This window comes from Ochotona curzoniae, unplaced genomic scaffold (assembly GCF_017591425.1).
Source record: "Ochotona curzoniae isolate NIBS_2020 unplaced genomic scaffold, NIBS_Ocur_1.0 scaffold_1037, whole genome shotgun sequence".
NCBI lineage: Eukaryota > Metazoa > Chordata > Mammalia > Lagomorpha > Ochotonidae > Ochotona > Ochotona curzoniae.
The window spans coordinates 28,928,580-28,993,287 of NW_024467083.1; the positions used below are offsets into that span (position 1 = coordinate 28,928,580).

General features: G+C 48.4%; 6 protein-coding genes across 8 annotated transcripts; 3 read left to right on the plus strand and 3 right to left on the minus strand.

Annotated features, from left to right (window-relative positions):
* Positions 1-8,825: 8,825 nt before the first annotated feature.
* On the minus strand, positions 8,826-10,827 carry LOC121168343 (histone H2B type 2-F-like). The gene is made up of 2 exons (XM_040998341.1): positions 10,298-10,827; positions 8,826-10,168 (listed from the first exon to the last, which is right to left on the minus strand). The coding sequence occupies exons 1-2, from the start codon at positions 10,674-10,676 to the stop codon at positions 10,125-10,127; spliced, it is 423 nt and encodes a 140-aa protein (XP_040854275.1). The 5' UTR covers positions 10,677-10,827; the 3' UTR covers positions 8,826-10,124.
* Positions 10,828-11,309: 482 nt separating this feature from the next.
* LOC121168753 lies at positions 11,310-33,423 on the minus strand. The gene is made up of 4 exons (XM_040999061.1): positions 32,981-33,423; positions 20,583-20,782; positions 20,091-20,388; positions 11,310-11,764 (listed from the first exon to the last, which is right to left on the minus strand). The coding sequence occupies exons 1-4, from the start codon at positions 33,387-33,389 to the stop codon at positions 11,349-11,351; spliced, it is 1,323 nt and encodes a 440-aa protein (XP_040854995.1). The 5' UTR covers positions 33,390-33,423; the 3' UTR covers positions 11,310-11,348.
* On the plus strand, positions 20,565-20,927 carry LOC121168344 (histone H4). The gene has a single exon (XM_040998342.1). It carries the CDS (start codon positions 20,568-20,570, stop codon positions 20,877-20,879), a length of 312 nt encoding a protein of 103 aa, XP_040854276.1. The 5' UTR covers positions 20,565-20,567; the 3' UTR covers positions 20,880-20,927.
* An 863-nt stretch (positions 33,424-34,286) lies between the features above and the next one.
* On the minus strand, positions 34,287-34,815 carry LOC121168628 (histone H2A type 2-A). 2 transcript variants are annotated; one of them, XM_040998912.1, is made up of 2 exons: positions 34,691-34,815; positions 34,287-34,585 (listed from the first exon to the last, which is right to left on the minus strand). In XM_040998912.1, exons 1-2 carry the CDS (start codon positions 34,769-34,771, stop codon positions 34,379-34,381), a joined length of 288 nt encoding a protein of 95 aa, XP_040854846.1. In that variant the 5' UTR covers positions 34,772-34,815; the 3' UTR covers positions 34,287-34,378. The 2 variants fall into 2 exon arrangements, with proteins under 2 accessions (XP_040854846.1, XP_040854844.1); XM_040998910.1 differs by having other exon boundaries at positions 34,287-34,815.
* Positions 34,816-40,267: 5,452 nt separating this feature from the next.
* LOC121168392 (histone H3) lies at positions 40,268-45,257 on the plus strand. Its single transcript, XM_040998462.1, has 3 exons — positions 40,268-40,282; positions 44,072-44,087; positions 44,794-45,257. Exon 3 carries the CDS (start codon positions 44,798-44,800, stop codon positions 45,206-45,208), a length of 411 nt encoding a protein of 136 aa, XP_040854396.1. The 5' UTR covers positions 40,268-40,282; positions 44,072-44,087; positions 44,794-44,797; the 3' UTR covers positions 45,209-45,257.
* LOC121168393 (histone H2A type 2-A) lies at positions 43,372-43,900 on the plus strand. Of its 2 annotated transcripts, XM_040998466.1 has the most exons (2): positions 43,372-43,496; positions 43,602-43,900. In XM_040998466.1, the coding sequence occupies exons 1-2, from the start codon at positions 43,416-43,418 to the stop codon at positions 43,806-43,808; spliced, it is 288 nt and encodes a 95-aa protein (XP_040854400.1). In that variant the 5' UTR covers positions 43,372-43,415; the 3' UTR covers positions 43,809-43,900. The 2 variants fall into 2 exon arrangements, with proteins under 2 accessions (XP_040854400.1, XP_040854399.1); XM_040998465.1 differs by having other exon boundaries at positions 43,372-43,900.
* Positions 45,258-64,708: the final 19,451 nt, after the last annotated feature.

Here is a 64,708-nt window from a genome sequence, read left to right on the forward strand (position 1 = left end):
TCTGGCTCATGTGAGCACCAGCAGGTGCTGGAGGCCAAACTACTCCTTAACCCTTAGGCTTGAAAAGAATAAATTCATGAATTAATTTTGGAGAGTGAATGATTCCCACACGTGTGATGAGAGTTAGTGGAGAAAGAAAATCATTAGAAAAGTCTAGAAATAATTGGCCTAACACATTCTGGATAAATAAGTCAAATGACCAACACATGTTCTCTGAAAAGGTAATTTAATCTAGAAGTAATGGCATGTTCTCCAATGAACCAGCACTCGCGGATGTACGCTGGCTGTCACGTTGAGGGTTGCGTTTTCAGGAAGAGCAGAGAAAACTTGAAGAAACAGGCATTTACATAGGCTTATTAGAACTGGTTTTATTTTAGAACACAATCATTTTATTGCTTTAATTCAGCAGATACTTGAAGTTTCACAAGCTTTGGACACCATAAACTAGGATCCAAATCTTAACCTTCCCTGTAACAGCTTCTTGAATCCCAACTGCTGATTCTAATTATCTCTCGCTATGAAATATGTGTCATGCATGTAACAACTAAAGTGTATTTTCACACACTAAACACTTGGCCCTGCAGGGGTTATTTCACTTAACCCTCAAAATATCTGTCACTGTCTTCACAATGTGAGTAGGGTAGCTTCATATTTTTCTATGATCTTGATCAATTTACATAATATTATCAGCCACCAGTGTTCAGTAGAACTGTCTGGGCCTGCTACCGTGTATGTACGTCTGTGTGTGTTTCATGTTTGTTTATTTGAAAGGCAAAGCAAGAGATCTTTCATGCACTGGGTCACTTCCCAGGAATGAGCAGCTGAAGCGAGAAGCCAGTAACTCCGCCTGAGTGTCCCCTGTGGGTGGCGGGACCACCCGCTTGAGTCACCTGCAGTCTATACAGGTGTGCAGTAGCTGAGACTGGGAGATCCTTGACCCCGGGTGCTCCACAATGGGCTGTGGGCATCCCCGCTGGCATCTTACCTGTGCCAAATGCCTGCCTCTGTTTTGTTTTTTTAAGTGAAAATCTTTGACCACCTTTGCAGTTTCTCCTATTATTTTTTTGTTATGGTCCTTTTCTTGAAGTAACTGTTAGTTCGTATTAAAAAATCAATACTTTATTTATATTTGCAGCTATATTAATATTAAAATATTTTGTTATCTTCCATATCTAACATGTCTCTTTTAATAAATTTACTAAAGGGTTTACCATGTAAATATTTGAGCCCCAGCCTTTGGCTTGTTGATGCTAGTGGAGCAGTTGCCATGGTTTCTCCACTATCCTGCATTATCCTAATTTACTCCCTTATTCTCAGCTTTTTATTCTTGTTCCTTTATTTTGAGTTAAAAGGTTAATTCATTATTTTAATACTACCATCTTAATGTATTTTAAAACTATAGCTTTTCCTCTAACGACTTCATATAAGTTATAATATATAGTGCTCTCAATTACTATTTTTATTGGAAAGTCAGATATACAGAGAGGAAGATCTTCCGTTTGGTAATTCACCCTCCAAGTGGCCACAATGGCCAGAACTGAACCAATCCGAAGCCAGGAGGCAGGAGCAAGATTCTTCCAGGTCTCCCACGCGGGTACAGGGTCCCAAAGCTTTGGGCTGTCCTCGACTGCTTTCCCAGGCCACAAGCAGGGAGCTAGATGGGAAGCAGGGCCACCAGGATTTGAACCAGTGTCCATATGGGATCCTAGCACATTCTAGGCGAGGACTTTAGCCACTAGGCTACTGCACTGGGCCTTCAATTATTTTTAAGAGTATACAGGTTTTATCCCCTTTAGACCATGTGTTTTATTTCTTAAGAGTGTAGATTAATGAGAGTATGACCATTTTATTGCTTTATAGTCAGTGATATGAATGGTTTAATCTTTTTTCAACATTTTCAACACTGGTTTAATCCTTTTCAACCTTTTTTCATTTACCTTCTCATAATCCATTTTTGCTAATAGTCCATGTGAATTTGATAATAAGGTAATTTTTCTATTTTGAATACCAGATAGTGTTGGAATACATATGACTAATCTTATTAACCACATACTTCAAGTCTGTCTCTCCAATATGTTTTGTCCATGTGATCTCTGAATTGCTGAGACAGCATTTTAAAATCCTCACTGTGAGGTGTATTGAAGCCTTTATCCAGAACCTAGCGCGATGACTCTACTGACTGATCCTCCACCTTCAAGTGCCAGCATCCTCCTACAGGTGCCAGTTAGTGTCCCAGCTGCTCAGCTTTTTATTCAGCAGGGGCCTGGGAGAGCACCAGAGGATGGCCCTACACCCCTGTGGGAGACCCCAAAGGAGCTCCTGGCTCCTGGCTTCAGATTGGCTCAGCTCCAACCAGCAGGTGGTAGATCTTTCTCTCCCCTTCTCTATAAATCTGCCTTTCCAATAAAAATATATATATATTTTTAAAGATTTATCAAAAACCCTAGTATGTGCATATGTGTAAGTACACTCACATGTGCACACCTGCATTCAGTGAAAGCAATCTGCAGACATTTCCGAATGGGTCACTGCTGTGATTAACATGAAGTGCCCTGCTTCTAGTGCAATCCATATTCTTAAACCTACACTTTTCCACACTTGATCTTAGTCAAACCTTTCTGACCTCCGTATCCTCCTCCTGAATACAGCAGCTCTAACTCGTCTCACTTCCTTCTCTCACCTCTCATGGTAACATCCTTTGGAAGTTGAATCCCACCCAGGGGGGGTTAATTTTTTTAGAACTAAGCTTACACTTTACCAGGTGCTGAGCAACCTTTGCTTCTGGCGATCCCACATCTTGCTCTAAGTCTTGTTGGAATGCAACTCTCATAACTCAGAGAGGGTCTAAACAGAGCTATGCTAAATGACAGTTGCACTGGATACAGTTTCATTGTATTTCTTCCTAGATTTCTTAAAATAATGCTTCATTGTCTTAGGTGCAGTGCACTTAAAAACATCTGATACAAACTTGTTTTCTTTGTAAACATTTTGTGTGTCTTTGTAACTTTCTCGTGGAGCTCTTTGTTCTGAAACACCACTGTGTATTCAAGTGAAGGTCCTCCTGTGTGCTCAGCGTTTAGCAGGAGCTTGCAGGCCTGGAGATGGACCTCGACATGGATTTAGCTCCTATGACATCACCCTCCTCTTACTCATTTTCTTGTGACTTTGGTTGTACACTAGACAATGGTAGGAAACACCGTCATCAAAGATCACGATTTGTGTGGTGTACCCTGGAGTGGCCTCTGCACACTTATTCCCTAGACCTGTATTTTATTTCTAACATTTCTCTTGATTCCTTCCTTCTCAAATTTCTCTATTGGGTGAGTGTGGGGACCATCTGAATATCTCCTCCACCTCATTCACCCTGCCTCTCCTATTTTTCATCTTTTTTATGCATCCTTTCTTTCGGTGTTACGACTTCTGGCTTGAGCTCATTCAGTTGCCCTTGGCTACATGTATCCCATTCTGGATTCAGCCCTTGTGGAATTTTCAAATCACACAAATTTAAATTTCTGAGATGTTTTAGTGATGTGTCTCCGAGAACATAAGGCATGCTTACTCCGAGGCCTCTCCTGCTAACACTGCTGCTTTGTGCGTCTGATTTTGTTGGCTCATTTTAGTACTGACTCTGGTAATGTGTGCTTATCTTTGTACTGGGGAGTTCTTTTGCTGCAGTGGGCCTGTGGTCAGAGAGATAATTTAACTTGGAAAAAATGAACAGCGATTAAGTCTTTTCAGCATTGCAGCTCCCAGTTCCTAGTGCCTCTTCCTGCCCCTCTGAGCCAAGTGGCCACTGCTGGGGTCAAACGCTTCCGTTACATCCCACTCCCCCACCGCCCCCGGATAGAAAGCAAGGATCACTGCTTGGCTCACTGCTACTGTCACAGTTCTCCACATACTTCATACTTATTCCATCCGCCACCCTTTTTTGGGGCAATTTTTGTTTATCACTTCCAAAAGTTTGTGGTGGGAAATGGGAAGAATGTGGCATATAGTCATTTGTAATACACTGGAAATAAGAAATTTGCATAGCCCGCAATGATGGACATATGACAGTTCATGAAGAACTGAACTATAGTAATAATATAAGGGAATTCAGTGGTGGGGGAGACTTGGTGTGGGAGTAGGGGAAATCCCAGGACCTACGGAACTGTATCAAATAATAATAATAAATAAATAAAAAGAAATTTTCACAGAACTCAGTAGAATTTTCCTATTGTCAATATCAAGTATTACGTATCAAGTATTAATCTAAGCATTATTACATGTATTATATATTTTCTCAAGTATCTTGTATCAGTAAACACTAGTATCATTCTGAATTGTAAGATAAGGAAACACTAATTTTAAAAGGTTAGCCTACAAAATAGTGTTGGGGTGTAATGGATTGAATCACCATCCTGGAGTGTCAGTTCAAGTCCCCGCTACTCTGCTTTTGATCAAGCTTCCTGCTCATCCACCTGGAAAGGCTTGGGCTTCTGCCACATGTGTGGCTAGCCAGGATGGAGTTGCTGGCTGTCAGCTTTGGCCTGACTCGGGCCTGGATTTTACAGCCCCTGGGGAATGGAACCCATGGATAGAAGATGAATCTCACGTTCTTCCCTTCCCCCCTTCCTCTGGCTCTGCCTTTCAAATAAGCAAAGGTTTCGGGAGAAAAGAAACTTTGCCTCATTATGTTACTAAAGAAGACCAGAACCAGGTTACACACCAGAGGGTCTATCTCAGGAACCTACATTCTTTATGAATGAACTACACAATGACGTGGCCAGAAGACTTTAGAAATGCATCATCCTCTGCCCCAAAGTGACTCTGCTGTGGTATAGGGACGTTTCTTCCATCAACTCAATCTACATGATTTACTCACACCTGTAACGTATTATTATCTTCTCATGCCAGCAAGAATTTTTTGTTGTTGCTTTTCTTTGTTTTATTTTGCTTCTGTAATCTTTGCAACTTTACTTTTTCCTCACTATAAATGATTTGCATATATATTAACCCAGAAAAAAATCTCTTATTCCTATTTCCCTTCCAAACATATCCCTACAACCATAAACTCCAAGAAACAAGTTTCCTTTATATTAAAAAAAAAAAAGGTTTGCCTTTTTTCCCTCTAGGCTGAGGGTTGGCATCCATGCTGTGCCTTAGCTCTCCTGCTAATTCTACAAGTGTAGTTTTCTGTAGATACATTATTTCATTTAGGAGCAGTTTCCATTTTTTAAAACCTTGATACTAATGTGGGAAACAAAGTTACGAAAACCAGAATATTCTAACACACATGGAGAAATGTTAAATATTTGACACAACTAGATCCTTTACAGAAATGCTCAGAGGCACAGTCATGATGGCTGCCATCCTGTAGCAGGGCTCAGTGAACACACCTGTTCCCTACTCAGCGTTCCACACACCAGGCTTTCCACACACAGGGTCTCAGGTCAGCAGCCATGCCACCCGAGACAAACAACAGTTCGAGAGAGAAATGATCTAAAGATTATCTCTAGAGAGAAAATTCAGGTCATTTGCAGTCCAATCCTGGGACTGGAATCTTCTTTAGAACAACCATTGCCAAGGGTTATATTTGTGGTAATATCTGAACTCTGTTTCACATTCCTTCCTGGCCTAAACCATTTGATGCATTTGAAAATGAAAATCCCACAGATCAGAAAAGAAAGCCAAAATATTGCTGCCAAGGGAGAAAGCGAGCTGCTGTCTGCAGGCATTGGGACACTGAGAGCGAAACTCAGAAGTTTCGCTGACTTCTGGCAATTTGCAATTATCACCTCAGATTCATATAAAAAACAAATGATTTGTTTCTTTGTAGCCTTCACTTGTGCTATCCTTTTTTTTTTTTTTTTCTGGATGCCTGTTCTCCTCCAGTCCCTGGATCTCTTCCCCTCTAAATTTTGAGCCAATTCCACACCTCCACCCACCTGCCCTCTTGAGAACAGTGGATTAGCATCCAAATGTACATACACCAGAGACAGTTACTAAAGAACATCTCAGTTCTGTAACTTTATTTTGTTATTTCTGGGTTTGGCTATCTGAAGCAAAATTCATTGCATTGATCAACAGTCTCTTTAATGGAACTATATAGCATAGTTATTAATTATGAAATGAGTTACTAGCCAAAGGGCCTGGGATTTTTATCATCTTACTTGCTGGCCATTCTCTAGACTGTAGTTGGAAAAATAAGAGCTCCTTGCATTCTTGGGAAAACTTCAGATCCGATAGGTGACAAGAACGGGAACTTCTTAATGCTGGAAAATAGTTTGACAAGCATAAATGATCAATGTGAATTCACCAAGTCCATTTTTTAGTTTCTATATCAAACATTTCCAAGTTATTTTCACATTCTCCTTCTGACTATCTCAAGTGTATCCTGCTCTGTGCTACCAAATAGTGGTCAAGGTCATCTCTAGCCACATAGCTTTATTCTTATGTTAAACCTTCCAAAGTCAGAGTTGTCTATTAAAAAGAGATGTGTAATGAAACGTACTTCAACGTTTCTGAGAGCATTGATGTGAAGTATAGCAAATATCCTCTGGTAGGAAAATAAGGTATTTGCCAAAGATTTTTCAGGCCCTTTTGAATACTACTTACAGACATTACAAAGTCATTTGTTTTTATATATCGTTTTCTCCACCCAGTGAGCTATAATAGCAGATACTCTGAGAGTCTACAGAATCAAAAGTCCTGGCAGTAAAATGCAGGAATGCTTGATTGCGTGATGTTTTGGAAATAAATGGATAGGATTTGCAACATTGGTTAAAGAAGGTCTTGCTGCTCTAATGCCAATATATGATCCTCAAATCCCCAGAGATCCAGGAAAGTCCTGCTGTTGGGAAAGGAACTGGGCCATGGCATTTGATCTGCATAATTCAACTACAGCAGCCAAGTGTAGAGGGCAACATGTTTCTTTATATCTAGTAATTACCCAAAGCAATGGTCCCTTTCTTATTAAACACTGATGTTCTTTTGCTAACTCGTAGTTAATCCCACAGAGATCTTATCCTTATTTCCCAACTACAGTCCTGTGTTTGAATTGTAATGCCCAAATTTAATTGTATTTAACTTTTCCATCAGCATTAGCAATTTTACCCAGCTTTAAAGTAAATCACTTGTCTAAAAAAGTCATGACAAAACATTATCTTTTGTAGGCTTCTATAAACATACCACAGTGTGTTCACCCATCCTGGAAAACATACCAGTCTCAGCAACATCTGACCCCTGACTTAGGCCAAGACCATTTTTATAATTGCAAAGTACTGTGAATCTAGTATTTAAAGCTCTACCCAAATACCAAATAGTTTGTCGCTTCTTTTTATCCTTGTTTAAAATGCTGGAAAAAGCTAACATTTCTCCAGCATCTCAAACCAGGTGGGGAATCTCCATTCCAAACTCAGTATTCTAACGAGAGACACGTACTGGCTGAATTGAAGCCCCCCAGTGTAGTACTGAACTATCTACCACTCTCAAGCAGAGTCTTTTTTTTTTTTTAAGATTGAATCATTTTTATTAGAAAGGCGGATTTACAAAAAGGAGGAGAGAAAAAGATTTTTCTATCTACTGGTTCACTCCCCACGTAGCCACAAAGGCCAGAGCTGAGCAGATCCTAAGCCAGGAGCCAAGAGCTTCTTCCAGGTCTCCCAAGCCGGTATAGGGTCCTAAAGCTTTGGGCCATCTTCCTCTACGTTCCCAGGCCGTAAGCAGGGAGCAGAATGGGAAGTGGAGCAGCTAGCACACAAACAACTGCCCATATGAAATCTCAGTGCTTAAAGGGGGTAGATTAGCCAATTGAGCCATTGCGCCAGGCCCTCTGAGTCTCTAATGAAGTAATTTAACTGGGACAATAATTATCAATAGTGGTTTAAAGATTATTCCGTATTAAAGGAGCAATACAAAGTTAAGGAAAATACCTATTGTGGTATTTGAATCTTTCACCTCAACAATCAGTGTTGTAGTGCACATAACAAAGTTTAAGTTGCACAAACGTAGGTCTTTGTGAAAGAACATCAAGATTCTGCCCTATTGAGAGGATGAAGATACAAGAAGGTAAAAGAAATCAAGGCACAAGGCTATACAGGCCAGAGAGCTAAGCAATCAGGTGTTAATTGTACAAAGAACAAAGCCTTAAGAATTAAAAGAACGGGCCTGGAGCGGTGGCCTAGTTGCTAGTTATCACCTTGAACACGCTGGGATCCCATATGAGTGCCAGTTCTAATCCTGGCAGCCCCACTTCCCTTCCAGCTCCCTGCTTGTGGCCTGGGAAAGAAGTCAAGGACGGCCCAAAGCCTTGGGACCCTGCACCCATGTGGGAGACTGTTGTGGGCTGAAGAGTTGATTAGCGCTCCTTGGCCAGGGCAGGAACAGGAACTGGGCTTGTAGCTAAAAACACCTGGACTAATTGGACTCATCTGTATCCAATATCCTGCTAAATGAGGACATGGGGGAAAGCCGGTATGAGGAGAGGTGAGGAGCAATAGAGCTTCACGGAGACTTCCACCATCACTGGTCTGTCGGCGCTGCATCCCAGACCCTCTCCCTGTCCACCGTTACTGGCTCTGCTGGTGGGAGCAGGAGATCTGGAGGAAATTCCTGGCTCCGGGCTTTGGATCTGCTCAGCACCAGCCATTGCAGTCACTTGGGGAGTGAATCATCGGACAGAGGATCTTCCTCTCTGCCCTCCTCTCTGTATATCTGACTTTCCAATAAAAATAATCTTTAAAAAATTAAAAGGAAAATATTGCCATTAATTAGAACAGGATAAAATGATGTCTCAGTGAAGTTTAAGGAACTGACAGGTTGACTACTAATCTCGAGGCAGCCTAGAGAACAACTGTACAAAACCTCGGGAGAATATCAGAAAACAGAGAAGAGAAATTCAAGATGCATTGCAAAGCAGGTCTTCCTGGCTAGGCAACAGGAGGGGTAATTTAAGAGTTTTGGGCCAGGTGATAGAAGGTCTTCAGTCTCAGGATGAGGATTTAAGACTTGTTTGCTCAATAAATAACAAATGCTAGCTCTTGGGTTGCTAATTGAGTCAACAAGCAAGGCTTTAACAACCTGGAAAGATGAGACGGGGAATCCAACTTTCCGGTCCCAGATTAGGACTTTCTGGTGGTGTGACTACATATTTAAAAAAACCTCCTTGGCCTAATTTTTTTCCCACTAAAATGTTTTCATATTCATTTCATACCTTTTGCTGGAAATTTTAGAATCTCAATTGAGTCAACTTCCCACAGCCTTTTGTCTAGTGGTCATTTGAGACAAAGACAGGGGAGAGACCTTAAAAATTTCTGGGAAGAAATGAAATCATAGTACATTTTATGTAATTTAGACTAGTGTAAAATTTTAATTCCTGTGTTGGGAGTAAAATTGTTTTGTAAAAAAAAAAAATTGACTTAAAACCTTTAATTGTAACTTGCTTATTGTCTTAACGTGTGTTTTACTCAGTGAAAAGAAACCCACTAGTTGTTATGGGAACAAGTCCTAAGTGGCGCAGACTGGCGTCTTCAGAAATTCATTCTATCAACTTCTTGTATATCACACATTATTCTCCTTCCATCCTCAAATTCCTACCACAGAGCACCTGTGACAAGCTCTGACCTGAGGCACCCAGATTTGAGAGCCTACTATGCAGATACTCCCAAAACCTATGAGAGGAGGCCAAGACTTCCTTCCCAGGCCTCACTTCAACCTGCGAGCACTAGGAAACCTCGCAAGCACAGCGTTCACGCAGCAGAGCTGGAGGCTAATTTAACCACCGAGTGCAGAGCGCTAACAGGGGCTGCAGATAAAGCCAGGGTCAGAGGAAGATGGGGCTCCATCTTCGGTTAAGAGGTCTTGGGGCAAAAAGCCTCACTAACTTCTACCTGCGGTGGTCGTGAACCGAATTGCCCTTTTTCAGGATGCGTAGCAGCATTGCGCACCTCTGCCCTTCCTACGACACGATAATCAATAGATGTTTAAAAATGTCCCATGGGACCCCAAAGCGGAATTTGACTTCAAGTCACTGGGACTGAGGAAGGCAAGGGACAATGGTGAGGTTAGGACTCCCAGTAAAGACCTCTGCGCCAGACCCAAAACCAGGTGGACAGGACTTTTGTGTTCAGCAAACAATGCTATCCCTAGGCAACGCCACAAGACCGCGAGTTGCTGCAGTCTGCAGCACCCGCCTCCTCGGTCGCATCCGGCCTACATCACCAACTGTTTCAGTTTTACAGCTCTTTCCGAATACTGAAGTGGCTCTGAAAAGAGCCTTTGGTGTAACGTAGATCTACCGTGTCCCTTGCGACCCCTTACTTGGAGCTGGTGTACTTGGTGACGGCCTTGGTGCCCTCGGACACGGCGTGCTTGGCCAGCTCGCCGGGCAGCAGCAGGCGCACGGCCGTCTGGATCTCCCGGGACGTGATGGTCGAGCGCTTGTTGTAGTGCGCCAAGCGCGACGCCTCGCCCGCGATGCGCTCGAAGATGTCGTTGACAAACGAATTCATGATGCCCATGGCCTTGGACGAGATGCCGGTGTCGGGGTGCACCTGCTTGAGCACCTTGTACACGTAGACGGAGTAGCTCTCCTTGCGGCTGCGCTTACGCTTCTTGCCGTCCTTCTTCTGGACCTTTGTAACGGCTTTCTTCGATCCCTTCTTGGGAGCAGGAGCGGACTTGGCCGGATCCGGCATGGTTCTGTTTCGTAAAGAAGCAGTAAACGCCAAAAACGATCAGTCGACAACTGCAGTAAAGAAGACGACCTACACGCTACTTATAGAGCTCGTATGTAAATGAAGGCTCGCACTGCACTGCTTTTTAATTGGTCCTTTCACCATAGTGATGTCACAAAGGGGGGTGGAGACTGCGTCCGTAAGATTCTGGACACACGTTCCTAGTGGTCATTACAGCAAAACTTGTGAGCCAATCAGAATGCGCTTTTTACACTACCCAGTTACACTGCATTTCACCCGTTTAAGGGCTTTCAAACGTCCCAAAATTGTGTCTAAGCATTATCCTCTTACGTTGCTTTACTATTCTGTGCAGTTCATTCTTGCGTCTTATCGAAAAACCACCAAGCACTTCCCACCTCAGCTCCCTGTATTACACAAAGCCTAAGGAGCCTTCCGAACCGACTGTAGTAAATTCTGGCAATCTCAACATGACAAGATTTCCCTGCTTTTTTAACCTTTCCTCTGCTGCGGGGTACTGGTTGTTAAAGCGCGCTCTCCATAATCTAAGCACAGGACCAGGGTGAACCAGCTGGATTAGCTGCGTGGGGGAAGCCGCCGAGCGGAACAGCTGCTTTTAGCGAGGACGTGGGTGGCTCTGAAAAGAGCCTTTAGGTAGATTTCAGCTCACGCCGCTCAGGCGCGCTCCCCGCGGATGCGGCGCGCCAGCTGGATGTCCTTGGGCATGATGGTGACGCGCTTGGCGTGGATGGCGCACAGGTTCGTGTCCTCGAACAGGCCCACCAGGTACGCCTCGCTCGCCTCCTGCAGCGCCATCACGGCCGAGCTCTGGAAGCGCAGGTCCGTCTTGAAGTCCTGCGCGATCTCGCGCACCAGCCGCTGGAACGGCAGCTTGCGGATCAGCAGCTCCGTCGACTTCTGGTAGCGCCGGATCTCGCGCAGCGCCACCGTGCCCGGCCGGTAGCGGTGCGGCTTCTTGACGCCGCCCGTGGCCGGCGCGCTCTTGCGGGCCGCCTTGGTGGCCAGCTGCTTGCGCGGGGCCTTGCCGCCCGTCGACTTGCGGGCCGTCTGCTTCGTGCGGGCCATGGTGTCTTTCAGGGAACAAACGCTAGGGCACTCGTATTTATAGACACAACGTTGTCTTCATTGGGCCAAGAAATTTAGGCGTTTCTGAATTTGTGCTCCCATTGGTTGGAATCCAATCCTGCTTAGGGGCATAAATTGGTTAAGCCGTTTCTCTGTTGACAGTAATTTCTAGCAAGTCTGACATCTTACCGTGAGCTCAGTGCCTCGCCAGGATATGGGTAAAATAATCCGTAGTTAAAGGGATAAAAACACATTAAAAAACATTTAATCCTGTGCCATTTTACAGATAAGAAAACTGAGTCAGATAAGAAACAGTCCACTAATATTCTAATGTGAGAATCCAATTATAATGATGAAATGTCCTGTTTCATGAGGCTCATGGGGTACACTGAAGCATGGCAACATTTTCCCATCCTGCAATCAAGCTGTACCAGGTTTCTCAAACCTCACGGACTTGTTCCCATCCGGAGGGAAGTGCCCTGAGGGGCCTGCAGAGCAGCCTAGCACACCCACTGCGGTGTGCCTGTGTCGCCTTACAGGCTTGGCCGTAATGGACGGCTATGTTCATTTAAATTTCAGATGCTCAAGTTCAACCCATCTCCCCTTATCTGTTGTGGTTTTTTTTTTTTATCAATTATAGTCAGAAAATGTCAAATGCAAAACTCCAGAAGTAAATCATTCTGAGCTTAAATTGTGAGGCCGTTTTGAGTAGTGTCATTGAATCTCACAGCTCTCCACTTGGACCGGGAGTTCCCTCCCCACCCCCTTTATCCTGCATGATCCCAGCTGTAAGCTTGTTACTTGCCTGTTAGATACTGACTTACCACATTGTGGAGCTCCCCGGTGCTTGGATTCCAGTGACCTTATGTTCATAACGGCCTTAAAACACAAACTGTATGACAGTATACTAAGTAATTGTAAGTTATTGTGAGTTATTGCTCATCTCCCATTGCGGCTGGTTTATAGACTGGACTGCATCACAGGCGGAAGCACAGGTGTGGGTGTGAACTGAGCTTTCACACATCTCTGGGGGCCTTGGAACAGAGACTGTAAAGGTCTGAGCGAACTTCTATATTCAAGGATAGAATCCAAGAGATAAGAAAAAATTTAAAAAATGAAAATGAAAAATAAAGAATCCAAGGGACATGAGATCTATTTTACTTTTGTAATATAACTAACAAATTCCAAGAATCATCCTCTAGCTTAAGGGAAAAAAAAATCAAGAATTATAACTGTATGGACCCAGCATAGTACCCTTATGGCGAAAGTCCTCACCTTGCATATGCCAGAATTCCATATGCAAACTGCTTCTAATCCCAGCCACCCCACTTCCCATCCAGCTCCCTGCTTGTGGCCTGGGATGAGGATGGCCCAAATTCTTGGGACCCTGCACCTGCGTGGGAGACCTGGAAGATTAAACCAGGCTCCTGGCTTTGAATCAACACAGTTCCAGCCATTGAAGCCACCAGGGCAGTGAATGAACAGATGGAAGATCCTCTCTGTATCTGCCTTTCCAATAATAATAATAAAAAGAATTAGAACTCTGAAAATTGGGGTATCTGTTCAAACATTAAGTTCAGGATAATAAGACATTCCAAAAAAGAATACAATAACTCATATACAGTTGCCTTAGAAATTCCCTTCACTGGGTCTGGTGCAGTGGCCTAGCAGCTAAAGTCCTTGACTTGAACATTCCAGGATCCCATATGGGCACCAGTTCTAATCCTGGCAGTCCCGCTTCCCATCCAGCTCCCTGACTGTGGTCTGGGAAAGCAGTCGAGGACATCCCAAAGCCTTGGGACCCTGCACCCACCTAGGAGACCCAGAAGATCTCCTGGCTTCAGATGGGCGCAGCACCAGCCATTGCAGTCACTTGGGGAGTGAATCATTGGATGGAAGATCTTCCTCTCTGTCTCTCCTTCTCTCTCTCTCTCTCTCTCTCTCTCTCTCTCTCTCTCTCTCTCTATATATATATATATATATATATATATATCTGACTTTGCAACAAAAATAAATAAATCTTTTTTTAAAAACTCCTTTTAGTGACAGAGTTCTGACCAGTATCAGCTGAATTTCCCCAGTCCATTCACTGGGCACTGCAGTGGCAAGGCCACAAGATTCTCAGTCTGTCACCTTCTCAGGCACAGGGCCCTCTGTGCTTCTGTGGCTGTGGAGGAAAGAGAATGTTTCCCTTCTCAAATTTCTGATTTCCTGTCACCAGAAATGATCGGGACCTTCAGTTTGGAGAATGAGAATTTGGGACGTGAGGGACCTGGCTGCACCATCTGCCACCTCACTGATCGCCAGGGTTGATTGAGCTGATCTGGCTGGCTAGGCAAGCGTCCCCCTCCTCCTTCAGGCCTCCATGTGCATCCCTGGCAAAGCTGCACGCTGAAAGAGGAGGCCCCTCTTCAGTCAGGGGTAGCAGTGCTCCCCTGTAAGAACCCGTAAACAAGCTCTCAGGAATGGGAATTGGTTCTTACCACTTAACCTGGGAAAGGAAGCAAGATGAGGCGTATCAGCTATCCCACAGCGCTGCCATGAGAGCAAAGTAAGACTACCCATGTAACATGTTTTATAAAGCCTGGAGTACATAAGCAATTACTAGAAGGTAGCTATGATTTTTAATGATTATTTTATTGGAAAGGCAGATTTGCAGAGAGAAGGAGAGACCGTGAGAAAGATCTTCCAACCACTGGTTCACTCCCTACATGGTCCCAACAGCCAGAGCTGAAGCAATCCAAAGCCAGGAGCTTCCTCAGGTCTCTCACTGGATTCAGGGCCTTTGTGAGCTGCTTTTGCAGGCTAGAGCAGTGGCTCTGCCAGATGGCTATTCTAATTTAGTATTAAAAAGGATACACCTGGGGTCAATGTGATGACTCAGCAGGCTAATCCTCTACCTTCAAGTTCCAGCATCCCAAAAGGGGAACCGTTTGTGTCCCAGCTGCTCCACGTCCCATCCAGCTCCTGCTTATGGCCTGGGAAAGAAGTGGAGTAGAGAATGCTCCCAGTCCTTGGGCTCCTGCACCTTCCTGGGAGAACTGAAGGAGGCTTCCGCTTTCAGGTGGGCTCAGCTCCAGCAACTGCAGTAGTTTCGGTGGTGAAACAGTGGATGGAAGACCCATGCCTCCCCAATAAATCTATCTTTCAAATAAAACTAAATATGTCTTTTTAAAAAGGATACATCCAAATTAATATGATGACTTGGAAGAAGAAAACAAATGTGAAGTGACATTTAAGTAAGAACTTAAACAGAAACTAGAGCAAGGAAACAGTGCATAAAAACATGGAAAGAAACCAAAATTACAACCCTAACAGAGGCTACTGTGGGGAATTCAGAAAAACTGTGACAGGCTTCTTATTTATAAGCAAATATATTGTGTATATATTCCACAAATGAATGCATAAGTTATTTGTGTCTAGGTGAAGGTTTCTATTGGTGGATTAACTAAGTGCAAATTTTGAAAATTTCCTTCAAAATTTATTTCTAAGTGAAATATAAAATTACTTACATATAATATTTTGAAGTATATGTGTAATGTAAAATGTACACATGTGTAATCTCAAATGTAGCTATAAACATATCATTTCTAGTTATTTTTGTGGTAAGAAGATGTAATATTTACTCTCTTAGCACTTCTTTCTCTTTTTTTATTGGAAAGGCAGATTTACAAAGAGAAAGAAAAACAGAGAAAAAGAGAAAACAGTCTGCAGGTTCACTCCCCAGGTGGGTGCCGTGGCCAGAGCTGAGCCCAAACAAGCAATGCTGTCAGTCTGCACAGCAATGCTGTGCAGGGTCCCAAGGACATGGGCCATCCTCCACTGCTTTCTCAGGCCACAAGCAGGGAGCTGGATGGGAAGTGGAGCTGCTGGGACACAAAAGGACACCTAATGTGGGATGCTGATGCTTGCAGATAGATTAGCCAACTGAGCTGTCGTGTTGTCCTCTTAGCATTTCAACAACACAATATATCATCGCTAACTATAGCTAAACCTGTTTTGATTTCTTTTTCATGTTCCGGGAGCCTCAGAAGATGGACTCTAAAAAAACTAACGTGTGCAGTACCCTGTCTGTAGTTTGTACTGTGTGCTCAGGAGCACAGAAGAGCTTGTTGAGCTACCATGGGTGACATGTGGGCAGCTGGTCAGAGATGTGGCAGTTGGTTAGGGGGCTCCTGGTTAGAGAAGGGAAGGCAGATAGAACCAAGATGGGCCCAGTACAACGACTCAAAGGCTAAATCCTCACCTTGCAAGTGTAGGGATCCTATATGGATGCTGGTTTGTGCCCAGGCTGTTCCACCCAGAAAAAAGCTCCTGGCCTCTAGCTTTGGATTGGCTCAGCTGCAGCCCGTGAGGCCCTTTGCGGAGTGAATCAGCAGATGAAAGATTTCTCTGCCTCTCCTCTACATCTGACTGCCTTTCCAATTTTGAAAAAATCCTGATAGTTGCTTGAAGTTGTTCCGGTGAAAGATGGGAAGTTTTAGCAGAAGTTTAGGGCAGATGCAAATTCTCCACTAAATTATTGAAATCAACTGACTCCTGCCTAAAGCTAAAAGGAATGGCTGCCCTTCTTCCCATGACTTAACTGCTTGACTGTGAAAAGAACCCAAAAAGCCATGTGAGACCAGCACCTGCCTTCAGATGCTTGGGAGACACATTTTCTTGGAGACTGATGCTGTTTTGTTATACAAGGAAGGTTTATTTATAGGCTTTGGGGAAATTCACCCAACTCAAAAATAGCCTTTTTTTTTTAAGATTTGTTCATGTGGGTGCAGAGTCCCAAGACTTTGGGCCAACCTTGACTTCTTTCCCAGGCCACAAGCTGGATGGGAAGTGAGGCAGCTGAGACCCACGAATTAGCGTCCTTATGGAATTCTAGCACTTGTAAGTTGAGGACTTTAGCCACTAGACTACCACGCCGGGCTTAAAAGTAACCTTTTAAAAAAAAAAAACAGGCGAGTTGCAGCACCAGGATAGAACACTGCTTTTTTAAAAAAAAAAAAAATTATTTATTTTTATTGCAAAGTCAGATATACAGAGAGGAGGAGAGACAGAGAGGAAGATCTTCCGTCCAATGATTCACTCCCCAAGTGAGCGCAACGGCCAGTGATGCACCCATCTGAAGCCAGGAGCCAGGAGCTTCTTTCAGGTTCTCCCACACGGGTGCAGGGTCCCAAGGCTTTGGGATGTCCTCGACTGCTTTCCCAGGCCACAAACAGGGAGCTGGATGGGAAGCAGCGCCACTGGGATTAGAACCAGTGCCCATAGGGGATTCCAGCACGTTCAAGGTAAGGACTTTAGCTACTAGGCCACCGCACCAGGCCCAAAATAACCATTTTTAAAATTCCACCAACAAAATTCAATTTCTTGCCATTTCCTGTCCTGCGGTCAGACCTTGATGCAAATAGCTCATTCTTTCCTGAGAATGCATTGCTTTCTCATGCTTAGCTTTACTCATAATAAGGAACAGGAGGATGTGGAACAACTTTGTATAGGTCATGGGTGAGCTGTGGAAACGGAAAGAAAAATCATTTTCTGACTCTACTCCAACCTTCTCAGGGAAGAACCCTCTAAATCAGGCTGGCCAAAGATAGATTAAACAGAGAAAACCAGAAGTTCATCCACAGGTGCTTCAGGCACACACCTGGGAGCATCCCTTTGAGACGAGTAACTCAAGCGGCTAGTTAGAACTGGGGTTCTGTATGTTTAACTTAAAAGAGAGAAAGGAAAAGCAAGTGACATTTTGGGAAGATGAACGAGTCCTTAGGGGAACAGATCTGTCCAGTGAGTCTTGGGGTAATGTCAGGTGTGAGAGATCAGAGGTGCCCTGGAGAGGGGGCAAGGAGGAACTCACGCCAATAATCCTCGTCCTTCAAAATAATCCCATTCCCCACTCAAAATAATTTTTATGCCACAAGTGACATGGTTTGGGGTTACAAACCCCGATCGTTAGCTTTTTGCCACAAATCCAAGACACCCGTCACGGCAAGTGAGCCACACAAGAGGTCTTTATGCTGGCAAGTGAGGTAGCTGTTGGGCAGAGGGAGACCAAGTAAAGGATGAGAAGAGCAGAGAGAGCACGAGAAGAGAGAACAAAGGGAAGAGGCACCTTTACAGCATCGAGGTGGGAATGGGGAGTGCAGGGTCAGGGACTGGCAGATGTGGCTATAGGTGGACATTAGGGAGAAATGCCTCCTGGGATTGGTGGACCTTGAAGGTCTCTAAGCTTACTTGGGCCAGTGGGCCGTAAGGGGCCAAGACTTAGGAGATTTATGGTAGTGCTGGGAAAAGAGGTATTCAAGAGGACCAAGACCTAAGGGATTTAAGGTAGGGCTGGGCAGGCAGGCGTTGTGGTGGCCCTGAGTCCACGCTGCTGGGCTCAATCTCAGGGTCGCTGTTGAGTCACTCCTTACACTGATCCCTTCAAAAAGAAAGTACACAGACTTTCCATCTCTACCTTCTGATTCCCACAATCATTTCTCCTTGTGGCAGTTAAATGGGCTAATAGGTAGTCAGGGTCACCTCTCTGTTAGAAGAAAAAGGAGCAGTCTGTTGTAACAGCAAACAAAATGCTTGCTTCTGCCCAGAAGGTGCCTTTAGCAAGACAAAAGTACCCCCCCACCCTTCTGAGTTTATAGTTTATCAAGAGATTGAAAAGAAAGTTTTCAGTCATTCCTTTTGATGGCTTTTGATTTTTTTCTTTAAGATTTACTTATTTTTGTTGGAAGTCAGATTTAGACAAAGAGGAGAGACAAAAACAAAGATCTTCCATCCTTCTGCTCGTTCACTAGTGCCCCTATGGGATCCCACTGTTTGCAGGGGGACGACTAGCAAATTAAGCCATTTGCAGGCCCTGATGGCTTTTTTGTTTTACCTTAAGCAAGTGAGACAGGATCTCGGTTGTGGCCTTGTGCTAGGGCTCTGTCCCTGCCCTCTTGTCATTGTTAGCATGGTTCTGCTCACTGAAATTGTGCTTAAAAGGCCTGACTTCCACACTTTTCCTGAATCTCTCTTGAAAAGTTCCCTCTGGGGCCCAGCGCAGTGGCTCAGTGGCTAAATCCTCACCTTGCTACTACCAGGATCCCAGGCAGTGTGTGTCCTGGCTGCTCCACTGCCCATCCAGCTCCCTGCGTGTGGTCTGGGAAAGCAGTAGAGGATGGCCCAAAGCCTTGGGACCCTGCATCAAGCATAGGAGACCCAGAAGAAGCTCCTGGCTCCTGGTTTCGGATCAGCTTTGGCTGCTTGGCCACTTGGAGAGTGGACCAGCAGACAAAGGATCTGTCTTTCTATAAATCTGCCCCTCCCCCTGAAAAAGGAAAAAAAAAAACCCTCTGATTTCCATCTTTAACATTCTTAATTAACCTGGCCTTGCTCACTGACATTGTCTACATGAAAATCTCTCTGTGAAACAAGAACTAAGGTCTCCTTGGTCTTTTCAGCTGATATTCCCCACAACATTGTGACACCAAAACTCATTTTCTGTCAGCCTTGGTGAGAGGGCGAGAGAGACCATGCCAGATCCAAGCCTAGGATGTGAGGAGGAGTCTCTATTGGCCAAGCTTGCACAGTAGCTCCCACCACACTCTAGAAACCACGGCCCCTCATGGCTGAAGTCAGAGGTGTTTAAGTTCCCATTGCCACACAGCAGCCAGGGATTTTCCAATCAACTCAGGTAGTGCCCATTACAAATCAATCCACGTCCACCTTAGGCCAAGCAGCTAGCATGGGTGTTTACAGAAATTGCTGTGGTCAGCCTCGCTTGGATTCTAGCTAGCTACATAGAACTTAAGGCAACCCTTCGGATGAGCAGACATGATCAGGCTTACGGGAAGACGAGTGAGTGACAGAATGAATCCTTTCACATCCCCTCCGCAAGGAGATGTTAAGTTCCGATATTTTCGGTTTGGGAGGGTTTGAGTGTAAAATTACTCGAGCCTCTCAGAAGTCTGGACAGGTGATATTGTGGGACTCGCCATCATGAAGATAGAGCTGAGGGAGAGGGGCAACAGGGTACCAATATTTTAAAAGATTTTTTTTTCAAAAACCACAACGCTTTCTTTCTCCTGGTCTCTCCTTATCGCGCGATGTGCGCAGTAGGGACCTCCGTCGGTTTCGTGGGGGCACTTTGTGGTTATGACTCGGTATGCAAGCTGGTGTTCTCCAGCAAAACCCAGTCCTGCCAGTTCAATGCTGGGAGAGGGGGACCCAATTCGAATTCTACATCTTCCGGCCAACAGGTCGAAAAACAAACCGCAGGAAATAAGGATTAAGGCGCCCCACCCCACGTACTGGATAATCAACACGTTTGGGTAACAGTGCATTGGGATTCACTGGCCTCCAGGGCGCTGTAGTGACCAGCCTTCCGAGCTCCTAATGTGTCCTGGTTGAGCTTCAAAATGGTGCTTCCTGTGCACAAAGCCCAGGGGACGCAGGGAAGATGGCGCCCCGCCTCGAGGACGCCGGCCGCCGTGGGCCTCACGGCAGAGTGACCGTGGCCGGCGACGCCGAGCGTGGGGCTCGATCCCGCACCGACCCTGGCTTCCAGGCGCGCCTCCTCGGCTCCCCGGCCTTTCCTCTCAGCCGCCCCGGAGCCGCGGCGAGGAGACGAGGCGGGAGATGGGTGTTCAGCCTGTGGAAAAGGGCGCGGGGCCACGGGATGCGGAGGGAAGCTGAAAAGGGATGACGTCAGGGCGAGAGCGCGGGGACTGCCGGGAGCGCGCTGTGTTTTCAACCCGGTCCGATCCGCCCGTATATCAGGAGCCGCCGTGGCGGGCTGCGGCACATTCTGCTCTGGGCTTGGGTTTAGCCATGTCTGGCAGGGGCAAAGGCGGCAAGGGGCTCGGCAAGGGCGGCGCCAAGCGCCATCGCAAGGTCCTGCGGGACAACATCCAGGGCATCACCAAGCCCGCCATCCGGCGCCTCGCTCGCCGCGGCGGAGTCAAGCGCATCTCCGGCCTCATCTACGAGGAGACGCGCGGCGTGCTCAAGGTGTTCCTGGAGAACGTGATCCGGGACGCCGTCACCTACACCGAGCACGCCAAGCGCAAGACCGTCACCGCCATGGACGTGGTCTACGCGCTCAAGCGCCAGGGCCGCACGCTCTACGGCTTCGGAGGCTGAGCTGCCGCCGCTGACTTCACACCCCAAAGGCCCTTTTTAGGGCCACCCCCTCTATCAGTGAGAGAGCTGGGCATTGGTGTAAGGAAGACTGGGAGGTAGCTGCCGCCCTGGTGATTTCACGCCAGGGAGTGAGGTCTGAAGTGCTCTTGGGGTTTGTTTGGGAAGTGGAAGCAAGAATAGTTCAAGGCACGCAGCTTTAGATTGCACTGGTGTTTCAGTAGCAAAAACACTTGAGTTAGCTAGGTCTAAAGCTAGGTCTTAGCTTTGTCAGGGAGCTTTTGCAGCATGAGAGCTGCTTCCGGGAGCCTGCCAGCAGGAAGCTTGACATAACTAAAACGTGAAACCGCATGGCCAAGAGTGCAGGTCATCACACACTATACACTGTGCACTGCGGGAGGCTGGCTGCTGGCAGCCCGGAGGGAGCTTCGCCATGGGGAAAGGGCTTGTGTTGGGCTCTAACTAGTAGAACATCTCCAGCCTGCTGAGATGAATATGTCCATGGGAGAAACACAGGGCTTCTGTGTTTAATGTTCCCTTTAAGATTTTGTTTCTAGGGCCCTGTGCCATAGCCTAGCAGCATGCGCTGGACTCCCCTATAGATGCTGATTGATGTCCTAACAGCCCGCTTCCCATTCAGCTCCTTATAGCCTGGGAAAGCAGTTGAGGACGGCCCAAAGCCTTGGAATCCTGCACCTGCACAGGAGACACGTGAGTAGCTCCTGGCTTCTAATCAGCTCTGCTCTGGGTATTGCAACAACTTGGGGAGTCAGTCAGCTGAAGGAAAATGTGTCTGTAGATCTGCCTTTCCAATGAAATACACATGTCTTTTTTTTTAAGTGTTTCTATTTTAAACAGAACCAGGTGTTCTGTTTTGACTTGACAGGTGATGCAGCCCGACAGTAAGAACCGGAAAGGGTACGGGCTGGTCAGTAAGGTCCCCATTCCTGCTAAGACAGAAGGTGGACTAAGTAGGACTGGTCCATGGACCCACCAGTATGTGCAAGATCTGGCATTGGGAGAGGTTATGATGGAGGAGCTTGGCAACTCTGTTGGGACACAGTCCCTACAAGTAAACACAAGAACCAAGACAGGGAGCAGGCCAGGCCAGGGCAGTTAATGCTACCCACCAGCATAAATTTGGCTCTGGTCTGGGGCGAACCAGGCTAGGCCAGTTCATATCACCCGCTGGCAAATCCGAGAGCCAGAATGGTGTGTTCGTCAAGCCACAATACCAGCCAGCTTACATTAGGGCCAGGACTGGAAACTGCATGGGCTGGGCTGGGCTAGGCTGTAGCCTGCACCAGTGTGAGCTAGAACTGGGAGTGGTGCCAGGGGAATAGGGGGTGAACACAGCAGGGGCACGGGGTGCACTCGTGAGCATGAGAGCTGAGATTATGGGCAGGCCAGGCCAGGCAGGGCTACAACACCTGGTGGCCTCATATGCACTGGATCAGGGAAAAGTCGGGCCGGGCTGGGTTGACCGTTCCTACTGATGCATGCATAAGCCAGAGTGGGTGTGGGTGGGTTAAGCTTTGCCACAGCATCAGCTGGCAGATGCTAGCACGGGGACAAATTCTGTCAAGTTAAACTGCAGAACTACTTGGAGAGTGCAAGATCCAGAAGCGGGAGGAGTGGGCTCAGTAGGAAAATAGTGGGTACCTCCCTCTTGGGTTGCCACTCTGGTGAGCATGAGAACCAGGACTGCAGCAGCATGGCTAGACCAAGAATGGCACCTGCCCGCACATGTGTGGGCTGGATAGGGGGGCTGGTTGGGTTGAACTAGGCTTCAATGCCCATTGACATGCAGGAGAGATAACTAGGATGTGGAACAGATTGGACCAGTCTGCCTTACATGTTGGCAAGCATGGGAACCAGGGAAGGAGCATGCCTGGTGGGAGATAGTGCAGGTCGCCCCAACTAGGCTGCAGTTCCCACTGGTTTATGTGGCCAAGTGTGTGGTGGGTGGGACTGGGCTGGGATGCAACAGCCATGGGTTTGTGTAGAGGACAGGGCTGAAAACAGAACTGACTCGGCAATCACACCCACCAGGGTGCACATACACTGATTGGGGTGACAGACTTTATCAGACCCTTGCAAGCACATGCAAGAATCAGGTCTGGGATCACCTCAGATGAGGTTTCTTTGGGGATCCTCCAACTGAACTGCTGAACTCAGAACTTCAACCATGGAGAGAATTGCAGGATCCACGGTCCAACCGTGGAGTGATTGTCAGAGCTGGGCCTCCTCAGTGGTTAGACGAAACAGTGGACAGCATAGCCAGTTGCACATGGAAGATATGACAGTACATTAGAACCTGCAGAGGACACATGGTACCGTTACAGAGGACAGAACAAATTGATCAACTACCCCTGTCAAGTGTTTGGCAGTGAAAATCTAGGCAAATGAAGACTCTAAGGTGGACCATGTCAGCCAGTGGCGTCTGGAGAGATTTTATTGTGACTGGAGTGGCAAGATTGACAACAATACCGAACTGTTGAACTATCAAAACCACTTGCACAGTGCCCCCAGAGCACGCCCCACACTGGGGACCCTGGAATGATTAGGCTTCTCCCTTTAAATCCCCCCACCCTCAGATACAGAAAGGAAGAAAGAAAATGTGGAAACAATGGTCTTACACTTTCCTCTAGCTCTTGACCCCTTGCGCCTTAATCAACCATGTAAAGATCATCATCAATTTAAAAATGATAAATTTTAAAAGATGATGCAGATGGACATATCTGATCCTCAGATTGCCTGAAAGAATGTCAACCAAAGAATGAAACACGTGCCATTGTTTCACTCGTGGTTCTCAAAGTGATCTCTAGCTACGCAGATCACCTTCTGGGCACACTGGAAGCTACGGCTCCCGTCCCACTCTGTTGAATGAGAAATTCCAAGCGGTGGGAGGCTGTGTGAGACAGTGATCTGTCCTCGGGGTGAAGTTTAAGAACCAGAGATCCAAGTAACAATTTTCCTTTAAATAAGAGTATGTAGCCTCTGAGTATGTGTTGTCTCAATTTACTGTAATGTTGAATTTCGCTTTTGTTGATAAAGTGGATGATCATAACATAAATTTTATGTATAAAAATAATAAAGAAAAAAATTACTTCCTCAAAGCAGTTAGAAACAAACCAGCGAACAGATAGATCTGTGTCTCTCTTTCACATAATCTTTTAAAACAGTAATGAAAGGACAGTAAGTTTATTTTACTAAATATTTTTAAATGTTTATTTTTATTGGATATACAGAGAGGAGGAGAGAGAGAGAGGAAAATCTTCCATCTGATGCTTCATTTCCCAAGTGACTGCAACAGCCAGAGCCGCGCTGATCCAAAGCCAGGAGCCAGGAGCTCCCATGGGAGTACAGGTTCCTAAGGCTTCGAGCCATCCTCAACTGCTTTCCCAGGCCACAAACAGGGAGCTGGAAGGGAAGTGGAGCAGCCAGGATATGGACTGGCATCCACATGGGATTCTGGGCACACAAGGTGAAGACTTTAGCCACTAGGCTACCACACTGGGCCCATAAAGTCATTTTAAAGAACCAAATGGACTCCTCAACTGACTTGACTGTTTAAAAATATTCAAATCCTACAAAACACCAAAGGGTACACAGCTTCACTGTTTTACAAGAGCAAGCTGTGGGCTGGTCCTGTTGCGTTGCATCTCATGCCTCTTGCTCAAGCAGGAAGATCGCGGCTCAGCCTTGGGTACGTTCCTGTGGCCCGGGGAAGGCAGCCTCCTCTTTCCCCACTCCCTTTGCTCTGGCAGGAAGATGCTCAGCTTTGGGTACTTATCTGCCTCAGGGACTTCGGTACGCCCATTCCCCCATCCAGGTTCAGGCAACTTTTCCCTTTTACTCCCTTTAATTGGTGAAGGCTTCTCAGATTTGTACTCAGCCCTTCCATTTCAGCACTCAGGAGCACTTGGCCTCCTGCCTGGGGGGGTGGGTGTGTGTGTGTGTGTGTGTGTGTGTGTGTGTGTGTGTGTGTGTGTGTGTGTGTGTGTGTGTGTGTGTGTTTACTCCATGACGCCTGGGTGTGTGTGTGTGTGTGTGTGTGTGTGTGTGTGTGTGTTTACTCCATGACGCCTGGGTGTGTGTGTGTGTGTGTGTGTGTGTGTGTGTGTGTGTGTGTGTGTGTGTTTACTCCATGACGCCTGGGTGTGTGTGTGTGTGTGTGTGTGTGTGTGTGTGTGTGTGTGTGTTTACTCCATGACGCCTGGGTGTGTGTGTGTGTGTGTGTGTGTGTGTGTGTGTGTGTGTGTGTTTACTCCATGACGCTAGGCCCCGGGGAACTGCCACTCAGCAGCATCTGACCTGGCCAGGAACCTGTGTAGGCCGGGACTGTGTGCCTGGGAGATGCAGCAATGGAGACCCCAGCTGGAGGTGCCTTAGGCCCTGGTATGGTGGGAGCAGCAGTGCGGGAGCCTCTGGGGGTGGTGGAGGGAGGCCTGTGGTGGGGTAACCATGTTCTGTGGGGGCGGGTTGAAAATGAGGCTTCATAGCTGTGGGTTGGCCCCAGGGGTCTGGGGCCAGAGGATGGGTCCAGAAGGGGCAGGGTTCCAGGATGGCCCTCGGAGGCTCCAGCCAGGGTGTGGGCAGCTCCTTGAGGATGTGGCTGTCCGGCGGCAGCAGTGGTGCCCACAGTACCCTGAGGCTGGGGCTGCGGCAGGCGGAGCTGGAGCCCTGTGCTGTTGCACCAGCTGGTGGTTGGTGATGACCTGCCAGATGCCATTGACGAAGCCGCTCAGATCGTAAGGGAAAAGGCCCATGAAGATCTTGGAGGAGTAGAGCAGCATGAGCATGCGCACCTCACACGTAGCCCGCAAAGCCACTGCCCAGGACGTGGTAGAAGCCTTCCAGGGACTCGAGGTCCTTGTTGGTAGAGTGGAACTGCACCATCCTTGAGTCCCGGGAACAGTGGGCCCAGTGAGGTCACGTGTTGTTAGGTGCTGCTGTGGTCTGAATGTGTCCCCGTGACAGGCACACATGGAATCTCAGCTGTCAACGTGACCGTATTGAGAAGGTGAAAGCTGTAGGAAGTCAAGGTGTGAAGGCAAAGCTCTCAGTAATGGGATGGACTGTGTGGAGAGGGCCGAGTGTCCAGCCCCACCCCCTAACAAGAGCAGCACTGGAGGGTGCAGTCTGGGAGGAATGCCCTCCACAGCACCAAGGTTGCTGCACCATGACTTGCCAGCCTCCAGAACCATGAGCAACATTTCTGTAGTTTATAAATTATTGGTTCAATCTATTTGTTATGACAGCCACAATGGACTAAGGCCAGTGCCTACTTGATTTCTTAGCAGCAGAATATGTTACACCTAGCACAAATTACCTACCCATTCTTCCAGTGCTGAATACACACATCATTTCCAATGTCCCATAGTCCTTGATAGCAGTGTGTGAGAATTTCATTTGCATAAATGTTCTGGAACAGAATCACCTGCTCCAGGCATAGTACAATGGCTCAGTTGGCTAATCCTTCCCCTTCAACCATTGGGATCCCTTATGGAATTCCTTATGGGACACTACACCCATGTGGGAGACCCGGAAAAAGCTCCTGGCTTCAGATCGGCTCAGCTCTGGTGGTTACGGCCATTTGGAGAGTGAACCAGAGAGCTTTGTCGCTTCTTCTCTCTGTAAATCTACCTTTTCAATAAAAATAAATAAATCTTTAAGAATCATCAGTTCCTTGACTAGGATACAGCACTGACTGGACCAGTCTACTGCCCATACCAGCACGCACAGGAACGAGGGCTAGGGGCAGACCTGGTGGGGCTATTGGGAGTTCAGGCTACAGTTCCCACTGGTGTGAGCTGAAGAAAAGGGAAAGAAAGATTGGAAGCATTTGCCCCATCCATCTCCCACCATACCACGACCCTCCCACTATCTAGTGGTCCCTCATGGGCCTGCATTCTTGTCAACTATGTGAGCAACACCAAAAATAAAATTTAAAAGGTAAACAAAACACAGGTCCTATAATCTGTGTGTGCTTATTTGGGTCAAAAAGCACCAGTCTGGGCCTGGCGCAGTGGCTTAGTGGCTAAAGTCCTTGCCTTGAACGCCCCAGGATCCCATATGGGTGCCAGTTCTAATCCCGGCAGCTCTACTTTCTATCCAGCTCCCTGCTTGTGACCTGGGAAAGCAGTCAAGGACGGCCCAAAGCTTTGGGACCCTGCACCCATGTAGAAGTTCCTGGATCCTGGCTTCGGATCGGCATAGCATCGGCCATTGCGCTCACTTGGGGAGTGAATCATCAGACGCAAGACCTTCCTCTCTGTCTCTCCTCCTCTCTGTATATCTGACATTCCAATAAAAATAAATAAATCTTAAAAAAAAAAGTACCAGTCTGGTCCACTCCCCAGCAGGGCACCAAGCGCCTAAGTCGCCAATCATTGGCTTTGGTCAACCCTCCAGGATTTACTGGACTATTCTGTGCAGAGTGATATCTAACCACTGCTTTAACTTGCCTTATAGAGCATCTGTATGAGCACAATGTGCTGCTTTCTCTTCCGTAATACACCTGCTCACATCCTTTCTCTTATAGCAATCACAGAATTAAACTGGTCCCATTCCCATTTAAGACTCTAGATAACCTAATGATCTAACTCAAAGTCCCCATGGCTGAAAAGTCCTTTGTCATTGCTGGCTTCCCCTCCCCATACCCTCAAAGCCACACACAACCCTCCTTCTATTATTCCAGTCCTCGTGCCTGGATTAGACAGCTCCCATCCCAAGTTCTCCTATAAATGCTCAAAATTAGTCTCTTTCTCTGATTCCAGTTGCTGCCTGCACCACCCCACTGCAACATGCCATCCCATCAGCGTGGTCTTCTCCCCACACAGACAGCCTCCAGATCTAGTTTTCATTCCTGCAGACTTAATGTACCTGCTTCCGGGTATGAAGAGCTGCTGGGTGTCTCACCAAACAAAATAGCAACAAGTCTGATCCCGGTTGGTGGTGATTTTTGCTCCTCGTGACTTTCTCTGCTGCAGCATTTCTCCATTGCAGGCTGTCAACCATTACTAGCAGAAGGCAGAATCAGTATAAAAGAGGAGAGGGAACTTTTTGTGTCAAGAACAGAAATAGGATTTAACGCAACAAAGTACATCCCCAGTGAAAACAGTGTCCTTGTGTACTTAGTTTCAGCTGCATTCAGAGGTGCCTCCTTGAGATTAAATGCATCCATTTTGTAGTCTGCAGAAATCAGAACTGATACACATTCACAGATGCCGTATCTCTCTGTGTAAGTATGGATTGTAACATTTCCTTCTGAAATAATGAAAGAGGAAAGCAAAACACAAAACCCAGACTCAAATCTCCCCTCCACCACCTTCTGTGTGACCCACATTCCCAGTGAGGGGCTCTTCCTAGTCACCTATTCCAGAGCTGGGGTGGAGACAGCACTTCCTTCTTCACAGGGCTACTGAGAGAAGGTGCCTGCAAGATGAGGCTTCTGGAAACCCAGCGTTCTTACGCCTGACCCAGACAGTCTATAAGCTGACCAGTCATGTGTTTATAATAATCCAACATATTTTTTGGGATAGGTAGACCACGCCAGGCCCTATCTGTCCCGACTAGCAGGACAGTCTATGGGGGTCGCAACCACCTAGGAGAGATTGGGGGACAAGAGACACGAAGAATGGACAGCAAGACAGGACCTGACACCTATCATCTGATTTTTTTGTTTGTTTTTAAACAAAAACGCAATAGCCTCATGGCTAATGTCCTTGCCCTGAACGCGCCAGGATCCCATATGGGCTCCCGTTCTAATCCCGGCGGCCCCACTTCCCATCCAGCTCCCTACTTGTGGCCTGGGAAAACAGTCAAGGATGACCCAAAGCTTTAGGACCCTGCACCTGTGTGGCAAGGATGGCACAAAGCCTTGGGACCCTGCACCTGTGTGGGAGAACTGGAAGAAGCACCTGGTTCAGCTACAGCCATTGCAGCCACTTTGGGAGCAAACCATTGGACTGAAGATCTTCATAAAATTTTAATAAAATAAAATAAAATAAAGAATTGGGCAGGAACAATGTCTCAACTAGCTGATCCTCACCTTACAAGCACTGGCATCCCACATGGTCACTAGTTCATATTCCCATTGTTCAATTTTCCATCCTGCTCCTTGCTTGTGGCCTGGGAAAGCAGTCGAGGATGGCCCAAAGTTTAAGGACCCTGCACCCACATGAGAGACCCTTAAGAGGGTCCTGGCTCCTGGCTTTTGATTGCCTTGTCTTTGCTTTTTTTCTGGTTAAGGGTTAGCAGCTCTGGTCTATGGTTCAAGGGGTCTCATGTCTCTGGACACCATCTGTGGACTGTCCCCTTGGCCATTCGTTATCCTACCCCCTTCCTTTAGATATACTTCACTCACTGCTCTTGATCACACCCCATTCTCCTACCATCTCCCAAACAAATCATATCAAGAAGACAAATCTGATGTCTGTGGGGATATAAAGACAGACACTCCTCCCGAGGCCATCTGCCTTCTGGAACAGACTGGGGAGTGTAGGAACAGCTAGTGGGGGGCAGAGCTGGTCAACTTGTTCATAGTTACTGTCCCCAGGAGCAGGCAAAGGCTAGAATGCCAGGCATTGGTGGGTAAGAGGCAGCTGGACTTCTACGTCCCTGCTTCCTTCATCTGGAACCCTGACACCTGCCCCTGGACCTTGGAAGTCCTCTGAAGAGGTCCAGTCCTTACTTTGTAACTATAAGGACCTCCCTACTCCCAAACTAGGGGCCCAATTCGCTCATATATAGCAAAGTAGGTCAGAAGCGGCAAGTCCCTCAACAAGCATTTCCTCACCCCTGTGGTGCGCCAGGGCCTGTTAGCCAGGATGCTAATACCAAAGACAAATCCTTACCTGGAGAACGTTATAAGTCCATAGCTGAGGGGACAGTGTGGAGAGGAGTTGAGACAAAAGGGTTACTGGCAAATCAGAAAGCCCACCCAAGAGCATCTGAAGACTCTGGAGATTTGGTAAGAGGATTGTGAGGAAGGCACCTCTGGATGGAAGGGAAACTCAAACTAAGATGGTAGAGATAGAGGGAACAGATTTGGGAAAATGGTGCAGATCTAGCTTAAGAAGCCAGCTCAGTCTAGAGGGCCTGTTACCTAGCCAGAAGTACCTGTCCACTGAGCAGTGAGAATCACTGGTGCAGTGTTCAGAACAGGGGCTCATGGTACTAACTCAGGGAACACTTAGCAGACAGGCAGAAATACGAGGCTAGAAAGCAGAGATCATGAGCTCCCTTGAGTTGCAGTCGAGAGTAGCACAGGGAAAAGCAGAAATACTGATGACAAAGAGGACATGAGAAGCCCGGGACGGGGCAGAAGGATGGCCAGGAGAGAGTTGCTCCAAGGACAGTCCTCTTCTGATGGAGCAGAGGTCTTGTCCATGGGGCCACGTTCACCCATGTGGCTTCCCTCCATACCTGCGCCTGTCCCCTTCCACCATAAAACAGTCTAAACATATAAGACTTCAATTTTTTTGTTGTTTTATATATAGTTTAAGATTTTTATTAGCAAATCAGAGTTACAGACAGAAAGGAAGAGACAGATATTTTTCATTTGCTGGTTTGCTCCTTAAGTGGCCAAAACCATAAAGTCAAGAGCTTCTTCTGGGTCTCCCACATGGGTGGAGGGTCTCAACTACTTGGGCCATGCTCACTGCTTTCCCAGGAAACAAGCAGAGAGCTAAATGGGAAGTGGAGCTGCCAGTACTCGACCCCTGTCTATACAGGATACTGACACCACAGACACACTTATTGTGCTATACCACAGCACTGGTCCCAAACTTTATTTCTTTAAAACCCTAGATTCTAGGTACTTTTCCTTCTGCCAGGCTAGCAACATGGAAGCTAATTATCAGGGGCAACACATTGGTGTATGTTATCCTGTTATCCTTTAACATTCAGCTGAGAATGCAGAATGTCTTAAGACAAAAAAAATTGTTAATTTACATTTTAAATCATCTTGGGTTGATGAAGCCAGTCTGTGCTGGTCTTCCAAACCATGAAGAAGCTTTGAAAGGTCCCTCTGAGGATGGACGGCTAAGATAGTATCAACTATACCGCCACACTTTCCTGTGACTCAAGACAGACTCCTCAGGGCTCAGAGGTACCCAGCCTGGTAAGGCTAGTGGTGTCTGAGGGCAGTAAGGGCAGTAACGGCAATGATAAGCACGAGTGCCAGGGTCTACACAACCAGCCTTTACTGCAGAACAGGAAAGTCCCCCCACCCTTTTGGCCTCAAGAAAGCAGACCCCCATCACCAGAAAACAAGGAAAGGCCTGCGCACAAAAACCAAAAGGCAGGCTTGAGAAATGCTATGACCTTCGAGCAGGAACACATGGCCACCCATAGATAACAGCAGCCAGAGACTCCCCACACCCACCTGCTTTTGGCTCTTCTGACACTCCTCAGCAGATACCAAACAGCAGCAAGACAAATGAAGTTAACTCTGCATCGTCATCCCAGCTAATTTTCACTTATCTCTGTAACAAATGCATTTCAGCTGTTAATTGTACCGGAGAAAAAAAGTAAGAGCTGGCACTGCCCATGGCAGCATAGGGTAAGCCGCCACCTACGGCATCAGCATCCTATATGGGTACAGGTTCAAATCCCACTCCCTCTCCCTGCTAATAGCCTGGACAATACAGGTGGAGGGTGGAACAAGTGCCTGGGCCTCTGCACTCCCCCCACCCACGGAGACCCCGAAGAAATTTCTGGCTTTGGATTGGCTCAGCTCTGTTGCGCCATTTGGAGAGTAACCCGTAGATACAGTTCTTTCTTCTCTGTAAATCTTTCAAATAAAAATGAAACAAATCATTTTTAAAAAAGCGCTGTCATCCTCTCCGGCAACTAAGTGACAGAGAAGGTTGGACGGGGTTATCTAACACCCATACCGCTGCTTGTCCCGAGTTTGCTCTAGCCCAACCAAGAGCCTGAATTTCTCACCTTCAAATTGTTAAGATTCCTTAGGCCTTCTCGGTAGGTCCTAAAGCAGAAAACCTGACAGGGGCTCCAGATGGAACTGTTTGATCTACTCCCTCTCCAAGAACAGATTTTGGGCTTCACGCCTGTCCTTACTCTGGGAATCCCTCAAATTTCTACATATGAAACAAAAACAAATAAAGCAACTACCGAGTCTGTGCAAACGATATCGCTAACTGGAGTTTCTTCAGTGGACACTACGTGGCCGCGACACGACCATGCCAAAAATCTTTCAATTAAGAGCTGGTCCAGAAAGCAGCCCAAACTGAGCACAGCCCTGAGCCTAGGGGTCTGGGAGAATGGAACTTTGCTCCCAACAGCACACCGGGCTGAGCGACCCCACCCTAAAATCCGGTGGTCTGATTGACCGGCCAGAACCGGGCGAAACAGAGACGGTTATTTCGCTAAAAAACAAAACAAAACATAACAAAAAAACCTTGTGGAAATGCCCGCGACAGAGCCAGAAAACCCAAAGATCTCCAACGTGGAATGACCAACTATCATACCCTACTGCGTTAATTCTACACAAATAAAAAATAGCACGTTTCAAAAAACGGGTAGTTAAAAAAAAAAGCAGAGGGACAGTGTGCGTAATGCTGAGTGGTCCCTCCAGAACTGTGAAAACGGGCTCTGAGACACAAGCCAAGTTAAAAACAGGCAAACTTTCCGCAGGCGCCAGGACGGAAAGGGAAGGAACTTACGAGGGGGTGAACCAACGGAGGTCGGGCCAGCGCGAACACCCGCAACCCAGGATGCGCGCCACGCGGGAACGTTTGAACGTCAGCCGTTACTTAACGCTCCACCCACCAGAAGCAGGAAGAGAAACGGACTGGGAGACCGAGATCAAAACCGCCATTTTAGGGACACAGCTGAAAACAAAAACTGCCCTAGAACAACTGAGCACAATAGAATGCAAGTTTGCATAACAGGGACCACCTGGTCATTAGAAGCCCTACAGGAACTAAAAAACCCCGAGACCCTCCCACACCAACACGCGACGCCACCGCCGCCGAGCGGAACAGCTGCTTTTCAGGAACGATGTGGGTGGCTCTGAAAAGAGCCTTTTGTGCCTGATGACAAAGCCGGGAAGCTGACCAGGGCGCACGCCGCTCAGGCGCGCTCCCCGCGGATGCGGCGCGCCAGCTGGATGTCCTTGGGCATGATGGTGACGCGCTTGGCGTGGATGGCGCACAGGTTCGTGTCCTCGAACAGGCCCACCAGGTACGCCTCGCTCGCCTCCTGCAGCGCCATCACGGCCGAGCTCTGGAAGCGCAGGTCCGTCTTGAAGTCCTGCGCGATCTCGCGCACCAGCCGCTGGAACGGCAGCTTGCGGATCAGCAGCTCCGTCGACTTCTGGTAGCGCCGGATCTCGCGCAGCGCCACCGTGCCCGGCCGGTAGCGGTGCGGCTTCTTGACGCCGCCCGTGGCCGGCGCGCTCTTGCGGGCCGCCTTGGTGGCCAGCTGCTTGCGCGGGGCCTTGCCGCCCGTCGACTTGCGGGCCGTCTGCTTCGTGCGGGCCATGCTGCTACACACAAAACGCCAACACAAAACGACACCGAGCGGGAAACACCACGCCGGCCCCAACCCCAACGCCGCCTTTATAGCCGCAGTCTCCCCGCGATTGGGCGGGCAGGGAACTTCAAAGTCCGCGCGCTCACCGCTCATTGGCCGTGACGTCGCCCGCCTCGGCCTCTCCCGTTGGACACAAGTTTTCCTCGTTTCCGGGGAAGAGGCGGCCCCGCCCCGGGAAGGGAGGTCCGTTGCAAGGCCCCCGCGCGACCCTCGTCACCCCGGCTCCTGCGCGGCCGCCCCCTCTGCCACGCGCCGGACCGGCACTCGCCCCGCCCCGCCATCCCGCCTCCCCGCATCCCCGCAACCCCCAGGCCCAGGACCAGGGAGCTGAGCCCGGCTTTCCGTCGGCCACTCCCCTCCGGAACCTCTCCCGGGGGAGCCCGCGCCCCAAGTGCCCTCGGCAGGCACCTAACGCCTGCTGGCACAGCCGAGGGCCCGTCCGGGGTCTCCGGCGGCCCGACCCACACCCACTCACGATCTTTCCATATGCTGGACACGCCCCCTCGAGTCCCACCCCCAGCGCAGAGCAGTCTACCGGATGGTGCTGGGGGTCGGTGCACGAGGCAGTCACGCACTGGGAAAACACACACTACACACTTCATGTCGGGTATCTACCTAGGCTGCATCACCTGGGTGCAACTGCGAGCTGACCTGAGGACAATCGGCCAAACTCCCCTCCTGCATCTGCGACGCAGAAAACGCGCCGAAACGGGAGCCCCACATGCCAAGATGTCAACAACCGCCCTTCTCTTCCCTTCCCACTCCCCGTCCCGGGCTGGGTCTGCCGGCTACCCGTAATGGTGGTGGGGGTGGTGCAACCGACACGCAAGAATGACTTTGCTGGCGACCACGTGCACAACTCTTTATACGACAGGGTGGGTGGCTCTGAAAAGAGCCTTTGGTTTTGCCGAGACCACAGCAGGCGGCGCCGGGCGGACTCACTTGCCCTTGGCCTTATGGTGGCTCTCCGTCTTCTTGGGCAGCAGCACGGCCTGGATGTTGGGCAGCACGCCGCCCTGCGCGATCGTCACCTTGCCCAGCAGCTTGTTGAGCTCCTCGTCGTTGCGGATGGCCAGCTGCAGGTGGCGCGGGATGATGCGCGTCTTCTTGTTGTCGCGCGCCGCGTTGCCCGCCAGCTCCAGGATCTCGGCCGTCAGGTACTCGAGCACCGCCGCCATGTACACCGGCGCGCCCGCGCCCACGCGCTCCGCGTAGTTGCCCTTGCGCAGCAGCCGGTGCACACGGCCCACCGGGAACTGCAGCCCGGCGCGCGACGACCGCGACTTGGCCTTGGCGCGGGCCTTGCCCCCCTGCTTGCCGCGACCCGACATCACAGCCACGATTACAACGCACACACACACACACAGCGAAACACACCCTCGCCCGCCGCCCGGCCGCTTCACCCTTTTATACCCACGGCGCCGATCGCCCACCGAGCGCCGCGATTGGCCGCCGCGCGGCCTCGCCCTCGTGGCCAATGGGACGGCTCGCCCAGCATCCGCTCATTTGCATCCTCGCGCTGGCTCGCCAGTCCCGCGCGGCCTGCTCCGAGCTCGGGCTGCGCTGCCCTTCCCCGCCGCCCTTCCCCGCTGCCCGCTGCCCGCCGCCCTTCCCCGCAGGACGCTGTGCTGCTGCTGCGCTCGCGCTGCTCACTTCGCCCGAGCCGACCAGGTTCGCTCCGGCGCCCAAAAAGACATCCTTCTGAGAAAACCCTCATAACGGCATAAATTGGACATCAAGAAGCACTAGTGCAGCCGCAAAGAGAGCTAATCCATGTATGTGTACAAATTACACAAGCAGGTGCATGGCACACCTGCATTTTGTCCACTGGAGAAGGTTATGATTATGTTTAGAAGTTAGCAATAGTGTTTAGAGCAATGACTCAGCTGGCCTGTACTCCCGCTGCAAGCGGCTGCCATGCTATATTTGCACAGGTTTCTCCACTTTCTATCAGCTCTCTGCTTATTGGTTAGGAAAGCAGTGGTGAAAGGCCCAAAGCCTTGGGACCCTGTGCTCATCAAGGAAGCTCCTGGCTCCTTGTTTCAACGGATAGAAGATCTTTTTCTCAGTAAAATCTGTCTTTCCAATGAAAATAAGCCAAAATATGTATCATCTAACATTCAGAGACAGCCACAGGATGTTTAATGAATAAATGACATGTCAATATAGCCGTCTGGGAACCAATATATTAATGGGTCAAATTAGAGGAAGAGAGCCAGTGTACCTGTATTTCCCTATAAACATCAGGCTTTTTTTCCTTACCAATATATTTTTAAAAGATTTATTCATTTTTATTGCAAAGTCAGATATACAAAAAGGAGAGACAGAAAGGAAGATATTCCATCCGTTGATTCACCCAAGTGACTGCAACGGCTGGTGCTGCGCCCATCGGATGCTAGGAACCAGGAACTTCCTTCAGGTTTCCCACGGGGGTGCAGGATCCCAAGGCTTTTGGCCGTCCTTCACTGCTTTCCCAGGCCACAAGCAGGGAGCTGGATGGAGAGTGTAGCTGCTGGGATTAGAACCGGTCCCATATGGGATCTGAGCGCGGTCAAGGTGAGGACATTAGCCACTAGACCACCGCGCTGGGCCCTCTCACCAATGTTCCTACCACTGTGAGAAGCAAACTGATCCATTGTTCTGGTTCTCAGTAGTTGTTTGTATTGCTTCCCACAACAAGATGACACCTGACACACAATATGCCTGGCGACTAGAAGTAAGCAGACCTGGAGAATTCCCCTTGCACACATCTGCATCCTAGTGTGTTAGAAAAGTGATGCAGAAAATGGGGAACCAAGTGTTGGGGAAGTGCAGCAGAAACAAAACGGAGTGAACTTAGCCATAGTGAATTTGTTACAGATAAATCAAGCAGGTGTCCATCTGCCCAGGCGGTGATGGTGTAACCTTTTGGTAAAGGGCCCACCCCTTTCTGTGGCTGGCATCCTGGGGGTTTTTAGGGGTGGGAGAATTCCAAACAAATGGTTGAGTTTGTGGGGAGGATTGGACTTGTTTTCCAGGGGATTTCAACCTTGACAAATATTGCTCCCCGGGGCAAGGAAATGCGGGAGACTGGAGTGGGAGCAGATTAAATCGGCCTTTTGAAATGTAATATTCAGAACATCTGGTGGGAGACTCTATTCACTATCCAAGGGCATAAGATGCAAACTTCGGCCCTTGTGTCCTTCGTGGTAGAGGACTGGGGAAGTGGAAGGGTGGTGTAAGAAAGGAGATGAAGCAAAGAAATGTGTCACAATCAGGGGGTGATATGTTCTATGAAACAAAGCATAATATGAATCAGAAGGCAATGGGAGGCCTCACCAGTTAGCATTTGATCTGAGACTTCAGGATAAGTTAATGAGAGAAATGATATTCTGGGAACAGAAAATACCCCAAAGACCTGAGGGAGATGCAGATTGGGTGAGTCTGAGCAGTAAGCAAGATGCTCAGTGAGCAAAAGAACAATTTGCAGATATAATTGAGCTTCGTAGGCTACTGCAATGCTCTGATTTCATCTGGGTGTTCTTAACAATTTCTCTGGGATTCTACTAACAACTGGTTTGGATGTGGGAAGGGGGTGCCTTCCTTCACTGTTGGTGGAAGTGTAGACTAGTACAGCCACTATGGAAGTCAGTTTGGAGAATGAACCACTATGCAGAGTGCTAAGAGACTTGAAAATACATCTGCCATGTTACCCAGCTATCCCATTGCTAGAAATATATCCTAAGAAAATGAGATCTGCATGAGAAAGGCATCTGTATTCCTGTATTTACAGTAGCACAACGTACAATAGCAAAGTCATGGAAACAACCAGATGCCCATCAAAATAGGAGTGGATAAAGAAACCATGGTACAGCTACTCAATGGAATACTCAGCCATTAAAAATAAATGAGGGCCCAGCAGCGTGGCCTAGTGGCTAAAGTCCTCGCCTTGAATGCGCCGGGATCCCACATGAGCGCCAGTTCTAATCCCGGCAGCTCCACTTCCCATCCAGCTCCCTGCTTGTGGCCTGGGAAAGCAGTCAAGGTCGGCCCAATGCTTTGGGACCCTGCATCCATGTGGGAGACCCAGAAGAAGTTCCTGGCTCCTGGCTTCAGATCGGCATAGCATTGGCCGTTGCGCTCACTTGGGGAGTGAATCATCGGACAGAATATCTTCCTTTCTGTCTCTCCTCCTCTCTGTATATCTGACTTTCCAATAAATAAATAAATCTTTAAAAAATAAATAAATGAAACCCTGCCATTTGCAACCAATGGTTCCAACTAGAGACCATTGTACTCAGTGAAATAAGTCAATCCCAAAAGAATAAATATATTTTCTCTGATATAAGGCAACCTTCATGCAAAATATAAGAACAATACCCCTTTCAATACTGTTTTGTCGCATTTCATGGATTTTGATTTTTTGGTTTTAATTTCTTCCAAGTGGTTTTTTTTTCTCTTATTAAATTCTTCACTGACTCATATATTATACAGTAGCATCATTTTCTCCAGGAATATGTTTTAATTTTCTTTTTCATTTCTTCAGCAACACATTGGTCATTCAGTAGTATGTTATTTAACTTCATGACACTGTAAAATTAACTTTCTTCCTGTTGTTGATTTTGCTTTATGGCTTTTCATTTAAGGGAATGTATTGTAACTGTGTACTAGAGGCAATCATATCCAGATGTGAAGATGCAATGCAAATCAAAGATGAATTCCCAATGAAACTGTTAACTACATCATGACAACAGAGCGCTGGACTGCCTGCCATTGTCCATACCCACAATGTCAGAATACACTTAAGTAGCAGAATGACAGACTTTTGACTGCTTATGAAGGACTATATCATTGTAATAAAATAGGGGAAATCAGTGGAATTTGCAGAGGGGGCAAAGGAAATTCCAGAGCCTATGGAATTGTATCATAATAAAATTTCTGTGGGACTGTGTTGAAAGCTAGCAGAAAAGCAAGTGTAGAAACATAAAGAATAGGAAGGAGGCCACAGGAACAGAATTCAGGAGCGAGCCCGGTGGTAGCAGCAGAGATGGGGAGAAGTTGAGTTTTGAGTGTTTTAAATGAAGTTGACAAATTGAATTTTGCATAGGACACAAAGAGAAATGAAGGACTGAGACTTGGAAGGGGCTGCAATTCACTGAATCAGAGGTGGTTTGGAGACCAGTAACACAGACTTCTGGTACCCATTACGAGGCAAAGTTGGATATATGAAAATCTGGAACTGGGACTTTTGACATCTGATGTCAGCCTAATTGGTCTTTGTGAATTTTTCAACCTTTCTTTGATGGAGTGCACCCACCTACAAGTTGACTGACAATGAACATCCTGGAAACGGAGTTTGCTGGTCCCACTCTTTTGACCTCCTCTCCTGCCATTCCAATTAATTGGATGTGGAAATCGGCTGACCATAGGCTCCTCGTATGCATCTCTCCCCTTTTGCCTCCCACGCCATTCAAGCTGACAGTGAGGAAAATGGCTCGGGAAAAACCCCTGACTTTCCCTGCTCAGTGCAGTGGCTCCTGACACTGCTGTCAGCAAGCTTGGGCAATAAAAATTCCTCCTAAAATCGTACATGCAGGTCCAGTGTGATCTTTCACACTCTGCAACTTTTCAGTGTACTTGGGAATGGAATGGAAGCATCCTCATATGCTTTGTATGTTGAAATTCTGTCAGGCGATTCCTGTATTACTTATTGCCAATGTGACAAAAATGTCTGATTACAATCTTACCAAGTTTTTCCAGTTTTTATTTTGAAACTTGCAAACCTCCAGAAAAATACTAAATAACATAGCATGTAGCTGTTAAAAATAAAGATATAAAAATAAAGATACTCTTCCACTAACTATAATATCCTACCTGTACCTAACATTTAATATGGATTCAATATATTAACTGATACATAATCCATATTTCTCCAATTATTCCCCCCCCAAAAGTTCCTATACCATTGTGGCATTACTATGGTAATTACAATGTAATTACATTACATTGTGGCTGTTATAATAAATTATTGTAGTTTAAAACAATCTGCATTGCCTTATAGTTCTGGAAGGTGAACGCACAAGGCTGGTCTCACTAAGTGGAAATCAAGGTTGCGCTCTCTCCAGGAGCTCTGGGAGAATCTATTTACTAGTTGAGGGAGAAAGAAGTTTGTAGTTTATGATCTGCCTCGAAGCCATCCTGAGCCATCTTCAACTCCGGCTTGATGTCACCGCTCTGCTGCCATAATAAAAATTTCGCAGTTCTGCATAACCTGGTGATAACTGTTGGGAGCTGAAATGAATCCCATCAAAAAATGGTTGAAATCTAACCTCCAGTGTGTCAGACTGTTGCCTTGTACCCTTAGAACAAGTCCTGGCAGTCTAGCTAAAGTAGAACAGATAGCTTTCCAGGCAGACAGCCATGCGCGATGGGGGTTGGGGCACTACAAAGCAAGGAACAAGGAGCCCCTGAAGCCTCTGACACTGAAAGGACAAGCAACTTTCTTTTTTCTTTCCTTTCTTTCTTTCTTTCTTTCATTTATGTTTATTGGAAAGTAAAATATACAGACAGGAGGAGAGGCAGAGAAGAAGAACTTCCATCCGCTGGTTCACTCCCCAAGCAGCCACAACGACCAGAGCTGAGCCAAGCCAAAGCCAGGAGCCTCCAGCCTCTTCTGGGTCTCCCATGTGGATATAAGATCCCAAGGCTTTGGTACCGTACTCTACTGCTTTCCCAGGACACAAGCAGGGAGCTGGATGGAAAGCAGGTCCATCAGGATTAAACCCAGCACCCCTATGGGATCCCAGTGGGTGCAAGACAAGTCCTTAAGCATTAGGCTACAGTGCCAGGCCCCTGAGGAGCAAGTTTCTTGAGGCTCTGGAGGGAGCAGGGCCTTGTCAGCACCTTGGCTGCACAACTCTGGCCTCCAGAACAAAGGAGAGAATAACTTTCTATCGTTTTAAGCCAACCGATCTTTGTGCCATTTTGTTTCATTAAACCTGGAAAATACAAGAACTAAAGTTTGTGATAGAATTACAGTTTTAAATTTTTAAACAACGTTCCATCTCTTTTAAATGTTAAGATTGATATAAATGAGTATATTTTACATTTGTCACGATACAGATTCAGAAACACAGGGTTCCTCCCATCCCTTCCTCTAAACCTCCTTATTTTTTCCCAAATTATTACAATATCATATTCATTCACCTCACAGTAGGAAATTTAACTTTTTTTTTAAAGATTTATTTTTTATTATTTTTCTCATTGGAAAGGCAGATATACAGAGAGGAGAGACAGAGAAGAAGATCTTCCGTCCAATGATTCACTCCCCAAGTGCATGCAATGGTCGATGCTATGCCGATCCGAAGCCAGGAGCCTCTTCCGGGTCTCCCACGCGGGTGCAGGTTCCCAAAGCCTTGGGCTGTCCTCTGCTGCTTTCCCAGGCCACAGGCAGGGAGCTGGAAGGGAAGCGGGGCTGCCGGGATTAGAAGCGGGGCCCATATGGGATCCCGGGCGTGCAAGGTGAGGACCTTAACCACTTGCGCCACCGCACCGGGCCCGGAAATTTAACTTTATAATATAGAAAAGTATTATAAAATAGCAAGCAGAGGGAAAGCAACACAAAAATGGAAATCTTACTCAGGAATATAGATGTATACTGCACACAGCAGTTCATTTCCAGTAGGCTAATCTCTGTTACAGTGGTTACCTTTTTTTTTAAAAGAATTATTTTTATTGCAAAGGCAGATTTACAAAAAAGAGGGGCAGGGAAAAAATATTCCTTGTGCTGGCTAACTCCCCAAATGGCTGCACCAGCTGAAGCTGAGCCAGTCTAAAGCCTAGAGCCAGGAGTTCCTTCAGGGTCTGCCATGTGAGATCAGGGTCCCAAGGCTTTGGGCCATCCTCCTCTGCTTTCCCAGGCCACAAGCAGGGAGCTGGATGGGAAGTGGAGGAGCTGGGACACAAAGGTGCATTCAGATGGAATGCTGGCACTTAAAAGGAGCCAACTGAGTAGTCAATTGCTCCATAAGGCAAGTCTCCCATATGGGATCCTGGCATGTTCAAAGCGAGGACTTTAGCCACTAGGCCATGCCGCCAGGCCCAAGCTTTTTAAATTTTTTGAGATCTTTCAATGCAGAAGCTCCATGATCACCTTCCATATAGAGAACTAATTTTATTCCTGAAATATTCTAATACTCGGACTGCTAAGTGCATGTTAGTAAGAACGCTATCCGAAGTTTAGAGTCATAGCAGGCTCCACATTGGGTTGAACTGGCTCCATCCTCTCATCTCCCCCATTCCTATCCCAAATTTGCCCTTTTTATTTGATCTATTATCATCCTTGCCTTCATAGCCACATCATTCCATCTTGCTGCTACCTCTTGAAACCAAACTTCTTTGCTAAAGTTTCATTCTACTCTCATATTCATTTACTCCTCCAATTTCTGAAGTATTAATTATGAACTAGATTGATCTAGATTCCTAAACTGGTCACAGCAGTGGATAGGCTGAGAGGGCATTTAAATCAATCAGCTTTCTGAGCAATGCATGTTGAAGCACCACCGTAGGAAGAGAGTAATTATACCAAATGCTACCTGAAATAGCCAAAAATACGCAGGACAGGATTATCATGCACTGCCACAACTCATAACAGGGACGCGGGGAAGTGACGTGACACCCCTTTCCCAGTTGTGTTGCTGCTCAGTTAGTGCTTCAAGGCAGACTGGTGCTGCTTGCACTGAGACTTAGACACAACACTCAACGCCACACCTCCGCCCGCCTCCCAGAGCTGCATCCTAACGGACAAACCAAGAATCGGCTTCTCGTGTCAACATTCAAAACCTCAGCAACGCCTGTTGATCCACTGGCAAAGAACCATCCACACATCTGTCTCCATCACTTCTCTAAAATTCAACAAGGTCTAGTTGAGCCAGTAGTTCTCAGGAAGCACCATGTAAATGAGAAGGCTTAACACAAAATATCACAATCTTGAGTTTTTTTATTCTCTTTTTCCTAGACCACTTTCTTTATTACCTAGCTTTATTCGGGTTGCTGGAACAAATCAGCGTTTCACTACCTTGTGCCTAAGACAACACACGTTTTCAACAGCCTTTCAAGCAAACCATATCATACAACGATGCTTCCACCAACCAAGACACAGCTATCAACTTCATGCAATCTCTATTTTGAGCCAAGCAGCAACAGGCTTCAAAATAGGTCCGAGAGGGGCCAGGTGCGATAGCATAACGGTTATGGTCCTACCTTGACCCGCCAGGGTCCCATATGGACGTCGGTTCTAATCCCGGGGGACCAGCTTCCCATCCAGCTCCCTGCCTGTAGCCTAGGAAAGTCGAAGACTATGGGATCCTGAACCGGCTTACCTAAGAGACCTGGAGGAGGACTCTGGCTTTGGGTTGGCTCAGCTCCAGCCTGGGGAGTGAACCACTGGACGGAAGATCTTCCTTCCTGTCTCTCCTCCCTGTATATCCGCCTTTCCACTTAAAATAAATAAATCTTAAAAGAGCCTTACGAAAAAATATTCATGCGCAGGAGGCGGGTGGCTCTGAACCAAGATTGATTTGTAGAAGGAAACTTGGAACTGGAATACCGAGTGAGGCTTTTGTTAGAGGGATGTCTTTTTGGGCGCCGGAGCGAACCTGGTCGGCTCGGGCGAAGTGAGCAGCGCGAGCGCAGCAGCAGCACAGCGTCCTGCGGGGAAGGGCGGCGGGCAGCGGGCAGCGGGGAAGGGCGGCGGGGAAGGGCAGCGCAGCCCGAGCTCGGAGCAGGCCGCGCGGGACTGGCGAGCCAGCGCGAGGATGCAAATGAGCGGATGCTGGGCGAGCCGTCCCATTGGCCACGAGGGCGAGGCCGCGCGGCGGCCAATCGCGGCGCTCGGTGGGCGATCGGCGCCGTGGGTATAAAAGGGTGAAGCGGCCGGGCGGCGGGCGAGGGTGTGTTTCGCTGTGTGTGTGTGTGCGCGTTGTACTCGTGGCTGTGATGTCGGGTCGCGGCAAGCAGGGGGGCAAGGCCCGCGCCAAGGCCAAGTCGCGGTCGTCGCGCGCCGGGCTGCAGTTCCCGGTGGGCCGTGTGCACCGGCTGCTGCGCAAGGGCAACTACGCGGAGCGCGTGGGCGCGGGCGCGCCGGTGTACATGGCGGCGGTGCTCGAGTACCTGACGGCCGAGATCCTGGAGCTGGCGGGCAACGCGGCGCGCGACAACAAGAAGACGCGCATCATCCCGCGCCACCTGCAGCTGGCCATCCGCAACGACGAGGAGCTCAACAAGCTGCTGGGCAAGGTGACGATCGCGCAGGGCGGCGTGCTGCCCAACATCCAGGCCGTGCTGCTGCCCAAGAAGACGGAGAGCCACCATAAGGCCAAGGGCAAGTGAGTCCGCCCGGCGCCGCCTGCTGTGGTCTCGGCAAAACCAAAGGCTCTTTTCAGAGCCACCCACCCTGTCGTATAAAGAGTTGTGCACGTGGTCGCCAGCAAAGTCATTCTTGCGTGTCGGTTGCACCACCCCCACCACCATTACGGGTAGCCGGCAGACCCAGCCCGGGACGGGGAGTGGGAAGGGAAGAGAAGGGCGGTTGTTGACATCTTGGCATGTGGGGCTCCCGTTTCGGCGCGTTTTCTGCGTCGCAGATGCAGGAGGGGAGTTTGGCCGATTGTCCTCAGGTCAGCTCGCAGTTGCACCCAGGTGATGCAGCCTAGGTAGATACCCGACATGAAGTGTGTAGTGTGTGTTTTCCCAGTGCGTGACTGCCTCGTGCACCGACCCCCAGCACCATCCGGTAGACTGCTCTGCGCTGGGGGTGGGACTCGAGGGGGCGTGTCCAGCATATGGAAAGATCGTGAGTGGGTGTGGGTCGGGCCGCCGGAGACCCCGGACGGGCCCTCGGCTGTGCCAGCAGGCGTTAGGTGCCTGCCGAGGGCACTTGGGGCGCGGGCTCCCCCGGGAGAGGTTCCGGAGGGGAGTGGCCGACGGAAAGCCGGGCTCAGCTCCCTGGTCCTGGGCCTGGGGGTTGCGGGGATGCGGGGAGGCGGGATGGCGGGGCGGGGCGAGTGCCGGTCCGGCGCGTGGCAGAGGGGGCGGCCGCGCAGGAGCCGGGGTGACGAGGGTCGCGCGGGGGCCTGGCAACGGACCTCCCTTCCCGGGGCGGGGCCGCCTCTTCCCCGGAAACGAGGAAAACTTGTGTCCAACGGGAGAGGCCGAGGCGGGCGACGTCACGGCCAATGAGCGGTGAGCGCGCGGACTTTGAAGTTCCCTGCCCGCCCAATCGCGGGGAGACTGCGGCTATAAAGGCGGCGTTGGGGTTGGGGCCGGCGTGGTGTTTCCCGCTCGGTGTCGTTGTGTGTTGGCGTTTTGTGTGTAGCAGCATGGCCCGCACGAAGCAGACGGCCCGCAAGTCGACGGGCGGCAAGGCCCCGCGCAAGCAGCTGGCCACCAAGGCGGCCCGCAAGAGCGCGCCGGCCACGGGCGGCGTCAAGAAGCCGCACCGCTACCGGCCGGGCACGGTGGCGCTGCGCGAGATCCGGCGCTACCAGAAGTCGACGGAGCTGCTGATCCGCAAGCTGCCGTTCCAGCGGCTGGTGCGCGAGATCGCGCAGGACTTCAAGACGGACCTGCGCTTCCAGAGCTCGGCCGTGATGGCGCTGCAGGAGGCGAGCGAGGCGTACCTGGTGGGCCTGTTCGAGGACACGAACCTGTGCGCCATCCACGCCAAGCGCGTCACCATCATGCCCAAGGACATCCAGCTGGCGCGCCGCATCCGCGGGGAGCGCGCCTGAGCGGCGTGCGCCCTGGTCAGCTTCCCGGCTTTGTCATCAGGCACAAAAGGCTCTTTTCAGAGCCACCCACATCGTTCCTGAAAAGCAGCTGTTCCGCTCGGCGGCGGTGGCGTCGCGTGTTGGTGTGGGAGGGTCTCGGGGTTTTTTAGTTCCTGTAGGGCTTCTAATGACCAGGTGGCCGTGGTTGTGCAAACGTGGTTTCTATTGTGCGTCTCAGTTCCTAAAATGGCGGTGTTGTAACCAAGTGGGTCTAGTTGGGCCGCTCTGCTTGCGGCTGGAGTGCTAACGGCTGTGATGGCGGCGCTAGAGCTGCAACGGTTCCGGCTGGGCGCTCCTCCCAGGCGGTATTGATGAGCCGGCCCCTCCTCCCTCAGCAACGGCACGTTTCCCGCGTATCCGGTCTGAAGTTCCTGGTCCAGTCCGTCCTTTGTCGCCTGCGGGAAAGTGTGTTCCCACCCTGTTTCCCAGGTTTAGCTGTGGTAAGAGCTGCGTCCTGCTTTCCGCAAAAGAAGTGTCCTTTGCCCTGCCTTGTCCCTTGGTGTCTTTTTTTTTTTTAAAGACTTATTTTTACTTTTTACTGGAAAGGCGGATATACAGAGAGGAGAGACAGAGAGGAAGATCTTCCATCCGATGATTCACTCCCCAAGTGAGCGCAACGGGCCGATACTATGCCGATCCGAAGCCAGGAGCCTCTTCCGGGTCTCCCACGCGGGTGCAGGGTCCCAAAGCTTTGGGCCGTCTTCAACTGCTTTCCCAGGCCACAGGCAGGGAGCTGGATGGGAAGCGGGGCTGCTGGGATAGAACCGGCGCCCATATGGGATCCCGGGCATGCAAGGCGAGGACCTTAACCACTTGCGCCACCGCGCCGGGTCCCCCCTGGTTTCTCTTATGGAAACTTTGTTGTCATGCTGTCGCCACTCCATTGGGATCCCCTGGTCTCAAGTACTGTGGATATTCTCAATTGCCCCTTTGCCAGAAGTGTGATCTGCCTTTCGCCCCTATTAAATATAAAGCTTCTATCCTGGACTCCTGGTACTGCATTGCAGACAAGGCCTTGAAGAGGCAATTGTTAAAAATGTGGTTTTGAGGGCGAACTTTAATGCAGTACTACCTATTGTGCATATTCTAGGATTCCAAAGCTTAATGTAAAACGGAATTAAAAGCTAATCTTTTGGGCCCGGCGCGGTGGCGCAGTGGTTAATGTCCTCACCTTGCACGCCGGGGATCCCATGTGGGCGCCGGTTCTATCCCAGCAGCCCTGCTTCCCATTTAGCTCCCTTTTTGTGGCCTGGGAAAGCAGTCGAGGATGGTCCAAAACCTTGGGACCCAGAACCCGCATTGGAGACCTGGAGGAAGCTCCAGGCTCCACGCTTCAGATTGGCTCAGCTGTAGCCTTTGCTTGGGAAGTCAACCAACAGATGGAAGATCTTCCTCTCTCTCCTTTCTCTGCATATTTGCCTTTCCAATAAAAAAAAAGTGTAGAAAAGTTTTTAAATACATGCATAATTTGTTGAACCCATGCCTTTATGGAACGCAAGCGGCATAGGCGGCAGTTAGCCTGCCGGGCAGCAACACTGGCCCCAGGAGACCCCCTTTTTTAATGTCAGGATGGATCAAACTTCATCATTTCATGTGTTAGGGAACTTCAAAACGTTTGTGGGAAGTGGAATAAAAGCTAATGCAGCGGCTGCCATTGTCAGTGGCCTGTGTCAGAGTGCCAGTTCAAGTCCCAGATGACCCACTTCTGCTCCAGCGTCCTGCTAATGGACCTGAGGAAGGCCCAGCTCCCCTTATGGGAGACCTGGAAGGAACTTTGAGCTCCTGCTTTGGTTTGACCCTGTTGTGGTCTTGCGGGTGAGATGTAAGATCTTTCTTTTTGTCTTTCAAATAAACAAAAGGTTTTTTAAGAAAGATAATGAAAACTTTACATTAATTTTTTTTTTTACATGAATGAAAGTCTACTGCCTTCTTCCAGCGTACATAAAAACGTTCAAAGTATTCATCATGATAAACCTGGTTTTAAGAAAAATCTGCATTGTTCCTGGTGTTCACTGAACTTTGGGTCTTTTCCTCATAACTAGTAAGCAATGTTCAGAGTGGAAGGATATGACAAGTTGGAAGAGAAGGAGTTGGTTTGGTCAGTAAAGCTGGGCCTCTGGAGACTCCAGACCACTCGACCTATGGAGCAAAGCTAATGGCAGCTTTTACTAAATTGGAAAGCAGAGAAAAACTCATTCTTGAACTGAGGATGTCTTACTGCCCTCACACCCAGACAAGTTCCCATGGAAATTTCAGTTTATCTCAGAAGACCCAGGAGTTAGGAAGATTCATTAGCAGATTGTTAGTAGAGGGATTCATGCAGAGACAGTTGGGAAGCCCTCAGCAGATACAGAAGGATAGCAAGGCAGGGGGTACATGAGATCTACCCCGAGTGAGGGAGACACATGCACGCACACTGGGCAGGGAGGGGCATTCATGCAGTGGCTAGAACGGGACAAGACACAGGCTAGCGGGGGGAGGGGGAGGCCGATGACCACCGGGAGAGCTGTCCCAAGGAGGCCACGCTGGTATCCATAGAGGCACATGGTGCCCTGAAGTTCAGAAATAATCAGGGTAATGACATCTGACCATTATGACTGCTGAGCATGCTTTACTTTTCCAACTGTGTAAGAACACACATACGCCCCCTCTGCAAGGCAGGCAGGGAGGTATTGTCAGGTGCTCTTTGGGAAGCTTCTGATGTGTGTTGCCCAACTTCCATGTCAGGACCAGAGATTCTGCCCAAAATGCCAGCACCCCAGAGTTAACATGCTGAGACAGAAAAGGCCAGGTGCAATGAGGGAGTGATACCTGCTTACCTTCCCTCCTGCCTGACCCTCCTTTTGACCCCATCCACCTCTCCGCTGAACTTGAGCTTGTCACCCTGAGGCTGTAAGTCTCCACCCCATTGCCATCTAGCCCTCCCAGCCAGTACAGACCAGCAGAAACTTAAGTTCAAGGCCACAGGATGGAGCTGGAGTCCTGGCTCTGCTGCACCTGCTGACTGACCCCTGTGATGTTAGCAAACCCTTCCTCCCACCAGTCCCCAGTCTTCATCTGTGGAATGGACAGAGCAGGCCCAGTCTGATGTTGTTTAGTAACATCTATAGAAATGATTCTTAGAAAGTGGCAAGAACCACGTCTAGTAGAAATTAAATAAATAAATAAATACAGGAACAATAGACTACTATTACCTCTTTAGAAAAAATGTAGGGCCTGGCGCTGTGGCCTAGCGGTTAAAGGTCCTTGCCTTGAATCTGCCGGGATCCCATATGGGCACAGGTTCTAATCCCAGCAGCTCCACTTTGCATCCAGCTCCCTGCTTGTGGCCTGGGAAAGTAGTCAAGGCCAGTGCAAGGCCTTGGGACCCTGCACCCGTGTGGGAGGACCTGGAAGAAGTTCGTGGCTCCTGGCTTTGGATTGGCACAGCTCCAGCTGTTGCAGTCACTTGGGGAGTGAATCACCAGACAGAAGATCTTCCTCTCTCTCTCCTCCTCTCTGTATATCTGACTTTGCAATAAAAATAAATAAATCTTTTTTTAAAAATGTAGATCCTTCAAATTCCTACATTGTAAATGTTCCTTGCTTTCCCATTAGATGTTCACAGCCCTGGCTGCCTGAGTCTGTCCTGCCTCTGCCTAATGTCCTTAGTTCCCAACTACACCGTAAATTAACAGCAAGCCTTGCTCTGATTTTGTTCTTTCATGAGCGAATGGTTTGGTCTTAGCGGTTCAGTCCTGGGATGCCTCATTCACACGCCCCACCACCTCCATCTGTGCCACGCAGACAGCGGTGTTCTCAAATTCTCACTAGCACACTCTGCTTTAACAGCTCCTCCAAGGCTCATTTCTCCTCCCTGTTACCCCCTGGATAACAAGTTCCTGCAGGGCATTATGCCTTGTTCCACTGCACAGGTCCTAATGTCGTGAACCGTCAGGAAATACCTAGAAAGGCATCTGACTTTGGAATGTCTTGCTCCAAAGCGCACAACAGTTGGGGACTTCTCAGGAAGGAGCAGGTCCAGCCTGGACTCTGCAAGGAACTTGCTCCAGGTTGGCTCTGTGCTGTAGCTTTGGCAGCCATGGCTGAAGCTCACCATTCACCTGCTGTGACTGGTGGCTTTAACTGAAGGCAGAGCTGCCCGCGGCAGTCCCCCTGGTCGAGATCTGTGTGAGAAGGAGCACACTATAGGGAGAGGTACCCATTTGCAGGAGACAGGAGATCCACATTCCAATCCCGGAGTTGGTGGATAGGGGACCACCAACAAGGGGACTTGATTGCAGCCAAATGGCTTTATAGATGTGACCAGATTAAGGACTTGAGTGCTACAGTTTCAACAGGACTTGGCTTCCCAACTCATGAAAATATTTAAGCCCTAGAGTCACAAACTGACCCATTTCCCATATCTAAAAGTGAGAGCCTAGGAATGTGATTGAAAAGTTGCTAGGGGAGCCACATGATTGAATCACAATGGGTTTATAAGGTGAGAACACACAAAGAGGCATTCCGTGTATCTCTGCTTCCTGTTCCCCCGCCCCACTTCCTGTGATGGCTCCTCAGCTTTCCTCCAGCCTCACACCTCAACCTGTGGGGCCACCTGACCTGCCACTGAAACTCCAAGGCCGGGAGCCCAAGGAGACCTCCTTCCTAAGCTGCTCCTTAAATAATTGTTTCAGAGACAAGAAGCTAATACATTGAGGTTACCCCAGTATTGCCTACATGTAATCCTTACAAGGAGAAGGAGTGATGACAGAGGCAGAGGCTGAAGCGATGTGGCCGGGGGACGCCAGAGGCCAGCAGACTTTTAAAGCTGGGAGTGTTAGAGTATAGCTAAATGCTATGATCGTATGTTAGAATGCTAGAACAGAATGTTTTTGTTGGGCAGTGTGAGATTCCCTTGTGCTGAACAAACTGCTACTTTGCCAGGCCAGGAGGTGCCTGGAGCTTGGGAGGATTCCGCTTTAGTGATAAATCTGTTCTTTGCTGAGCTGCAACTTTGTGAACCCAGGTGCAGGGGGGCAAGGGCACAATTCTTCTCCGGTCCCAGGAGCAGGAGGAAGATAAGAGTGTGAGAATGGGATGAGCCATACAGATAATGGGTATGGGAACAGAACAGGCTGCCTGTGCCTGAAGGCCATAAAAATGAACATGTCTAAGGTTGTTACTTTTGATGTATTTCCCAGCCCAAAAGGGCCTATATAAGCTTCTGTCTTGGGCTCTTTCCACTCCACTTGGCTGGCCTGTGTGCCCCAAGTGCGCTCTGGCCCCAGCATGCTGGCGCAATAAACTCTGTTTGCTGTTTGCATTACCAGCAAGACTCTTTATTGTTCTCTGGGGGTTGACTAGCTCGCACCCTGACATCCGGGGGCTTTAGCCCGGACTCTAACAGGACAATCAGGGGTCAGATTTTCCCTCTGGAACCCTCAGAGTGACCAGTCCTTCAGACATGTGATTTAGCCTTTTAGGACTCATTTGGAGGAGCTCCAGAACTTTGAGAAAGTAAATTCGTGTTGTTTTTAACCTCTTAAGTGTGTGAGGTTCCATAAAACAGCAATGGGAGCTGAAGACACCATTCTTTTACTCACAGAGGATCTTTTCATTTAGAGGGAAGATTTTGAATATGATCAAGGACAGAGTAGTACATATATTTGAAGGAAGGAGGAAGGGAGAAAAAGGAATCAGGAATGGGAGGCCGGGAGCTCCTGCTGGGAGTTGGATCTTGGCTGCAGGAAGCACCTGCCTAGGCCTGACCAGCCTTCTGCCCTGCAGAGGTCAGAGTTTCTCAAGACAAGTGGCACCCAACCAGCTTTTCTGGATAACTGGTGGCCTCTGTAGGGCTCCCTGAGGCTGTCAGGCCAGGAGGGCCACCTGCCTGCCTCCCTGCAGGCTCCCAGCAGCTGTGGAAACTCCTCTTGTTCTAAGGAGAGCTCCCTCCCACCTTGCCACTAGGATGTTGTCTCAGCAGCCTCAGGCTACCGCCAGCAGTGACACAAACTCGGTGGCTTCAAACAGCAGACTCCTTCCTTCACAGTTATGCAATAAGTAGCCCAAAAGGCTGGAATCAGGGCACCCCTCCCACCCCCCACAGGTTCTGAGAGATTATCCGCCCGTCCCGCTTGCAGTTCCTGGTGACTCCTGGTGTTCCTTGGCTTGTGGCCACACAGCTCCAACCTGGACCTCCCTCCTTGCATGGCCTTCTTCCCTGTGTTCTCTGTCACCTTTCTTCTACACAGATGACGGTCTTTGGCTTTAAGGCCCACCCACCCCAAAGCCCTAACTAATCACATCTTCAAAGACTACTTCCACGTGAGTGCCCATCCTGAGGGTCTGGGTAGACATGAGTCTTAAGGAACCCTGTGCAGCTCCCCTGAGTTCAGAGGCCCCTGTGTAAGCCCCCTTTTAGTGGAAGGCCAGGGAGACAGCAATGGCCATGACCAGATGCCTCCTGAACCACCTGGGCAACTAGCAGAATGTTATCTCCATTCACTTGCCTAGGAAAAGCTGGGAGAAAGTAGATATGGGGCTAGACTACGAGGGCTGGTGTTGTGGCATTACAAAGTCACAACGTGTGACACCAGCATCCCATACAAGTACCAGTTTGTGTCCTGGCTGCTCCACTTCCAATTCAATTCTCTGTTGCTGGCCTTAGAAAAGCAACAAAAGAAGGCTCACGTATATGGGGCCACTGCCACCTGCACAGGGAACCTGGCAGAGGCTCCCAGCTCCTGTCTTTGGCCTGGCCCAGCCCTAGCAGTCCACTCCCGGGATGAAAGCTCTCTCTACGTATGACTTACAAATTATTAACTGTTAAAAAAAAAATGGGCACAACTTATAAAGTTAATAAATGGATAAAATAACATTAACACAGTCCACAAAAATTTCTTATGATTATATTTAGTTAATATATAATATCTACAATTACATAATGCAGATTATAATTATATGTCATTATATTATTACTACTATTACAAAATAATAATTACTAGCCACATCATTAATATTATAATGAACTTGAGTTGAATACACAGCCTAGATATTTCCATTGGGAATATTACAAGCATGTTGTGGAAAAGAAGATATACACACACATAGGAAAATAATGTGGAAATTATCTCTTCTCTTGATAATAGCACCTTGAGATTCAGTGAGACTGTGTGGCTGGGGCAGTAAAGATAACTGGGTCCCTGGGTGCCTTATGGCTCAGAAAAGGTTGTCACTAACGTCATCTCTTTCAAATCCAAAACAACCTTGGGAAGTAGGATGGCTTTTTTTTTTTTAAGATTTATTTATTTATTATAGGAAAGGTAGATTTACAGAAAGGAGAGACAGAGAGTCCCCGATCCGCTGGTTCAGTCCCCAAATGGCTGCAAAGCTGGAGCTGAGCCAATCTGAAGCTAGAAGCCAGAAATTTCTTCCAGGTCTCCCACACAGGTGCAGGGTCCCAAGGCCTTGGGCCATCCTTGACTGCTTTCCCAGGTCACAAGCAGGGAGCTGGATGGGAAGGAGAGCAGCCAGGACATAACCAGCACTCAAATGAGATCCCAGTGGTTCCAAGGCAAGGAACCACTAGGATCCTAGCCACTAGGCCTCTATGCCGGGCCCACATGGCCAATTTTTGTCTCTGGTTTTACAGATGGGGAAATTTTGGATGAAGATGAAACACCTGAGGTCATAGGTCACTGAGCTACAAAGTGGCCAAGTGCAATTGAGCCTCAGTTCGGTACTCTGTCAGGGGCAATGTCGGGGCAAGTGAGGAACATAGCAGAGGAAAGTAATATCAATATTATATACACACAAAAAAATCACTGGTTTTAAAGGTCTTGAGATTTTTTTGAATCTCTCACATATGTGTGCAATCTGAAGTTGCTTTATAGGGAGGTGATAGTCCTATCAACGGTCAACAGGGCAGGTATCTTGTGTCAGTTGGCCAAGAGAAGCACAGGTTGTACTCTGTGACAGCTGAGAGGGAAGGCTCAGTGCCGGCTGAGCAAGCAGAGGAAGCCATCCCGTAGGAAGTGACATGTCAGCTGAGTTGCAGAGTACTTAGGAGCTGCAGTTTGTTTAGGTGCAGGGCTCAGGAGGGTAGTGTTAACCTGGCAGGGAGGCCAGAAAAACTAAAGACAGAGGCCCTGTGGAACGGCTCATATGGCTAATCCTTCCCCTTCAAGAGGCGGCATCCTATATGGGCTCCAGCTGCTCTGCTTCCCATCCAGCTCCCTGCTTGTGGCCTGGAAAAGTAATCAAGGATGGTCCAAGGCCTTGGGACCCTGCACCCACGTGGGAGACCTGGAAGAGGCTCCTGGCTTCAGATTGGCTCAGCTCCGGCCATTGTGACTGCTTGTGGGGTGGGTCATCAGACAGAAGATCTTCATCTCTGCCTCTCCTCCTCTCTGTATATCTGAATTTGCAATAAAAATAAGTAAATCTTTTTTTTTTAAGACTGCCTTAGATATTGTTGGCACCAAGAATGAATGTGCAAGCATCAGGAAGTATACACGAACATGTGCAAGTCTTAGTTAGCTTTGTATATAGTATACAGTATATACTTAGTATACAGTTAATACTTAATATATAGTTAATACTTTGCTTAGTATATAGTTAATACTATATATTATAAATAACTATATATAGTTAATACTATATATTATATTGCTTAGTATATAATTAATACTATATACTACCACTATTTTTTAGTTTTTAAAGATTCATTTATTTGTAAGAGTTACAGAGAAAGAAAGGAAAAAAGAGAGAGAGAGAGAAAGAGAGACCTTCCAACTACTAATTCACTTCCCAAGTGGCTGCAACAGCCGGACCTTAGCTGATCTGCAGCCAGAAACCAGGAGCTTACTCCAGGTCTCCCACGTGGGTGCAGGGGCCAAGACTTTAGCCATCCGCCACTGCTTTCCCAGGGAGCTGGATCAGAAGTGGAGCAGCTGCGACATGAACCAGTGCCCATATAGGATGCCAGCATTGCAGGCAACAATTTTATACTACAGTACCAGCCCCTCTACAGGTATTTCTTTATTTTTTTTTAACTTTTAATTTTGGCATGGCAGTGGGCTTGCAAGAAGTGGTAAAAAGCATAGAGTCCTACTCTATGGTGGACTATGTCAGCCAATGGATCCTGGAGAGATTTTACCATGCTTGGAATGGCGAGACTGACAGCAATTCAGAACTGTTGAATTATCAAAACCACTTGAGCAGGACCCTTGGAGCACGCCCCACATCAGGGACCCTGGGATGGGGTGGGAGGCTGGGTGGGGCTTCTCCCTTTATCTGCCCCCTTCCCCCAGATACGGAAAAAAAGGAGAATGTGGAAACAATGGTCTCACCCACTTTCCTCTAGCCCTTGACCCTTTGTGCCCTAATCAACTATGTGAAGGTTATCAAAATAATAAGAGTCCTGATAGGAACAGTCTGGTTATAGGTGTTTATTTACTCCCATCTGCATCTATACTGCTCTATCAATACATACTTAAATGGGTACAGATAAAAATGAATCCATGGGAAATATGGGTAGTAATATTATCAATAATCTTAATTATATCCTTAATATCACTACACTTTTATCTGAAATTGATGACCCAGAAATAGCTACAATAACAGACCTTTTCTGTAAGTTATGCTGTGACTTAATAATGGATACAGTATGCATGTTGGAGTTTTTGACCACAGGTGACTCCATCTTTCTAAGCTAGAGGTGAAATGGGGCCACCTCTCCTATCACTCCTGTCAAGCAGCTCCAATGTGCATAAGCCCTCTCCTATCATTCCTGTTACAAAGCCCTAATGTACATAAGCATGTCACAAAAAACAAGTTATGGGGCCCAGCGCAGTGGTTAAGGTCCTCGCCTTGCACGCCTGGGATCCCATATAGGAGCCGGTTCTAATCCCAGCAGCCCCGCTTCCCATCCAGCTCCCTGCTTGTGGCCTGGGAAAGCAGTCGAGGACGGCCCAAGGCCTTGGGAACCTTCCCCCCTGTGGGAGACCCGGAAGAGGCTCCTGGCTTCGGATGGGCATAGCATCGACCATTGCACGCACTTGGGGAGTGAATCATCGGACGGAAGATCTTCCTCTCTGTCTCTCCTCTCTGTATATCCACCTTTCCAATAAAAATAAATCTTTAAAAAAAAAAGTTATGGTGAAAATGATAAAAGGAGAAGAAAATGTGTTTTGATAAATATGTAAAAAACCTGTTTCTCAGAACTAAAAGAAAACAAGTGTTGCTGATAGATAACATGTAATAACCAATCAAAACGTGTAACAACTGCTTGCCCGACCCCCTGAATTGTATAAAAACCCATACCTTGGTCCCAGTCACTGAAGCCAGCAGGCTCCCACTGGACCGGAGCCAAAGCCCAGCAGACTTCCACGAGACCGAAGTCAAGGGCGCTCTCGGTGGCTTCCCCCATCCTGTTCGGTGTGTGCTCGCTTGAATAAACGCTTGATTGCAAAGCATCCACTCTCTCTACTCGTGGCGTTTGTTCGAGTGGCCGGGCTCGGTGTTCGCTACAAGTCCTAGGTGCCCTTCACCCCACTTCCCTGAACAATGAACTCTGCCTTTCAAATAACCTTAAGAAAATGCTTAAGTGGCAGGAAAATGGAGTGGAACTAAACAAGAAATTGGGAAATGTCAGGGTCCAGAGTGCAGCAAAGCCTTGAAGGAGTGGGAAGGTGCTGTGAGCGGTGGATGGAGGCTGATCTGGGGAGGCAAAGCCAGCAGTGCTGCAAGTTGATCAGTCTATCCCAGAAAGGAGTCAGAAGCTCAGGAACTCACCAGTCAGGACGGCTGGAACAGGCAGCCCCACAGCAAGATGCTGATGAACTATCGCCCACGTGCCTCCAAAGTGAAGGGTTTTCTAAAGTTCAAACCACATGCTGGGTAGTAAGAAAAACAAGACACTGTTAATCAGATAAGGGCACAGGTGGGAGCAGAAGCAGTTTACAGAAGCGAAACCAGTGCTTTCAGGGTTGAGGGCGACAGCTAAAAACAGTCTTTTAAACAGAAGAAACAGGAATCATGGGCCACGTACCCGGGACTTGTCCTTCTCTCAGCTCTTGCTCAAGGGGGTAGGGGCTTGGATCACCAAGAGGTGAAGATGGAGTCACAGTCGCCCACAGTCCAGTAAAGCCCTGTAAGGGGCAGGGGGTGGGTAAGCAGGGGGTGGGGGTGGGCAGGGTGGGGAACAGGGTGAGGGGGTGCGTAGAGTGTGGGGGTGGGTAGAGTGGGGGTGGGTAGGGTGTTGGGGTGGACAGGGTGGGGTGGGTAGGGTGTTGGGGTGGACAGGGTGGGGTGGGCAGGGTGAGGGGGTGGGTAGAGTGTGGGGGTGGGTAGGGTGTGGGGGTGGGCAGGGTGGGGGTGGGTAGAGTGTGGGTGGGTAGGGTGTGGGTGGGTAGGGTGTGGGTGGGTAGGGTGTGGGGGTGGACAGGGTGGGGTTGGGCAGGGTGTGGGGGTGGACAGGGTGGGGGTGGGTAGAATGGGGGTGGGTAGGGTGTGGGGGTGGGCAGGGTGGGGGTGGGTAGGTGTGGGGGTGGACAGGGTGGGGGTGGGTAGGGTGTGGGGGTGGACAGGGTGGGGTTGGGCAGGGTGTGGGGGTGGACAGGGTGGGGGTGGGTAGGGGGTGGGCAGGTGGGGGTGGGTAAGGCGGATTCAGGAAGGAGGATCATTATAAGCAGCACCTGAGGCCTGAGGTTGAGTTCCCCCTCGGAGCTGAGTCTAAGAAAATCCACACCTCCATGCCCAGCCAAGGACCAGAGGGGAACTGTGCATTCCTTGGCACAGAACTCGGACAGAGGAAAGGGTGGAACGAGCTCCCTGAGGCAGCAAACCACCCACATCAGAGCACCCTCCTGCCAGAGCAAAGGGGTGGAGGAGGGACCAGGAACTGGCTGGCCGGGGAACAGGAGCCACTGAGGAGCCCACTTCAGGCCACACCAGTCAGGGTGGGCAGCAGGCACCAGCTCTATTAAATACCAGTGGTAAAAGTACAGAGTCCCAGACTCCTTGGGATCCACAAACTTTTTAACAAGGTAAGTTTCATCAAACTCAGAAGCATCTTGGGGTAGCAAGTGGTGCAGTTATTCAAATTGCATAACCGCAGTTTTTTGTGAAATGGAGCTAGTACTTACCCTTTTTGAAGTTGTTATGTAACCGCTAGAAGGAAAGTCCTGTTTCTTTGACGTGTCTGAAACTCTCCACTAAGCTAAGAATCCTAACATCTCACTGGTGGGCTTTGTCCCGAGGCACTGGAGGGCAGGTCCACAGCACTGGGCTCACCGCAGCTTTCAGCTACTGGGAAGTTTCATTTTTTTTACCCTTTGATTTCCAAATGAATTTAAATCACAAAGCAGTATCTGACTTCAGTGCAAGCTGTGCCATACCTACGGTGGGCAGAATCTAAGAGGACCCCTGTAATTCCTGGCCCTTGATCTCACTTGTTTAATCCTATCACCTGCTTCTAATTAAGAAAATATGATGGGCCTGGGGTGCAGGGTTAAATCAGATTAAGCTACTACCTGCTGCCCTGGCATCCCATATGGGTGCCAGTTTGTGTCCTGGCTGCCCCACTTCCCATCCAGCTCCCTGCTTGTGGCCTGGGAAAGCAGTGGGGAATGACCCACGTCCTTGTTCCCCTGTACCCACATAGGAGATCTGGAGGAGACTTCTGGCTCTCAGCTTCGGACTGGCCCAGCTCTGGCCATGGCAGCTATTTGGGGGGTGAACCAGCAATTGGCAGATGTTTCTGTTTGTCCCTCTGTCTCTCTGAAACTCTGATTTTAAACTTAAAGAAGGAAAACACGAGAAAGGCGAAGGGACGTTACAGGTAATCAAGGCTTTTCATCAATTCACTTTGTTAATAACAGGGAGGCTCTGGGGCAGGTGGTTGGCAAAGCAGTTAGGACTGCAGTGAAGACCCCTGCATTCCACCACGTACGAGGACCTGGGTGCAGGCCTTGGTTCTACTACTGCTCACAGCTCCCGGTTATCGCACACCCTAGGAGCAGCAAGGCATGGCCCTTGTCCTTGGGTCCCTGCCAACCAAGTAGGAGACTCAGATCGAGTTCCTGGCTTCCAACTACATCTCACTCAGCAAGAGGTCTCTTTGTATACATATCTCTGTCTCTCAAATAAATGCATTTTTAATGTGATTTCAGAACAGCCCTGCCTCCATTAGGTGAACTTTTTTTTTTATTATTGGAGTAGAACTGGATTAAAAGGGACGCTGTCTTGGGCTGGCATTTAGAGGCAAACATCTGGGACCTGTCTATGACAGAGGCAGCCTCCAAACTGACAGCCGCCATTCTATAAGCACAAAAAGCACTCCAGAGAGTGCCTGCTGAAAAGCAGGTGTTCACAATTTTAAGTGATGACTTTCAAAAAAAAAAACATTTTTAATTTATTTTTATTGGAAAGGCAGATGTATAGAGAAGAGGAGAGACAGAGAGGGTGATCTCCCATCCACTGATTTACTCCGAAGATAGCCACAACGGCCACAGCTGAGCCAATCCGAAACCAAAGCCAAGAGCTTGCTCCGGGTCTCCCACACGGGTGCAGGGTCCCAAGGCTTTGAGCCATCCTCTACTGCTTTCCTGGGCCACAAGCAGGGAACTTGATGGGAAGTGGAACAGCTCAGATGTGAACCACTGCTCATATGGAATATATCATTTGCAAAAGGAGAAATAGTTAATTGAGCCATCACGCTGGTCCCTGCCCTCCATTTTTTTTAAGATTTATTTATTATTATTTATTTTAAAAGATTTTGGGGGCCCGGTGCGGTGGCGCAAGTGGTTAAAGGTCCTCGCCTTGCACGCCCGGGATCCCATATGGGCCCCGCTTCTAATCCCGGCAGCCCTGCTTCCCATCCAGCTCCCTGCCTGTGGCCCGGGAAGGCAGTCGAGGACGGCCCAAGGCTTTGGGAACCTGCACCCGCGTGGGAGACCCGGAAGAGGCTCCTGGCTTCGGATCGACATAGTATCGGCCCGTTGCGCTCACTTGGGGAGTGAATCATCGGACGGAAGATCTTTCTCTCTCTCTCCTCTCTGTATATCCGCCTTTCCAATAAAAAAATAATAAAAATAAATCTTTAAAAAAAAAAGATTTTGGAAAGACAGATATACAGAGAGAAGAAATAGAGAGGAAGATCTTCCATCTGATGATTCACTCCCCAAGTGACCGCAACAGCCAGAGCTGAGTCAATCTGAAGCCAGGAGCCTGGAGCCTCTTCCAGGCCTCCCAAGGCTTTGGGCTGTCCTCTACTGCTTTCCTAGGCCACAGGCAGGGAGCTAGGATTAGAAGCAGTTTCCATATGGAATTCTGGCATATGCAAGATGAGGACCTTAGCCACTAGGCTACTATACCAGTCCCAAGTGATGACTTTTGGTAGGAGTGGGAATTGTACCATACCAGGCCCAGGGCCATAGGCCAGTCCAGCCCTCATACTTTCGGAGTTTTGCAACAGTTAATATAAACTGATTGCTGTTTACATTCCTAGAGTCTTTTTAACATTTTTACTCACAATTGCATAAATTGTATTGAGGATTTACTACCTGCCAGACACTAGGATGGGTATTTTTTTTTAAAGATTTATTTATTTCTATTGGAAAGCCAGTTATACAGAGAGGAGGAAAGAGAGAGAGGAAGATCTTCCTTCTGATGGTTCACTCCCCAAGCGGCCGCAACAGCCAGAGCTGAGACAATCTAAAGCCAGGAGCCAGGAGCTTCTTCCGGGTCTCCTACACGGGTGCAGGGTCCCAAGGCTTTGGGCCTCCTCGACTGCTTTCCCAGACCACAAGCAGGGAGCTGGATGGGAAGCAGGGCTGCTGGGATTAGAACCAGTGCCCATATGGGATCCTGGTATGTTCAAGGTGGGGACTTTAACTGCTATGCTATTGTGCCGGGCCCTAGGATAGGTATTTTTAAATGCATGTTTTCACCCAAAATATGTTTCCATTGTATGGCTTTGTTGCTCAGGGAGTGGTTGGTAATCCAGTTGCTGGCGCCACTCCTATTGACAGTGTGTTGGAATGCAAACAGATTCAAGCAGTCCAGGGAGAGATGATGGAAAAGAACATCCCGCTCTGGGCCCATCCTGTGCTTCTCCTTGGGAGAATTCAAATGACTGGTTATGTGACATTCCAGAAAAGCCTTTCATTTCACAACAGTGTATATGTACCAATACACGGACATACATCTTCTTTTATTTATACCAAAAGAAACCCCACCAATCTTTGCCGCATGCTATGAGACATTTGTTTTTTTGAACTACCTTTGTCTAAAAATAATAGTACTTTCTCTTTATCAAACTATCCTCACTAAAAGAAAGAGGGGGAAAAATCTTCTAGTTAATATTCATATGTGAAGGAGGAAGGACACAATATCATTAAGCACTGAGAATCAGCTGACATCAGAAAGAGAAGCATTTGTGGGAAATCCCAGAAATCAGTCTGTCAGAGACCTCTGCTCCTGTGTTGATTGCAGCACTGCTCGCAATAGCCAAGACACAAAATCAACGTGACTGCCCACCAGCAGATGAACGGATAGAGAATGTACTGGGCCAGCCCTGTGGCATACCAAGCTAATCCTCTGCCCTACGGTGCCAGCAGCCCACATAGATGCCAGTTGGAGTACCAGGCATTCCACTTTTGACCAGCTCCCTGACAAAGGCCTGGAGAAGCAGCAGAGAATGGCCCAAGGCCTCGGGCCCTGCACCACATGGGAGAGCCAGAGAAGGCTCTTGGCTCTTGCTTTCAGATCTGCTCAGCTCTGGCTGTTGCAGCCATTTGAAGAATGAATCTTTAGAAACCCTCCTCCCCCACCATCTCTCTGCAAACACCTTTTCTTTCTTTAATGATTTATTTTATTTTTATTGGAAAGTCAGATATACAGAGAGGAAGACAGGCAGAGAGGAAGATCTTCCATCCGATGATTCACTCCCCAAGCAGCCACAATGGCTGGAACCGAGCCAGTTCAAACAAAGCCAGGAGTCAGGAGGTTGTTCTGGGTCTCCCACACAGGTGCAAGGTCCCAAGGCTTTGGGCCTCCTCGACTGCTTTCCCAGACCACAAGCAGGGAGCTGGATGGGAAGACGGGGTTGCTGGGATTAGAAGTGGCACCCATATGGGATCCTGGCACATTGAAGGTGAAGACTTTAGCCACTAGGCTGTGGTGCTAGGCTCAAATCCACCTTACGAATAAAAACAAATACATTTTTAAAAAATACAATGTGATATATATATATAAATGGAATACTATTCAGCCATTAAAAGGTTTGAGATCCTAGGCACGGCACAATAGCGGCTAAAAGCATCGCCTTCAATGTGCCCGGATCTCATATAGGCACTGGTTCTAATCCCAGCAGCCCTGCTTCCCACACAGCTCCCTGCTTGTGGTCTGGGAAAGCAGTCGAGGACAGCCCAAAACCTTGGGACCCTGCACCCATGTGGGAGACCCGGAAGAAGCTCCTGGCTCCTGGCTTTAGATTGTCTCAGCTCTGGCCGTTGCGGCAGCTTTGGGAATAAATCATTAGACAGATCTTCCTCTCTGTCGCTCCTCTTCTCTATATGTCTGCCTTTCTAATAAAAATAAATAAATCTTTAAAAAATAAATAAACAAAGAATGGTTTGAGATCCTGTCATTTGAGACAGCATGGGCAAAGCCAGAGGACATTGTGTGATAAAATAAGCCAGGCACAGAAAGCCAAACACCAACATCTCACTCATGCAATCTGAAAACACTGATCTGCTAGAAGTTAGACTAGAATAGTGGTTCCCAGAGGGTGGGAGAGGACGGACCAGGGGGACGAGAAAGGCTGGTCCGCGGGCAGAGTAAGTTCAATGGAAGGATTAAGTTCTGCTGTCCTACACTTAGTGTGACAACCACGAACACTGCTGTAGATTGTTGCATAGCTGGAAAACAAGGTTTCCTATATTCTCACCACAGAGGTATGATTAAATGTTTACAACAGTGGATGCACTAACTCCTCTCACTTGATCAGTGTACCGTATGTAGGTATTAAAATATCCCATTGTTCCTCATAAATATGCATAATTTATCAACAACAAAAAAACCTAATTAGAAACAAAAAGCAGCTAGCCCTCATATCCCTCCTGATAGGGAAGAAAAAAAAAAACCAACGAAGTAGTTTTGTTACTGGCTGAAACAGCAAGAAAGCTAAGCCAGCCTTAAGGGGGTAGTAGCTTGGCATAGCAAGCTAATCCTTGCCACGCAGCACCTATGTCCAGTATAGACACTACGTCCCTGCTGCTCCACTGCCCATCCAGCTCCCTGCTTGTGGCCTGGGAAAACAGCAGACAATGGCCCACGTCCTTGGGACCCTGTACTCTTGTGGTGGATCCACAGGAGGCACCAGGCTTTGGCTTGGGATTGGCCCATCCCCACCATTGCAGCCATTTGGGGAATGAGCCAGAGGATGGAGTATCTGTCCTCTCTGCCTTTCCGATTTTTACAAATATTTTTATTGAAAAATCAGGTATACAGAGAGGAGAGACAGAGAGGAAGATATTCTATCCACCGATTCACTCCCCAAGCGGCTGCAATGGCTGGAGCTGTACCGATCTGAAGCCAGGAGCCTCCACTGGATCTCCCATGTAAGTGCAGGGTCCCAAGGCTTTGGGCTGTCCTCATCTGCTTTCCCAGGCCACAGGAAGGGAGCTGGATGAGAAGTAGAGCAGCTGGGACACAAACCAGTGCCCATATTAGACACCAGTGCTTGCAGATGGAGAATGGCCAATTGAACCATCACACCGGACCCAAAAAACTAATCTTAAAAAAAAAAAAATTTAATCTGAGCAAGCCTTTGTCAATTACAGGGGGTGCATTACAATGGATGATGATAAACCACATTGGAGTCTACATTATACTATAGGGAAAAATAAGAACTCCAGATCTGGCACTTTGGATCGTCTCAGCTCCAGCCATTGTGGAGTGCATTAAATTTAGAAGATAAATCAATCACTTTTAGCTTCAGAATCAGTTATGACACACAGGCTGAAGCTAAACTGAGCAGTGGGCCCAGTGTGGTAGTCTAGTGGCTAAAATCCTTACCTTGCATATGCCGGAATCATGTGGGTGCTGGATTGTGTCCCAGCTGCTCTACTTCCCATCCAGTTCCCTGCTTATGATCTGGGAAAGCAACAGAGGATGGCCCAAAGCCTTGGGACCTTGTACATGCGTGGTACATCCTAAGGAGGCTTTGAATCAGGTTGGCTCCAGCTGTTGTAGCCATTTAGCAAGTAAATCAGTGGAAGGACGATCTTTCTGTCTCCCCTTTTCTTTATAAATCTGCCTTTCCAAAACAAAACAAAAACCTGTGAGCACTGAGTATTTGAATTACTTTAGTTTCTTTTTAGCATCACTGCCCTTAACTTTGAGAAACATAAGGAAACTTCTATGAATGAAATCTGTTTTGAATTTCCTTAAAATTAATGCAGAATGGTTGAGAATCATGATTACGGCTGGACAAAGCACTCAGTGGTCATTGTGTATATGCTTGAATTTCTCAATTATCAGCAATTTTTAAAAATACAACTTTTATAAAGTTGCTAGTAAATATCCCCAGACAAGTATCTAATTCTTTTCATTTAGTGCTTTTGTTTGATTTGAGGGCCTGGCTTGATATTCTAATGGCTAAAGCCTTGTACTAGCTGGTATCCCATCTGAGTGCCACTTCATGTCCTGGCTGCTCCACTTCCCATCTAGCTCTCTGCTTGTGGCCTGGGAGCAGAATCAAGGATGGCCCAAAGCCTTGGGATCCTGCATATGCACAAGAGACCCAGAAACTCCTGGCTCCTGCCTTTGGATCAGCTCAGCTCCAGCCAATGTGGCCACTTGGGGAGTGAATCAATGGATAGAGGATCTGTCTCTCCTCCTTTCTGCAGATCTGACTTTCCAATAAAAAGTTTTTAAAAATTCATTTTTATTGGAAAGGCAAATTTATAGGCAGAAGGAAAGACCAAGATCTTCCTTTTTGCTGTTTCACTCCCCAAGTGGCTGCCACAGCTGGAGCTGAGGTGATCTAAAAGCAGGAGCCAGGAGCTTCTTCTGGATCTCCCAAGTTGGTGATTTGGGACCGTACTCTACTGCTTTCCCAGGTCACTAGCAGGTAGCTGGGTGGGAAGTATAGCAGCCACATGAACTCCCAGTGCTTCAAAGGTACAGAATAGCCATTGAGCCATTGCACCAGTCCTCCCTCCACACCCCCCCTCCACCCCCCACACCCACCATTTAGGGATTTTTGTTTTGTATATATATAGATAGATATCTACATATATGGGAATTTTGAGATATTGCTACATCACACACTCAAAACAGTTTACATGGAGTCCCTAAGATGCTACTTGGTCACTCCACACCCCACATCCCAGTGCCTGTAGTCCTGGCTCTCCTGCTCCCACAGTCTCCTGCCTATGTGTACTGTGGGTGGCAGCAGGTAATGACCCGAGT

Coding starts and splice junctions, on each gene's coding strand:
- LOC121168344 (XM_040998342.1), top strand. CDS start 20,568: ATGTCTGGCAGGGGCAAAGGCGGCAAGGGGCTCGGCAAGGGCGGCGCC.
- LOC121168393 (XM_040998465.1), top strand. CDS start 43,416: ATGTCGGGTCGCGGCAAGCAGGGGGGCAAGGCCCGCGCCAAGGCCAAG.
- LOC121168628 (XM_040998910.1), bottom strand. CDS start 34,771: ATGTCGGGTCGCGGCAAGCAGGGGGGCAAGGCCCGCGCCAAGGCCAAG.
- LOC121168343 (XM_040998341.1), bottom strand. CDS start 10,676: ATGCCGGATCCGGCCAAGTCCGCTCCTGCTCCCAAGAAGGGATCGAAG. Junction 10,169..10,297: donor CAAGTACACCAGCTCCAAGT/AAGGGGTCGCAA, acceptor CCGAGGAGGCGG/GTGCTGCAGACTGCAGCAAC.
- LOC121168392 (XM_040998462.1), top strand. CDS start 44,798: ATGGCCCGCACGAAGCAGACGGCCCGCAAGTCGACGGGCGGCAAGGCC.
- LOC121168753 (XM_040999061.1), bottom strand. CDS start 33,389: ATGGCCCGCACGAAGCAGACGGCCCGCAAGTCGACGGGCGGCAAGGCC. Junction 20,389..20,582: donor CCGAGCCCCTTGCCGCCTTT/GCCCCTGCCAGA, acceptor CCTTTTCCACAG/GCTGAACACCCATCTCCCGC. Junction 11,765..20,090: donor CTACAGCGCCCTGGAGGCCA/GTGAATCCCAAT, acceptor GTTCCCTGAAAG/ACACCATGGCCCGCACGAAG.